We start from the raw sequence: 71,540 nt of genomic DNA on the forward strand, positions 1-71,540 counted from the left end.
ATGAGAAGCAAAGAAACAAGATTTGTAGTTAAGATTGAGGGGATCTTCAGTCAGGTTGTTCATTCTCTTTTAATCCCCACGTACCACCACTTTCAGCCCTCACATCTGGTTGGCAGAAGGCAGGTCCTCTTCAACAGCTCCTCCGCAATATGCTGAACACTCTATTCCATCTTTAGTACTCCTTGACCCAGAACAAAAGTGAAAATATTTGGCATGCCAGAAAAGGTTAACAAATAAAGTGATGCACAGCCTTCTCTTCCCCATGACATCACTTCGATGTGAGGAGAACAATCTCCTTTGTGTCACGCCTGACAGCCAAGTGACATGTCAGCTACAAGTAATCTCCCATGCTTTCGTCCCACAGTGCTGTCTTGCCTGGCTGAGTTGTCCATCTCCTCCAGGATGAGGAGGTAGTGTCCGGAGGTCAGATCTGTCCCACTTTCTGCCACGGTCCCAACCGATGTCATCTTGATGTATTTGTGAGGGCTTTGGTCATCTGTCCAGCCGGATGGATTTGCTTTAGGTAGCTGGACATTTGGGAAGTGTTATTTCTTTTAAATCTGTAGCCTGTACTGCTGTTATTTTGGGCTCATAAAACATAACGAGATATGGGTCAACATTTAAGTCCTGTGGAAAATTACATCCTGGAAGACTTTGTGGAGCCGAAGGCTTAGCTGTTATTAACTCTAATTATACTCCATTGAACTGTACAGCAGCAACTGCGGCCTTTGACTGAGACCTTACTCTCTTTGCTAGAAAGCTCCCCGTTACTGTCACATCTGAGTGGTGGGGTACACGATGGGACACGAGCCCATGTGATTGAGCACCGTTCCTCTTCTGCTGCGGTTTGGTGGGAACAGAGCATCTCGCCGCATCAAGCTCCTTTCTCATCCACAATGGAGCGTTTTATTCACCTTTCAAGTGTCCAGCAACTATTGCAAGCTCCTCGCAGCAGCGACTTGGCAAAGGGTGTAGGATGTGTCTGAGTATCGCAAGTGAGCGTGTGCTTTTGGAGGCAAGCAGGCAGCATAGGAGGGTAGAGGAAGGAGATTAAAATACAGTTGTTGGCTGATATGGAAAAAAAAAACCCGACTTAAATAAACCACAAATTACAAAAAAAAAAATTCCTGTGAGAAAGAAAGAAAGTAACAAGTCTGTGGAGGATGGATGTTTGGAACTGTTCAGCCTAATGCATGCCAGATTCCTCCTCTCCTCTCTCCCCCCGCCCCCTCCCACTGCCTTCCCCTTACCAAATGCTGTCTGCTAAACTTCTGAAACACCCTTTGCCTTTTTGACCCTTCAACTCATCTTGAACTTAGGAAAAATTGGGGGGGGGGAAGGCGGGAAGGAATAGTTGCCTATATAGTGCGTGTGGCTGCGCCGGGGCGAGGGGTGTGCATTGGGGGGTCTGTGAGCAGGGGGGGGCTGACACGAGTTTGTGTGGTTGATGCTCCCCTGAAAACAATTTGTATCCTGTTAATGGAATTAGTAAATATTTGTAGCTCGCTTTGAAGCCTGTGTCCCCAGGGGATGTACGGAGGGGTTGGGGGGGACAGAGAAATTGAAGAGACAAGTTACTGATTTAGTCATCCCGTCCCCTTCCCCCAGCCTCTTTCTTTCATTTTCTACCTCCTTTATGAAGACACTAAACAGACAAATTGGAGGTTTGGAACAAGGCTTGTGTTGCTGTGTGCGGAAGTGACAGGGGTGGTACGTGGGGTGAGGGGGGTGGAGGAGCAGGCCCCAGATCTGCTAATGCAAAAGCCAGTCGCATCTAATGAACCGAGTCGGGAGCCAAGTTCCTGAGAGGCGGCAGGGCCTGGGCAGGCGCCCGGGGGTGGTAGCAGGGGCCTTGGGCACCCGGGGCTGAGCTGGGGGGTGGCTCGAGTGACTGCTGCTGGGGTCTTTCAGCTCCGTCACACACCAGGTGACCAACAAGGAAGACACATACGCATATGCATAATCTCCCTTCTTCACATCCCTCTCTCTTCTTCCTAGTGTGGTATAATAAACTGGTAAAGGACAAAGGAAGAAGAAAGTGATCTCGGGTCGGAAAAGTGAGTCATGTAGGGCTGAGACGTTTCATTTCCCGTCATTATTTCCAATTCGCTGCTTTACAGAGCTGCACAGATGCACAGGCTGAGGTTAGGTCACCTGCAAGTTTTTAGGTGGTGGATATGTTCCAGCTCTTTGCCTCCAACAGCTGGCAGTTGAAGTCCATGTGAGTGACGAAGGCCACCCAAAAGGAGGATCAGGTTTGATACAGTGGAAATTCAAAGAGCTGTTAGCATCTCCAGGCATGGCATTATTACTTGGGAGTGATTTTGACGGGCACTGGGGAGGAAGTTTGTACGAGTTATGTTACTTTCAGGCATGGAAGAAGCCTGCATTGTGCCGTTGTTTAGAGAAATGTGCTCTCATTGACTTGCCAAGTCTACCCAACTCTGTAGTCCTCTGATCATGCAAAGCTCTTAGCAAAACAGCTGAGCTCTTACAGGTGAAGTGGCTTCTAAAAATATACATCTGAAATAAGCTTTTGCCTTATACATAGACAAACTGTTGGGTGGGGGGGAGCTGGGGAGGGGGCACCACATTTCCTGGAAACCACTGGGGCCGGGTTAGAAACGCTAAGGTCGTATGATAGGAGTTGCTGTGCTCCAGATGTAATAGAATCTGATAACCTGGATCTTCTTGATGCTTTTCCACATTAAACTGGTTGGACTTGAATGTCCGTATTTTGTGGGTTCACTGTTTGTAATATTAAAGCTTTCTATGAAGCCATATTAACCCTGGCTGAGAAGGAGAGTGTGGGTCCCTGCTTCAGCCCTGCAAGCACGAAGGCAGGCAACGCTCAGCGCTTCACTGGGAGAAGGTCCAGCTCTGCTGCTGTTGAAGGGTCAGTCCATGCTGGAGAAGAGAGGCAGAGAGGAGATGGGAGCCACTTATAAAAATTAACTGGCCATCACGCAGCCTCACTGCATACTCTAGAGATTCAATTTGTTCCTTGGAAACAGAGCAACAAGCAACCTTAGCTGGTGGTGTGGCTGCCTGCTGGGTGACACCAGGCCACAATGTCATCCCATGCGGCTGATAACATGGGGGAGGTTAGGGAGTGACTCCCAAAGTCTGGGTTGTGATGTTGGAAATTTGCCTTCTGATTTCTGGGGGCTGTGGAAAGCAGTGAAGAAACCTTGGGTGGCTAATTTCTGTCTTGAGGTAAAGAAAGAGCAAGGCAGGCTCTTCAAGTGTTGAATATTGGGTTGTCTGTATGCTAGGAACATTTAATGGGATTGTCCGGCTTCACTTCTCTAGTAGTAGGCAGCTGAGTGTCACCCAGCCGATGTCATCTCCTGCAAGTGCCAGTGAAGGGAACCAGGCGGATCAGGAGGGGGGTTCCTCTGCATGCCCCTTGAGTTGTCCATTTCTTTCAATGAGCTACCAAGCTGACCAGGGTTACTAGCTCAAATATGTGGTCTAAGTAAGTTAGGATAGATGAATCTGTTTTTCAGCTGGGAGGTTGGTGGCTTGGGAAGATTGCAACCCAGATAAAATAGTTTAATTCGTTCATTCATACTTGGTTGCAACCCAGATAAAATAGTTTCATTTGTTCATTCGTACTTGGTTGAAGGTTGGTATTCAAAGTTGGTTCACATAAAGAATGAAAACCTTTAAAAAGGCCCTGACCTTCAGTTGAAACGTAAGTCTACATAAGAAACTAAACCATAAATTGTTTTAAGCTTTTGAATTTTCCTTTTTTGAAAACAGTTTTAGAAAGAGAGAAACAACTGCAAAAATTCTCTTAAGTATTGTTGGGGTTTTTTTGTGAAAAGGCAAGAACAGAAATGTTCCCAAGTCTTTACAAAAGAAAACTTTAAGGAAAATAGTTGCAAAACACATTTAGTGTGCTTCAACCAGCTGGATTTTCTGGCAGCTCCAATGAAATCTAAACAAGGACAATTATTGTCTTTCTTTTTTTGTTGTGTTTTGCGATATTTTTTTATCCAGACTGGACAGTACAAAGCACATCCTCTGTGGGAAGGTGTCGCAGGCTGCAGATGAGATAAAGTTCCCTGTGATTATATGGGGTGTTTCTCAGTTGAGAGTCAGCACATGTGGAGGTCCGATCCTTTTAATGCACACAAACAGGGAAAAGAGAGGAAGTGGAGTCCATTAAGGAGAATAGTAAAACCAGGAGTCAAGTAATGAATGAGCAACTGATCCAGTAACGTCATGTGAGCACCTTTCACTCCCACTCATTGCAGGAGGTATTCGACAGTTTTGCAGGGCTGAGCCCCAGCTCGTGTGAGCACAAGGGCCTCCTTTGCAATTCTATATGTCTGCTCTACCTTTTCCAGACATGCATCTCTGGTTTTATTAAGCACATGGCTTGCTGTGGTCCTTAAGTTCCCAGCAGCTCTTTCCACTCCCATTCCCGCCCAGAGCTAAGAGACCTATTACCAGGTAATGATGTGTCAAGCAATAGGCAAGGTAGGGGAAAATCACCGAATGAAAATGCTGATGTAGTGGTGGAAGTGTCTATATTTTTTTTATTCTCCTTCATGACCTGTTTTTTTATACCCAAAGCCTTTAACTTGCTGATGTTTCTCCTCAGATGAATGGGTGGGTTTGGGGACTGACAGAACGGCAGCAGGACTTGTCTAAAAAGTGTTGTAATGTTTCTCTTGTCCTTAGGTGAATTATGTTTTCAAATCCCCAGACTTGGAAACGTTGCTTCAAAGTAGTGGGTTTTAACCTCACTTGGGTCTATATAGTGACAGAAATTGTTGGATGACCTATAGTTTTGTGTTTATCTGAAAACTCTAGTGAAAACTGTTGATGGTTTCCTTAGGTGGTCCAGGTCTCTGAAAACGTGGCCTGACTTCTTCCAAAATTGAGTCCAGTACAATTCAAAACTCACCCTAACTTTGTTTGAGCTGACCTTGCTGGCGTCCAGGCCAACAATAGATGAATTTTCTGTATTTCCTCAGGGAGTTGATTTCATTCCTAACAGACTGACCAGGACTGGAAGCATCTTAAATCATGGTGTTGTAGAAGGCTCTGCAGTACCAAACCTCCACGTAGATGATCTCCCTGGGGAGCATCATGATCCCAAGCCTGACTGGAGGCTGCACGTTTAAATAGTCCTGATCTCACCCTAAACCAAGGGTAAACCTTGCCCAGATTCTTGCTTCATTATGTTCCATTTTACTGGTTTCCCATATGTTAAATATTTTCTCAGTAAGTGGGAAATCCAGTGTTTCTAGTGAACTTGATACTTAATAAAGCCATTTTGAAATGATTTCTGGATAGCAGAGTCTGCAAATGTTCAGAAACTACTTTTTTACATGTAATGCTCAGTGTTATGTTCTGAGATTCCCTGCGAAGACTCGAACCCAGATTGTAAAATGTACTTTGAAATTTAATTTCCATCAATTTCAACATGGAAGAGATTAAAATGTGAAACTCCACAAGGAGAGATTTTTCTCCATAACAAAACAAATTCCAGTGTGAGCTGGTGAGAGATTTTATCAAAAAAAAAAAAGCTGTCATTTCAGATTGTTTCTGCTTTACAAGGCTGGAAATGCTCTAGAAGATAGATCCATTTTTAATCTCTTTAGCAAACTAATTTTATAAATCAGCCGCTGTATCTTTGATTACAGCAAACTTTGCTTTCTGAAAACAGCGGCTGTGGTAAGGAGGAAAAAGTACATTCTTGTTTTGCAAACAATTTTGTTACGTTCAGTAAAAATATTGATAAATTATTTCAAAAGAATCCAACAGCCTTTGGAAAACGCCGACAGTGAAGGGAAATTCTGGCTAAAAATTTTGGTTTTGAAAAAGAAAAAAGACTGGTTTCCACATAAAGCGCTTCTCGTGCCAAGAATTTAAGCCAGCTGTCATTGTCTTTTGTATCCGTAAACAAATGCTTTGGTCTCCCTAACAAATCTTAAATGAGCAAAATGAGAATGGGAGAAGGAAGGGCCGTCTGTCTGCAGTGCATATGCCAGCCAGCGAGCCTGACGCAGATTTGGGGCCATTTCTGTGAGATCCTTAGCGTGTACGGAGAGCTGCTGAAGGCTTGATGCCCACACCTCTGGCCGAGAGCGCCTGGGAGTGGAAGTCAAACCCCATACATGAAATCCAGGAGGAGAGGAGATGCGGCTTGGTGCTGGGTGCCTTAGACCTGGAGAGAAGGCACTGGGCTGGCAGGGGTTGGACTGTACCCTAACCATCAACGTGCTGCTCGGGAGCTCTGCAGGAGACTGGGCAGGGTGGTGTGTAAGCAGAGTTTTTAACATCTTGTTGGAACTTTTCAACAGCTGGAAACCAGGAGAGCTTTGCTCCTTAATCTCTTTGGTCCCAGTTTATTCCTTTCCCCTCCCCTCTTTCAAAGTCCCAACCGCAGCTGATGGTGTCCCTGGAACATGAGGACAGTATCCCCCCATACCTTCTTTCTTGCAGTGCTGAGACCAAAGCCCTGGCAATGTGGATGAGGATTTTGAGCACTGCTTACACAGCCTCCTTGCTCCTCAGGCCTGCACTGCCCACGTACAGATGGCTACATCAGGTTATTCTTTATTCTGTCTCAGATTTGTGGATATCCTGTAAGCTAGTTTTCACTCAGGCAGTGCTTCATGGGTGGGAGAAGGTATTCTTTGTATCTGTGATCATAGAGATTTAGCTGAAGTCACTCAGGCTGTTCGTACCTCTTGTGAGGACTGAAGTTTTACAGAAAGCAAGCTCCTATGTGAGATTTCGTAGAAATTTTCCATCCCCTTTCTGCCAGCATTTTGAAGGCAATAATTGTCTTTGGGATAATTTTGGGTGCTCTCATCTAAGTAATAGCCTGGGCTCACAGAGAAAGGAAGAGCTGTTCTAAGAGGAATTGTTTAATGAGCATATGAAGCCTGAATTGCTGTGATTTTCTACCTTGTTAGGATTCTCTGGTGGCTGTGAAGTGTTTGGGTTTTCCCTCTTTTGGACTACTATGGGAACTCTTCCCCACCTGGGTTCCTTGTAGTGTGATGCTTGTAGGAGCTATGTAACTCTGAGATCTTCACTCTGTTGAAAAATTAAGTATTTCAACTAAATAAAGATCTGTGCCTTGAAGATGGTGAGGTAACTGTGGGCGGACGGGCTCTGATCACACCAGCCTTGTCTCCATAGGAATCCAGGCAAAAAAGCAGCTTATGTCATTTCTGAGTCTTCTGCCTCTGCTTAGCTTCAAGTTGTTGGTGAAGGTTAAACAGAGATGTTCACCAGATGGTTCATCTTCCCAAGTATCTTGCCTTTCATAAGGGTATTTGTTTCTTTTGCTCTTTCTTTCATGCTCAGCTTTGGAGCTTTTAATCGATAGGAACTGTTTTAATTTCTTTGACTATATCCCTGTGACTCCACCCGGGTCCAGGGAACCATGAGACATACCTCCTAGAGTGACATCTGATGCATAGACCAAGTTAGTTTCTGAATGCAGAGTGGACTCTGCCCTTCTCTTTGGAGTCAAACTCAAGGTCAGGAAAACATAAGATGCTCAGCTGCACTTTGTTCACGACATGACTGATCTGCAAGAGATGTTGTCTTCAAGTCACTTGGGATGCACTTGCATTTGTGTAGGCTCCAGTATGGATCAGCTGTCCTGCTCATCCTTCGGCACCGAAACCCTGTGGACCTCTCTCCTGCCGTGCCCGTGAGCCGATAAAGCATCTGCCTTTGCGCTGAGAAGACGCTGCTAATGCACACGATGGTGTCAGGGAGTTTAGAGATTGAAGCTGGACAGGACACACGGGTGGAGTAAAAAACCTCCCAGTGTAATTAATCCAGTCATATTACTCCAGCTTTCGGCTTTGTTTTTTTTCTGAATCTGGCCTGGCCTGCAAAACCCAGGTCTCAATTAATACTATTATCCTGGGGATGACATTTCCTCAGTCTGTCGTCGGTTATTTTTTAATTCTCTAATTTGTTCTAATATGCGCGTTGCCTGCACATCAAGTCAGCCATGAAGACGCTGCATTTCCAGGTTCCTTCCTCTCCATCCTCCCAAAGAAATTAAAGCAAGGAGGCTGTGGGACCACAAGTGCAGGAAATAGAATTAGGGAACATTAATTGGGGCATCAAGTAGGATTTTGTTCCAGGCGGTTTCCTTCCGTGAGCCACTTTGATGCTTCCCCTTCGCAGCTCTGTTTCTCATTAAAAGTATCGCTTAATGGCAAATGTTGTTTATGCATGTTGCAATTATGTCATGCTGTAACCCCTACGCTGGCAGGCTTGGCTGATTGGCGGGGAGGAGGAGGAGGAGGTCAGTTGTGGGGAGGAATCGGTGCGGAGGAAGAGGGGGGAGGACGTGGGGTGGGGAGGTAAACAACAGACAAATAGTTTCAGCTCGGAGGCGATGGCGGCTCTGAGCCCCTCCGTGCGAGAGCCAAGGCTCATCGCTCCTTTTTACAGTCGGGTTTTATTCTTTCTGCTATTTACTGGCTTTGGGGTTTGCAGCGCTGCCAGAAAAATGGCCGGGTAATAGTAAAGCTCTGCTTTTTCAAAATGAACCCTGGTTTCCCTTTTGCTGTTTTAGCTACTGTTTGATTTAAGAGAAGTCGGATTTTGGGTTGGTTTGTGGGTTTCTTGGGGAAGGGAGGGGGTGTCTTGTCTTCGCCATCGTGCTTTTCAGTGCCCTCCGTGACTCTCGTGCGTCTTCTCCCAGCCGTGGCTGCAAACCTTGAGCAGGGATCTTCTTCAAGGCCCCGAGGTTCACTCTGATCTTTTCAGCCCCGTTGCCTTCAGTGAGGCTGCTCCTAGGTGGCTTCTGCCAGCACTAATTCAAGGCTGTGAGAATAGCTCATTTGTGGGAGGGTATTTGTTTTTCCATCCAGGCAGCCAAAACCTCCAGCTTCCCCTCTCCCTCGCCTACAGGGAGTGCGGAGGGTTCGCTCTGACCCTGATCTCCGAGCTTATGTGATCAGCTCAAGACAAACCTGGTGGTGAACTTAACTTTTTCTTGCTGTTTTTCTGATTTCTCCTACTGTAAAATGCATTTGCCCACCGTGTCCACATCTCAAAAGCAAACAATTAACAGCTGTAGTGAAAGAAAACAGCTCTTGTATGCGGGGAGAGCAAGCCAAGCCATGTCCATGCCCAAGCAAGTTCAGAAGCCAACACAAATACCGCTGCTGTGTTTTGGAAACTGTTGGCCTCTGGATTTTGGGAGCCAACACATGGCGACCAAAGCCAGTGGCAAAAGCAGTGAGGAAAAACCTCAAAGCTGTAAAAACCAGAACATAAAATAAATCTAAGAGGAGGAAAAAAAAAAACACCACCCTCCTTCCTTCCGAGCTAATATCCTATCTAAAGTGACTGGAGGCAAACAGGGCGAGGAAACCACAGGAGCTGGGGCTGATGGGGCCGGAGCTGGTGAATGAGGGGAAGCAGACAAGTGTAGGAGTCACAGAGGAGAAGTCACTTGGTGCCTAGAGCCAGAGCTGCTGTGAAATGACTCATTTTCACTTTGCATGGATGATATTTGCATGCAAAACACATTCTGCGACCCGTCACATGGGTATTCTGCTCGTGGGTTTTGATCCGGGATGAAATTTCACCCTTTCCTCCAGCAAAGTCGTTTATCTTTCTTTCAGGGAGGAGGGAGGAAGTGGGAGGGAACTGCGCGGAGAGAGAGAGAAATTGTCCTTCAGGCATAAAATTCAGGGATTTATCCCTCAAAAGGGTCACTCAACTGTTTCCGAACATGGGGACAGAAGTGGGAAATGCTGGTGGGAGCACAAGGTTGGGGCAGAGATGGGTCTTGGCTCTGCTGCCTCCACCCCACTGCTAGACCAAGCCAGAGCAGTCCCAGTGCAGTCCTTAGGCAGGGACTTGGAACCTTTGTACTGCTTTGACTTAAATCCTTATTCAGCTAAAAATCTACTCTGGAATGAAGTAAAACTCCAGAATTAGACCCGTGGTGTGTTCTGGGAGTCTTGAGAGGTCCAAGGGTGTCCCCCAACCAGGACAGAAGAGCTACTTTGTCTTTGATCTATGGCCTGAGAAAGATTTGTAGCGTTTTGCCTGGTCACGCTTTGCAGATAATTGAGTCTGGGGACCTGATGCTCTTCACTAGGTGAGGATGCCCCCATGCTGATGGGTACTGCGCTGCCTGCTCAGGATGCTGCGTCTGCGTCCTCCTCCCTGACCACAGGAGGAAAATAAGCCTCAGAAAAAGTCAGAGGCTTAAAAAGTTCTTGAAGGGACGAACCCAACTATCCCCCTGCCTAATCCTGTGTCCCTAGGCTGAGCCTTACGCCAGGGGAATGCTGATCCCCCAGGTTTATTCCAGCAGCAGCCCTCCCTTTGGCTGCTCTTTCAGTGCCTCTCTCTTCCTGTGCATCTTTGCTTTCTCTCTCTCATCACTAACCATGGGGTGGATTGAAGGGTCCCGTTGGGGATCTCAGCAGGCAGGTGCAATGCGTGTCCTCTGCCGGTGGTGCGGTGTGGGGCTTTGTGCTGGCTGTCTACGCTGCCCTCCAGCCTGGGTGGAGCCCAGGAGGAAAATAACTCTCTGTAAATGACCTTCACTGTGGTTCTGGTGTTGGACCCCACTGTCCCTAATGGAGGAGCAGCCCTGGACCATAGCAGAGCTTTTCATGCTCGCTGTTGAGTATTTCTGGTGTTGAACTCTGCTCATGAGGACAGTCTGTTGAGTAACATGTTCTTAAGCCAACTTGCTTTTAGGGAGCTTTAGGTCAGTCCTAAAGACCTCTCTGTGAGAGCAAGTACGCTGGGCGGTGTCTTGGACACTGCTGGGCCCGGCTTGGAGCAAAATAAACCCGAGGCAACCATGGGTTTCAGCTTTTTGAGATGTTTTGTTGTGTGTTTGTGCCTTTCCCTCTGTGCCCCATCTGCAGAAGGAAGAAAAAGAGGTCTTAGCAAAGGGACTCATCCTCAGTTACAGACAGACAATAGTGTAATAATACTAATAATTGCCAGCGTATGTGCCTGGCTGGGTTGGATGGCTGTTGGCTCTTGTGATCGGGCTGAGAACTGCAGGGATCCCTGGGTTGGGAACAACTGAAGAGACTCATAGTTTGAGTATTAGTAAACCTAATTCTGCAGTAAGTCTTGGTGCTGTTCTTGGGCATTTCATTGCTTTGGGGCTTGGGCAGACCTCAGGGTCCCTGTAGGAACAAGTTTGCTGCAGTCTCTATCAGCTTCCACTCCCGCAACGCTGAAGCGGCGGAGCTTCCCAAGAAAAGGCTTACATTAATGCAGACTAGTAACCTGCTGTGCTTTTGCTCTGCCACTACCTGTTTCTAAAGCCTTACAATGCAATATGTAACCTTACGGGAAAGGTAAACCTTTGTGCTGGTGGTGCAGGTGACTTAGCTGGGTTTGTGCCCTTCCAGGGCTTCCGAAGCAGAAGGAGCAAACCCAGAAGCCAGAGCGTGCCATTTCTGATGGATGGCAGGAGGTGTGCCATTTTCACCAGACCTCTGTCTTGAGGGTTGATAGCAGTTGAATTTTATTTAGCATCTTGCACGTGCAAAGGAGGTTCTTTGGCGTAGCTCCGCTGTGGTCCCCTGTGCTTACGAGAGAGATCCTGCTGGGTTTGGCATGGCAGCCGGGGAGAGGCACGGTATGAATGTGGGCAACCTGCCACCGTGGGTGTGGGGTTACTCCGTTTGTGCTTGTGCTGTTGGGAGCCTTCTCTCTCCAGCCAATGGCACTGGTTGTGTACAGAGGTCCATGCCAGGGCAGGTGGTGGTATTAAGAGGTGATTTTGGGGTTTGGTCTTCAAGATACTACTTAGTAGTGATTCAAGTGGAAGACTCACCCGTGTAAGCCCGGTCCCGTGTATCACGTGATGGGCATCTGAAGAAACTATGAGGGTGGGTAAGCGTCTACCCTGCAGTTACTGCCCGTGTTCAGATCTGCTACCTGCACAAAATAATGTCTCTGGGGAGTGTGTCACAGAATTAAATCTCTCCAGTCACTCTGAGGACAGACGTGGAGTTTATATTGTGTGCAGACCCAAACCGGGGCTCAGATCAAACTCGCTGTCTGTGCTGTGAGCATGGGCTGCTCTCCAGAACAGAGGGGCGATGAGCTTTGGGGTACTCCAGCAATGGGGGAAACCTTGAGGCCAGCCTTCCCCTTAGCCTGAGCTGCATGGGTAGTGAAACAGGCTGTGCACAGGCTGGGTGCCGCCAGCCAGTCTGTGTGCAGGCTGCTGCTCTGGCAGCATTTGCCCGTATTTTCTGCGATACAAACCAGCATGGCTGTGGTGGAGTGTACCCAAGCACCTGGAGAAACACGGCATCAAATCACTGCGGTAGTCAAAAAGGCTTTGAAAGGACCTATTTTAGTGCCAAGGTAGAGGAAGGACATCCTAGGACAAGTACACCTCATAAACAGAGGTTGAACAACTGCCTCTGGCACCTTTCTCTGAGCCCGTGATTTTCACAAGGACTTCTACCATTTCCCATCTGTTTGGGAATGTTGAATCCCGAGTTGGACGGTTGCATGGGCAAAGGAGTGAGGCTGCAGTGTGTCAGTTCATGTCTTCTCCTGTTTAAATGTTGTTTTCTCAGAAGCCTAAGCAAGGAAGGGGGGAGCATCACCCGGCAAACAAGCTCAAACGAAGGCTGTTTTGCTGGAAATGTTTATACGTTGTTCCCAAAAAACACACAAAGCGTATTGATAGCGTAGTGCAGAGTTCAGCTTGTGCAATCAGGGGTGTGTGTCTGTAAGTGTCCGCATGCATTTGTTCACAAGACAGGTCTTTCCCTGAAAGTTTTGGAGAACAGCTGCTGGCAGGTGGATTCCCTCGTTAGAATTTCCTGAAATGTCCTGATCCATCTGCACAAAAATCCCTGGGAACAGCAGGGAGAAACCCCAGCGCTTGTGTCTTTCTGCCTTGGTTTCCTGGACAGGATTACGCAGGCAGATGTGTAGGGAGGTGTGTGCATAATGAATCCAACTAAGATGCACTGGATGCAGGCATGGATTGACGATGCAGCACGTGTGGCCTGGATCTGGCACGTGCCAAAGGATGGACCTGCTTGATGGTCGCTGTGGTAGTTCCAGATATGAGTGTCTAGTTAGAGACACTCTGATAAATGCCTTATATCAAGACATTTGCTCTGCCTGACTTTGGAGTGACAAACCGTGAACACTTAATATATTTCATGGGCTTTACCTCCATAAGCAGATAGGAAAAGGAATTTTTACACCTCAATTGTTTTGGGATAGTAGCATGCAAAATATCATTCTTCTGCACACACTCTCGATCCCTAGGCTGCGTCGGAGCCTCAGTCCCACAGAACTCTTTCTGATTCACTCTGCTGCCAACGGGTTGTGAATATTTCCTATGCAGTGCAAACGTGTTCCTACCACAAGCCCATCCTTTGTCATGACAGAAGGTAAAAAAGGGATGATCAGCTCAAGTTAAATGTCAAACTCCAGAGCATCTCACTCTGAAGTCATCAGGCTGTGAGCTTGGTAGAGAAGTAAATGAAAAGAAGGCATGGCTGTGATTGCTTCTAATTGCAGGAAAAAATTAATTCTGGTCATCTGGCAGGTCCAGGTGCCACAGCATCTTGCACGGTTAGATGCAACTAGCTTGCATCAGAGTTAGATCTAACAGGCCTGTGCTGAACAGAAGGGCTATCCAAACCAGGGCTCTGGAGCTCCTGGCACAAACTGATATCCTGGTCCCTCTTTTTTTTTGCCGAGACTGGTTTTTCTCTCTGGTAAAAAGAGGATGTGGAAGCACATCTATGGTGTGGTGACCTTAATTAAACTCCCGATCCAGAGCTGGAGGAGTATCAGAAAGGCCAGGGCAAAGTCCCTCATTTGGTAGTAGAATTTTAGCCAGATAATACCAGGAACCCCTAATGAGCGACACGGAGGCAGCACTGCCCCTCTGCGTCTGTGCTGATTCCTTGGTCTTGGATGTAAAACAAATACGATTCAAAGAATTGGAGAAGTAAATTGGTCTGAAATGAACGCTGTTGCAATCTGACTATTCCCAGCGCGCTGTGCAATTTTCTGCCTTTTTCTTGCCACGTATTGCCTTTCTCCCCTCGGTCTGCCTTGCCCCCGCTCACATATGCGGGACAAACACGCTGCTTGTTTTATATGCCCGCAAAATCACGTGTGTTCCCATGTTCTGCTAATAGACACCGAACTTCGCTGTCCCTGCGGTGCTGGAAATCTCTTCAAATGAAAGATTTTCCTATGAAAATTACTCTAATTTAGTCTGCTCATGAAAAAAACTGGAAACGCCTAAAGTCACCCAAACAGCGTACAACCTGGGTGGCCGAGGGGTAGCAGGTGGGGGTGCCACAGCAAAGCAAACCCCAACTTAATTACAGAAACCTCTGGCAAAGAGGTTTTCTTTTTTCTCTCACACGCACGTACGTACACGCGTGCACTTATCCCCTGCAAAGAGGCTTTCCTGAAGGATCCGAGGAGCAGGGCTAGCTGTAACACACGAGTTATTCTTGTTGCCGCAAACCGTTTTGCTGACTCAGTCCTGGGAATCCTGGCGCGAGCGATGCCAAATCGCACTCTGTTGCTCTCGATTCGGTCGCTGCTGGGTATTGAAAAAAAAAAGTCTATATTAAGGCACTTTTCTAGCAGACAGCTGAGAACCCGAGCCCCAGCTTGCTCTGTGTTGCTGTTTGCTTTAGGAAGCACTCGGTGCACCTGCTTGCTCGGGGAAGGCACCTCGGTGAACCCTCCCTGCATGAGCCTCCTCCGACGAGCAGGAGTAACAGCTGAGTCACCGGCATCATCCCCATTCCAAAGCGTGGGCGGAAGAAAAGAAAAATCACCCTTTGTTGCCGAACTTAAAATCCTGAAGCTTTCTTCGCCGTGTAATTTGTCGGCGTCAGCAGATTCTGGGTGTTTTACTGCCAGCGAGTCCGATTGAACTTCCTTGAAGTTGCAACATCAGGGGGGTTAATGATGTACAAAGCGCTGGCCAGGGCTGAGGTCTGGCATGCAGGGATCCAGCTGTGCCGGAGAGACGAGACAGAGGTGATTGTCATGGCCAATGTTTGCGTGTTCCTGGGGACTCCGGGCTGGTTGCGTTCCTAGGATGGGGTCGGTGAAGGCAGGGGAGGGCAGGCAGGCTCTGGAGCAGGCTTTTCTTTCTGCGAGAGGTCCTGGTTCAGAGGAAATCACGTCAGGGTGTGGAGGATGAGAATTCCCAGGAATGGAGCTGCAACCCTTGCGGGTTTAATCTGGTTCCTTTTCAACCCTTTTTAGGGTGGAAAATGCCATTTTCAGCCATTACAGAAACTTTCTTTAAAAATAAAATTCAGAAAATGATGTCTTGGGGAAAAAAGTGAAAGATATTCATGTTGGGGCGGGGGGGGGTTGTATGACTGGATGGTGTCTTTACAGCTGTACGACAGTGTCAGTGAATAACTGATGACTTGTATCCAGCTGAAGTGCATGGACATTTTTTCTTCTAAGGCATGGACTGAACTTCATTTTTGAGGAGATCCTCCTTCAGGACTCCTGCAGTCGATTTGCTGGATCCTCCAAAGAGGAAAATAGTTTCTTCTGCTCTTTCCACACAACCGGCAGCGCTGCCAAGCCTCCATCCTCCCCCTTCCAGCAGCACTTAAAATACGGTTTGTGGATTTCCCAATATTTGTAACCTCGTCAGTCAGGGCTTATCTCCCTGATAAATAAAAGGACACGGAGCACACACGGGCCTTATCGGAGAGCTAACAGAGCGCTCGCCTCACCTCGTGGGAGGCGAAGACACGGGAAGCGTTCTGTCAACAATTTAAACAGCGCAATTAAAATACAGATCGATTCCTTTTTCACTTGCACTAGTTTCACATCAGTTTGCTGCTGCAGCCGTTTTGGACACCTGGCTTGCCCCAGATGATGGTGTCTGTTCTCAAAGCATTGGATTTTCCTCTTTGGCTTCCTTTGCACCTGGCGAAACCTGAGGTACCACCTGCCCTCTCTGTTCAGCCGCTCACTGCAAAAACTCTCTTAATTATCTTTCAGTTCAAGGTCCCTTTTCCCTAAAGGCCAAATATCATTCTCCTTTGCCTCATGCAGAGCACTCCAATGCCCCCACTTTTTATTTTAATACAATTTTTACTTAATTATGACACAATTCAGTTACAACAACAGCAGACCAAAGGATGTCTTAAATGCTTGGCTGTCCTTTGTCTGCCATAGGTCGGATGTCAGAGCTGCCAAATGTCAGTGTTGCCAAACAGGAGGGGATGAGACTTAAATACAATTCAAAGCAACTTGTTTTTTCCTTTTTTTTTAGCAAATTGGCCATTTTGCTATATGCTACTTCACTATCCAAGTCCTCTATGCACCATTTTCCCCTATAGAAATACCCGACGAAGGAAAGCACGGTTGTTTGTTCTACCAGTGGGTGATTTTAAACAGTAGTAGAGTTTGACTTGGTTCCTGGCTTAGCTATGTGCAGTGCAACCGTCTTGTGTCTTCCTCACTCCGAAGTAAATGGCTGTTTAATCTCCATCCCATGAAAAAAAAAAAAAAAAAAAAAAAGTCAGGACGTGCTCATCCCCTGAGATGGGCTTTTTAATTGCTCTTGCTTGACACTCCAACTTCGTGTCCTCATGGCCACTGATTGATTTCAATTAACATTCCCATGCTCCAGGCACTATAAATAACCCTTGTCTGGCCGGCTGATTCTCCGCTGCCAGCTCAACCTTTCTCCTTTAGCTGCTGCTGCTGCTCATCTTGCTTCTTGGCTTGGCCTCAGGCTCAGTCTATAATTCTTTCCAAACTTCCCTGTATAAAATAATCATGTACATGAAGTAAAACAGGAGTCTCATATACACACTTAATAACTCTTGTGTACTGTATGAGTGGGAATTCCACTTTATAACCCCCAGAGCTTTCAAATGGTTCTCATTTTCAGCAGCATTCCTCCTGCGAGATCTAAAACTTCCCATTTTATCCCAAGCCGTTTTCTTTCCCTTTCAACCTTTTCATTTCTCCTCTCGATTTCGGGGGACAAACGGCTTCTTTGGGCTGTGGTTTCAGCAGCGAGGCGGCTGGGAGCCGATAACGCTGCTCTTGAGCTCTTAAGCCAAATGTCAGAGTTTTCTTCCTAATGCCACATTTTCCAAATTAAAGCTTCAGCTTGCTCGCAACTCAGAGCAAAAGGCTCCGAGTCGAGATTTAGACTAAACTGATAAGATAAGCTTACAGGGACCTGGAGCTAATATTCTACATGTGTTCGTCCGTCTGCCTACCTGTTATCTCTTTCTTAACGAAAAAGAGAAGAAAGAATATTGTGTGTATTTAGACATGTACTGTATGTGACAGGTAACATCTGTATGTGTGTGGATGCAGGAGCAAGACTGATAGATAAGTAAGAGGCAGCAATCCACGGATTTGTAAGGCCAGGAGGGACAGTTACATCAGAGGTGTGTAGATCTGGAGGGTTTGAATTTGAGGGGGCTGTTGTTATTTTGATGACATTTTGAAAGCCAAAGGAAAACAGACATCTCTGATAAACTACACATGTATTTCTCCATTTTTCTGCCAGCTGGGGATATGGTTGAAGTTTCCCAATCTTTAATTTAAAAAAAAAAAAAAGTTCACGATATGTGTCTATTGTGTCTGGCTTTTTTCCTTTCCCTTCCCCCTCGTTCCCTCCTTTTTCCCTCGTTCCCTCCTTTTTCCCTCGTTCCCTCCTTTTTCCCTCGTTCCCTCCTTTTTCCCTCGTTCCCTCCTTTTTCCCTCGTTCCCTCCTTTTTCCCTCGTTCCCTCCTTTTTCCCTCGTTCCCTCCTTTTTCCCTCGTTCCCTCCTTTTTCCCTCGTTCCCTCCTTTTTCCCTCGTTCCCTCCTTTTTCCCTCGTTCCCTCCTTTTTCCCTCGTTCCCTCCTTTTTCCCTCGTTCCCTCCTTTTTCCCTCGTTCCCTCCTTTCCCCCTCTTCTTTTTCATTTTCCTCTTCTTCTTTTTCTTTCCACCCACCAACACTTCCAGTGGAAGATCTCAAAACACCCTGATCTAATGGCATTTAAATTAGGAAGACTCGTGTTGATTTAGGATTAGTCCACAGTATCGAAGGATCAAAGGAGGCGGTAGGCATTGCCTCCAGGAACCAAAACCTCTCGCTTCAGAAATTCCTGACCCCCTTTCGAAAGGGGTGAGACAGAGACCGCGCTAGAATCGAAGGCAGGAGCTTCTCCACGTCCCTCGATATGGTTGGCGGAGCTGGATGTGCACGTGCAAGCGGTGAGCCCTGGGGGAAGCTCGCGCGTACGTACGAGGAGGTTGTGGGCAGCTCTGTGCCTGGCGCGGTGACGTGCAGCCTGGCGAGCACCCTTTGCCACGCCGCTGGTGTGACTTTAATCTCCCCTCGTGTGCCACGGTCCCAGCTGCGTGCAGAGCCCATGTGTGCTGCGCATGTTGCTGGTTACCAGTGCTAATTGAAACATCGTTTTCTATGGTACATTCTTGGGCTTTTTTTTTTTCCCCCCACCCTCTCCCTGCTTTCCACATTTGCAGCCTGGCCGTGGTCCCTCTGTCGTGTCCCTGACTTTATTTGCTGGGCTCTGTGTCGGTGCTGTATCCCCACGCTGGTCAGTGCTTGGCCAAATTAAAGGGTCATAAAACTGGAAATGTTGGATGGCTGGACCCCGTCCAGCATCTCGCTACCTGCCCTGAGTGGGGCGACCCAAAAACTGGAGGCTCTAGTCCAGCTGGGTCTCACCAGTGCCAAGGAGAGGTGACTAATAATTTTCTTTGATCTGCTGGCCATAATTTTTTGAATAAATGGTTTGTGTGTGATGAGACCCTTGTTCAGCAGGGCTGTTACGCTGCGGTTTGCAGACCGTACCGATGCTGGGGTGGTTCCAGGGTGTCAGGCTTTGCCTGCTGCAATTATTTACGCTGAATCCATGAATCTCGATGCTGGCAGCTACGTTTTCCCCTTGCTGATGGGACCACCTGCCTGGTTTGCTTCTGCTTACAGCAGTGCAACTCATTTATGAGGGGCAGGACACTGCCCCGTGGTCTGTATTAACGTTCATTTTTCTACCTATTCTTTGACAAACTCAAAATAACAGTTCAGTACCAATAACAGTTCAGTACCGATGCATTTAGCTTCTGTTTTGTAACTGGCGGCGGGCAAAAATAAACAAAAAATTCAAACCCCATACAAAATAATTAGATTGGCAATTAAAAAGAACTTGAGCAATGATCTAATTTGGAGTGAAAGTTAAAAACATCCAAAGAGGAGTGAATTTCCTTTTGTGTCTGGTACAGTGGCAATAATTAGAATTAACATTTTAATGCTATTTTAATGCTTTTCAAGGAAAAAAAAAAACTAGTCTTTTCAAATAGAAATTATATTTCTGAAAGTGTTGAAATTTGCCAATTTGATGGTTTGGGATTTAGCAGTAAATAAAAATATAACCCCCTAAGTCAGCAATATCAGCATGCATTTGTGATACGTTGTGGTCCTGAAAGACTTTTCTTTTTCCACAAAAAATAGTGCGAAAAAAATTCACATAGGTCTAATCACACGATCTCCCAAAGCTATTAGTGGATATGCTTATAGATAAACAAGAAACAAAACATCCTGAGACCAGTGGGAGAAATAAATAGATTTTCTGGAAGGGAGAGTGAGTGTGAGAGCGAGGGGAGGAACAGGGCAGATGTGTGTGAGTTTGAAAACTGTTTTTTGCATTACAGGATGTCATTTATTTAGTTTGAAAAAACATGTTTTTACAGCATTATTCTGTGCCTTTCAGAGTTCTCATGCGCTGGAAGCCAGCTCTGACTTCTGTGTCAATGGGCACTTGGGGACTCCGAGCTCTTGAGTTATTTGACTGTCAAATGCTATTACTAAGTCACTGGAAATCACTTTTTTCTTTTTCCTTAACAAAATTAATTTGTTTTACTCCAAGATGCCCAGAGCAATCATTTATATTATAAAGCTGCAAGTGGCAAGAGGACATCTCAAAATAGCACATTGCAAAAGCTCAGATACAGATACTGGAAGAGAGGTTTTTCCCTTATTCATATTCTGCGATGTTATTTAACCTGAAAAACCCAAGCAGGTGAAATAGCCATATACCACGTGACTTTCCTTATGAGTACTGTAATATTGTCATTTGTGTCCAATTAATCACAAAAAGCTGCTGGGCCAGATCCTGCCAAGTTGTGTGTATTGTCATGCTGGGCCAAAGTGGGAGAACTTAAGTCAGGCCAATTGCTGTTAAATAGGGATGTCAGGAATTTTTATCTGTGAAAACGTGCAAGTTGCTCACGTGCCAGCTTGGGGGTGAATCGCCTGGGTCTGCAGAAACATCTGTGCTGTGGGAACGAGAGATGACTCCAGGCTCCCTTTTTACCAGTGGGTGGAACTGGGTATATTCAGGGTGCCGTACGACGCAGCCTTCTGCGGGTGTCTGACCTAGATCAGATGGACTCTTCTTCTCCAGTACTTTTTTTTTTTGATTAGAAAGGGAAAAGCGTCAGTCTGTGCTGTTGGCATCTTCTCCTAGGGGAGGAACACCCCGCCGTGGTTGTCTGCAGCACGCCATCGATGGGTTTGGTTTTGAGGGTTCATAAGCTTGGCAGTTCTGGAATTTGGAGGAGGGATGAGCTCTGAGCTTAAACTGAGACTTAGCCCCAAGCCTCTGGTTTTGCCTGGCTTGAGGTCTTGTCCCTGGTTTACTGGGATCTCTTCCCAAGCTCTTGGGAAACGTGGCCCAACCAGGTTGCAGAGAGATGTGGAGATGGGTCTAAATCCCAACCTGCTTGCCCTGGTTTTCTTTACACAAATGACTTCTGTTACAAAATTGACACAAATTTAGTTAAATAATTGAGCCTCTTCTGCCACCTGGAAATCTCATTTAGAAGAAAAAAGAATTTGACCTGTTGTCTTCTGGACTTCCAGCACCTGAGTCCTTCTTGGCCAAGCTCCATTATGGCCACATAAAGCAGTATCAAGAGGCTGCCTAGACATTGCTCACTTCGTGCCACACTTCGTTTATAAGCCTGGATTATGATTTTGTCCTGGATAGCTTGCCCTACCCTGAAATACTGGCAGTCTAGATGAGAGGAAAATCAGATTAACTGTTCTTTATAGCCAGAGCGCTGAGACCCGGTGCGAGGAGCAGCTTCTGCTTGCAGCGGACACCGCTACCAAGCCGGCAGCTGAACACGAGCATCCCGAGCCGGTGCTGCCTTCACGTGATCTCGCTCCCGTCCCTGCCACGGCTGCCTTTCGCTGCCTGTGCTGCAGCGCCGGCTCCTCCAGCACATCTTCGGGAGGTTTGGCTGGCATCGATAGCTGGGAACCCCCGTAAAACCGAAGGTCATAAAGGAAATGTGTAACAAGTGTTCAGCTGCAGTAGTGAGGCTGCTGTGAAAGTCTCTTGGTTGCATTTTAGGTCTGTCGCTCACCTGCTTTAAACTGCATATGACTTTTTGGGAGTTAACTACTGTCTGCAAAAAAGCGAGCTGAGAACTTTCCTAGCTCATCCACTGAATGGGAACTGGTGCTCTCCCTACAAGGTGCCACCTACAGAGAGTGCCGTGGCCATCCCCTTAGTTGTGAACGAGCTACTGCTATGGGGGGAACAAATTCAGGTGCTGAGGCTGTGCTTGATGATCTCCAGTGGAGGAAAGTCCCTATGGCGATGGAGGGGGACTTACAGCAAGTGCCCTGGTTGGTACAGTGGAGCTGGAGACCTGGCTGCTAGGGTCAGGTTGGGACCCTGGGATCAGTTTGTGAACAGTGTGGTGAACTTTGTGAAATGCTGAATGGTTTAAAGAAATTCTCGTCTTGGTCTCTTTTGATGCCACCATGCGTCCTGTCCCTTCTTCCAGATGGGAGGGTCTGGAGCAGGAGGAAGGAGAGAAGGAAATGTGGGTGTAGTTAGAAAATAGAAGTAAGGAGAATAAGGACATGCAGTGTTGGAGTGTAAAGAGTGAGAGCAGCCCTCCATTGCTGCCCTTGCGTAGCGTTAACCCTCCCAGCCCCAAAGGGAGGAAGAAATGGGGCAGCCAGGCTCAGCCTTACTGCCCAAAGCTCTCTGGGCTTGGCACAGGGTGAGACACTTGGTTCCTAATGTCAGGGGCTTTTCTTTGACTGAACTGATGGAGGAAAGGTTTCTACAGGTTACTGGACCATTTTGACCTTTTGCCTGCTTTATCAAAGGCCAGAGAAAAGATTTTGTATTTTATTTTATGTGGGGCCAGAGACTGACTGGCCAGTCGTGTTCATGGCTTTGGTATAAGCCGAAGTCCTAACTGAAACAGTAAATTAGTTTTGACAGCTCGGGAAATTATCGCTCTTCTCACTCAACAACCAGTTGAGTGACTTTTCCATTTGCATCGGCTAGCCAGTGGCGAAGGGAGGCTTTGAGTTTGGGAAACCCTGAGCACGAGCCGCTGGGCCGTGCCACCTCCACCCTCCAGCAGGACATGGCCGTGCTGTGGAGCAGCCTTAGCGAGACTGCATGACTGGTCAAATGGATGCGATCTGCAGAACACAGTAAAATTGCATTGATAAGTTGTAATTCAGAAAGCCTTTCTAATATGTTGTTGTTCTCCCTGTGGGGAGAAAACCTTCTTGTGAGCTTTGGATGCCTTGGTGGTAGCTCTCATGTACCATGAGCAGCCCTGTTCTCCCACCATCAAGACTCAGCAGGTGCAAAAAAAAAATCCTTACTGTACTACACCATTCCTCCTTTTTGATTGATCCTCAAATTATGATTTTAACAGTGCACAGAGATTTCCTTTTCCCCTGTGTATTATTCTTAAACTTCTAAGACTATGCAGGCATCTAAAATATTCAGCAGACAGACTCACTGCTTTGACTCACCCTCTGCTTCTGCTGGTCCTCTTGCCGGGAACAGTATTTCATTCTCTTCATTCCCAGCCTAGCCCCAGTTATTCATTGTTACCTGTGAGCTTATTTCATCAGTCACAGTTGATGCTAATTTAAAGTCTTTTGCACAACCAGCTGTATCTAGTCATCCTTTCTTGTTTCTGGAGGTGGTCCCTGTACTATCTTGCACTTTTTTCCTTCCTTCAGGAGTTTCCCCACCTGGCCATGTCTCCCAGCGCTCCTCAAAATCCACAGCATCCAGACTGAAAACAAGGAGCATCTCTCCACGTAATGACTGATGTGTCCTTTATTTCCTAGGCTGGCCAGTGCCAGTCATGGCCAAGGGCCCTGGTGAAATGTGATGGATCACATCAAGTGCTTTGTTATCATAGACCATGTATTTTTCCCTGTTATAGAATAATGGTTGTAAATGTCTTAGAGTCTGACTTTAATTCTCTCGTAAGATTGGATGATTTCTTGCCTGGTCATATGAGATCAGTTACTGGGAGAGTTTTGTACCGGGAAGTGCTGTGGATTTGGTTGTCAGTGACTTGATGTGCCTGGAGATGATGGAGATGCTTGCAGGCTGTAGCCATCGTTTCTGCCTGTGATGTGTGGTGATTGGTTTGTTCTTGTGCTTGTTGTGTCTTTGGCTGCTTGTTTGTTGTGGTCATTGTGTTTTCATGCTCTGATTTTTGGTTATCATGTAGCCGTGGAGACCACCGCTGTGCTCTGCCTCCCGTTGTTGTGGCTTCCTGCTAACCAGTGTTTGTTGTGGGAGTTAATATGTGGTGGTGTTTTTCGGCTTGTTCCTTTGCTCTGGCTGCTTGATGTTTGTGTTGTAGGCATAGATTTCCGTGGTAAACCCTTTGAGCTCGGAAGAAAGAACAAACAAGCTTTCCCTTTCTAGTCATTTGTGAAACTCAAACATGATCTTGTTCAGCCCAACCACGAAAACTTGGAGATCAAACTGAGTAAATTGAAAGTGTCCCACAACACAGAAATTCCCTTCTTCCGCCTTTCCACTCTTGTCTCTCCCCAGCCAGATTCCTCCTGCCAACTCCAAGCAGAAGGGAGATTTGCCTACTGCGAAGAGGGCTGCTTGTGCTCCTGCTCAGTGGGGTGGGACAGTAATGATGGACCATCACCTGAGCAGAACTGTGTCTTTGGTAGTAGAAGACTTTAGGCCCTAAAATGCAAATTCATGCCTTACGACTCCATAAATCCATTATTTTCATCATAGAAGAATAAGGTCTGCGTCAGGGAAATGGAGGGGAGGGGTTGGGGGGCAGAGGTATATGTTTATATCGAGCTTTTCCATGCAAAGAAAAACGTCCTTTTTGAAAGGCTCCCATTTGGTGATGTGTCCACAAGCTCCGTTCCACTCCTCTTGCGTCTCCCACCGCTCCAGTGCCAAACATTTCCCTTTACCTGTACAGATTAATGTGTGTGGGGGGGGGGTGTTCAGCATTTTATGCACCCAGTAGTTTTCCCTAAAGATAAACCCACTGGATAATCAGGGTGGGAAAACGTAGCTGCAAGGTACTTAAAGTGGGACATTTGAAAGCTCCTTGTGAAAACTTTTCCCAAGGTTTTTTTTTTTTTCTTTTTAATAGTTTGAAAGCCCCCTCTTTCCTCCCCCCAAATATGATCAACACCACCGAAATTCAGACAGTTGTAATCAGCTCTAATAGGAGCAGAGAAGCCAAGTGCCACACGTTATTATGCCTCAGCCCCTGTAGTGCCGGTATCCGGAACCTCGCTTGCGCTGGGCTAACAGTAAACAGATGTGAGGGCAGTAGTTGCAATACTGAGTTACCCTTTAAAAATCCAGCTTGCCCCATGGATTTTTACAGTTCTTGTTAAGGCCCCTTCTTACTGAGTGCTTTTTCTTTCTCCCTCTCTCCCCCCTTCTCCTTTTCTGCAAGGTTGTTTTATTTTTTGCAGGATCAGCTCCCTTGGCCTATTCACCGCGTGGCTCCATAAATAGTTGGATTGGCATAATTGAGGGGTGAATGGGATTTGGGAGTGAGTGGCTGGTGATGGAGAAAGGAGGGGGGAGTGTGATGGGATAAGCTGGGCTTAACCACTGAGAGAAATATTTGTGGAACCAGGGCTTTTCCACAAGGAGCCACAAGTCTATCGGAGAAGCAGAGAAATGCTATGACCACTGGAGGAGTGAAACTCTGCTCTCTGGGCCAGGCGCTGATATCATCGCTTCGAGAGTATTGTCTTTGGCTTTGACCTCGTGCAGACGTGCGTACCCGTAGCTTAACACGCTGAGCAGTCACTTTTGAACAGCAACAGACACAAGGGTCCTGTTGAAGTCTGTAGGGTGACACTGCTCTAAATATCTTTGACATCAAGGCGGAGAACTCCGTGGGCTGCTTTGGTGCTGAGTTAGGTCTAAAAGTTACATTAAATATCTGTCTAAAGTGTTATGGGATTGGGACTTTACTCCAAAACCAAGTCTGTTGACTTTGAAGAGGAATAACTGTTCTTGTCAAAGATGGGGTCAGTTCCTGGGTTCACGCGAGTGCTCGGTCTGTTGGGTGCTTGTGCCAACAGAAGAAAGCGGGTAGAAAAGCAGTGCTGAGAGGAGGGGCAAGGGGTAGAAGCACAGATTTTAGACTGGTTTTGACTGGTTGTGAGATGGCACCCCACGGATTTGGTTTCCTGTAACATCCCATCTGGGGTGCCTGTAGGCACCTGCCCTGCCCTTGCCCCCCCGTGCCCTCACTGCCTCCCTTGTGCTGTTCTTACCGACACAGGGTGAGCTGCGTAAATCGGCCGATCCTGTGGAAAATGAGCCCACCAGTAAAGAAGAAAAAGTTTGGTATTGGATCAACTTGCTGATCTGCTCCCTGGCGGGTGAGCAGGCAGTGGTGAGCTCTTCCCGAGCAGGGACAGGGTACGTGCGTGTGCTGTGAGCAAAGGAGGGTGAGTCTGGCCTTTTCTCGTGACTAGCCCAGCACTCGGTCTGCCAACACTCAGTTTCTGGCAACTTCAGTTCAATGTTGTCATCAGCTCTGCCCACTTCTTTGCAGCATCCCAAAATGTTGTAATTTGTAGGTGTAGTATTTTTAACCCTGAAATCAGTGTCTCTAGACACACCATGACCACAGAAGTGCTTTCAACAGAGGGGTGTGGAGAAAAAGAAAGGATTTGATTTGCTTCATGAGGGGGTATTGAGAGGGTATTTAGCTATTGAGGGGGTTTCTCCCTGGAGAGGGAGGTCTGGGGTTCCTGTACTAGAGCTCAGTCTCCTGTTCGCTCAGCTGCGAGGCCGCAGGGAGAAGCTGGAGAGCTGGGGCTGTGCGTGTGGATGTGGGCAGTGACGCATCACTGGGGCATGTGCAGAATTCCCCTGAATGACCACAGCACTTTGCCGAACGACTATCAGGAGGTTTCTCACCCTTCCTCGAGGGAGGATGCCGTGCTTCCAAAAAAGGCTCCCAACGGACATAACAATATTCATCCGGTTCTGTTACAACCGTTGCTCTTCCTGTGGCTGTTTTGCTCTTCATTATCTCCCCGGGAAGAGGTTGTTCTCTTGAGCAACAATATACCCAAACCGGTTTGGTTTCTGCAGTGTCCATATTTAGGGGGACTGTTTCTTATTTAGAAGCAACTTTTGCATGGGTGTGAAGATGCTTTGCGTCGTGTGAGCCATGTTAAATGGGCTTTGCCCCCTGGTCTGTAGCTGGAGAAAATGTGTGAGAGATTTCCCTGCTGCTAACAAGCATTGTGTTTGCCTCCTTCTTTGGGGGTGGAATAGATTTGGGGAAAGGAGGGGGTGAGGGGAAAGGCTTTCTAGTGGAACGTGAATGTTTGTGCCTGTGTTCCCACATTGTTCCCAGCCTTCTGCCAGAGTCCAGCTGTATGACACAGGGCTCCAAAACGTAAGCGAGATTCCCTGATGAATGACGCACGCAATCGCAACTCGCTGCTTGCGTGGACGAGGCGACAGCAGTCTTGTGGGTGGTAGAGCACATTTGGTGGTGGGGAAGAGGGTGCTGAGGACAGTATGGCCTTAACCAGCAGCATGAGTTGGACCCTGGGCTTCTGCAGATGTTGGACCCAGACCCTTCTGTGGCCCTGAGTGTGTTTTAGAAAGGCTTTAACATCTTGACAGCCCTTTGAGAAATGTTTGCTCCTCTATAGATAGTTAACGGGGGTCATCGCAGGGTGACAGGTAGCCCAGTGCCCAGGGGTTTCTGGAGAGAAGACCAGGGGAGTGCTGGGTTCCCGGGAGGTGGGAACAGAGGATCAGCCTCCAGCAGCAGCAAAGAGTCTTTGCTGCTAATGCTTCTAGGGAGGGAATTTGAGGAAATGCTTGGACAGGAATAAGTAGAGCTGGCAACAAATGTGCATTTCATTTTATGAACATTTCATGGTGAAACTTAAAACTTCCACAAAATTTGGGGGACTGGATAGCTCAGGGGATTAGTAATGGGATACAGAGCCTTTCATCTCACCAGTGCCTTTTCAACTGCAGCTCAAGTCAATACCAGCGACTGAAAGTTGTTACCATCTGATGGCTTATGTGTAATGAGTTGATGGTCTCACTCCATTTCCTGGTAGTCAGGTATCTGTGGCTGACGCACACAAACACACCATAAAGCCTGGCCACTTGCCAGCCTTGTTGGCAGCCTCTGCCAACGACTGGACGAGTCTGAGAGTGAAATATCCCGTTTGCTTCTCGCTGGGAGCTTTATCAGGTAGTATCCTGGCATGTGCGGCGCATGAAAAACTTGTCAGGTGGGAAAACGGGGCCAATTTAGAGCAGTGCTTTTATGTAGACATCTTCCATCTGTACGGAGGTCTAAGCGGGATAAGGTTGTGTTGCAAGGACCTGCTCTTTGGATGCTCACCCCTCTGCAAAGCGGTGGTGTATGCGAGATTTGCGTTCTGCAAACAGAGCAGAGACATTATGGCACAGGGCTTTCTGTTTATAACAACATCACTGCTTTTCTCCCCCTCCCCAAAGTGGTTCTAAGTGGAACCTGGAGCACATTTTACAAGCATTTGTTTATTAATGCATCTGTGATGTGACTCTAGCACTGGGCTGCACCTTCATCCCCGTTTCCAGCTGGGGAAACTGAGGTAGAGAGAAACCAAATGAGGGAGCAGATATTCCAAGATAAAAAATTCAGGAGTTGGTGGGTGCTGGCCCTGTGCCAGGACCGATAATGGCTTTAGACCGTCGGTATGCTCTCTGCTTCTCCCTCGGCTGGGACGTCTGCCCTTGCTCTTTCCATCACGGATCTAAAAATGACCCCTCAGAGGAAGCCTGAGAAAAAGGCTGTTGTGTTCTTTCACCGTGTTGTGCTCTAGAGAGCTCATAGTTAGGATGTAGTTTGGAACAAGGTGACTCCTGGTGTCCAAGCGCAGATTTTGTTGGTTGTGTTCAAAGTCACGGTGAGGGCTGGTTATGGGATGAAGAAGCGGTTGCAGAGATGACTGAGCCATGGGGCTGGTTGTGGTCCCCAGGTGACTCCCTCACCACCAGGCAGCGATCCATGGAGGGTGCCAGTCCCTGATGGGGCATGAAAGACTGAGCATCCCTCAGCACCCCGCCACGTTTTGGGGTTTGCTAACCCTGTGTCTAACAGGACGATCCCCTGGCCCTGCCCATGGGGAACGGGTACAGTCTGGTGTAAACTGTCCCCTGCAAGAATCTATGGACCAAAGCGGTGGTGGGATGAGGCCCTGTGTGCCCCGTTGGCCTTTGCACGATTACACAGAGCCAGGCATAAGCAGGCCATTAGTAAACAAATGATGTCAGCTCCCACTGGCGTTATTTTTAAGCACTTTGTATATATTACTTGTCTGTATGTATCTGTGGACTGTTCTTTCTCCTCCTCCCGCTGCCTCTCAATCAATTGCAGAGCTTTTATTTTTTTTTTTCTTTTGGTTTTAACCAACATCTGTAGATTTGTTCTTAACAAAAATAAAGCCATCCATCTCCTTTGGCCTGCCGTTGTGTCATGTAAGCTCAGGAAAACTGGCTCGGTCAAGGTTTACAGTAGCTGTCGCAGGCTGCAGTGGGAAAGGCACTTATCTGTCGAGGAGGGTTCGCAGTTCTCAGGAATGCATCCTTCCCTCGGACTGAGGGGGTGGCTTTTGTTTATCCTCTGGCACACAATGAAATGATGGGAAAACATGCTTGGATGCACTGGAGTTGTAAGGTGGGGCAGGGCAGTGGGTAAAAATGGAACGGAGCCTTTGATCCCCGGCCAGAGCAGATGACTCCCAGGGTTTGGGATTGAGGGTGGACGTCATGTTCCTTCTCTCCATCTCCGTGTCCAGATCGAAGAGTTCCCCTCCTACCTAGCGAGCAGAACAAAGCCTCTCCGGCAGGCTTGGGGGATCGCAAGGGAGGTTGGAAGGAAGGAAGGGGGTTTGGGAAGCCCGGCTGGCCCCTGCCGTCGTGCCGGGCTCAGGTGGGTGCTTGAGGAGGGAGCGCAAGGCCAAGCCTTCCCGACAGCCCGCAGCTAACTGTGGTGTGCGTCCCGGGGTCTGCCAGCCCCATGGCAAAGCACACCGCTGAGCCTCCGCGCCGCTGCCTTAGTGGGGGACGCTGGGGCCAAGCAGTGAGTCACGACGGCGGCTCGGGTTTGTGACAATGTTTTTCCTGTTAATCTCCCCCAGAAAACACAATGGAAACTCGGTAATCCAGGAGATAGCCCAGGGCATACCACAACTCCAGCGGGTCCCCGCAGGAGGCTCTCGGTCCTCCCCAGATTTCCCAGCAGCCAGACCAGGTAGTAAATAACCGCCCAAGTCCAAAAGATCGAAGGGGAGTGATAGAAGTATTACGTGCTTGCGCTTAGCCCTGCTCTAGCCCGGATCTGGAGTGGGACGCTCAAAGCCTCTGGAGCGCTGACTCCTTGGAGCCGGAGTATATCATCTGTTAAGTCTCTGGCACGACAGACTTGCTTTAGAGTGAGCAAATTAAAGGTCGTCTCTCAAAATCTGGTTAATGCCACATGGCAGAGTAGACAGAGGGAGAAACAGAGGGATGATAGATACTCAGACATATAGATCAATCTACAGCTCAAGGCGTGTTTGTTTCTTCCTTGGCTTTGTTTCTGTAGTCTAGGTATATTGTTTTTATTATTTATAGTGTTGGGGGGGAGTAATCCCGCGTGTTTGAATTTATTTGCTGTGCTGTGTGACTGATTTGGAACATGTACTGTTGTGGGCTTTTTGTTATTTTTTTGCTAAGGAGCCCAGCAATCATTTGGCAGTGAATACAGGACAAAAAAAATCCCAAGATTTATTTTAACCGTTTACCTTTTCAGCACTTAGCCACTGCCTATGTGTTGGAGGTAGCCGAGGGACCCTGTGTGGCCTTCATTCAACGGGTGTTTGGTGGAATTTAAGCACATGCCTAAAGCTAAAACTGCGTTGGCAGGCATGGGCAGGGTGAGGATGGCTTCGCCAAGGCGGCAGCAGCGCTGCCCCGGAGATGGAGCACGGCAGCTGCTCTCCAGCAGCACGGGAGCCTCAGCCAGCGCTGCGCAGGGAGCCGGGGGGAAAGAGGATCCATTACATTGCAAGTTAGCTTTAAACTCACTTCAGTGTTTTAACATGAATCATTCATTCCACGAGTGAGATGACTGAGGAGTCTGGGCATAAAAAAAAAAAAAAACCAACAACGAAACAGGGGAGTGCTGCAGAGGAACGTCTAAAGGGGTGCGGGTGGGAGACTTGGACCCAAGGACTTCAGCAGCTCAGAGGCATCCTTCAGAGGCTTTAGCAGGAGTCTTGCTTTTCCCTTTTTATTGATTAAGAAACTCAGGGTTCTGAACTGTTTTTCTCCTTGCATTAGTGTGTCTTTGTATCTCAATGGCTGGCAGAAGGGGTCTGTAACGGTACCCTGGGGCTTCTGAGCTGAGCCACGGCTCCCCTGCGTGGCTCTTGTCTGGGAAACATGGGAAGGAAGCGGCCAGGTAAGGAGGGAGGCAGCATGAATTCTGTATTTGGGGGACCAAAAGCAGAGCGAGCTGCTTTTGGAGCCCTCTAAACAGGGGTCAGAAAGGTGCCAGTGCACATGTTAATGTGGTAGTTGTCCCTTTGGTCACACAGCTGAACCTGAGTCAAGAGACTGGAGCCCAACGCGTGCAAGCGTATGGCTGGGGCAGGAAACTTGTCTTTTCTGCAAGACTTCCCTAAAAAATCAGGACTCTGGAGGCACTGAGCATTGAGTCATATGGTCTTGGACAGAAGACAAGGGTCACCCTTGAGCCTCAGAGCCCCTCAGCAGTTCAGTTCTCTAGTGAATTCCTCCTCGCGTGATGTCCCGTGTCAGGGATTTCCCTGATCACGTCTCTCTCTGCAACTTGAACTAACAGCTCAGGCTGTGCAGCCAAAAGCCAAATTGGACACATGTCCTCTGAGCACAGGGGACTGTTCTGGCCTCTTACATTTGCAAAAGCAGTTTAAATGCAACATTAAGGCCAGGAAACCCAACCCGCATAGCCTGGAAGCTTCGCATTGTCCGTAGGCTGAGGCATCATTAATTCAGCTGCTTTGCTCGCCCGTGGTATTAACTACGCTTGTTTGCCTTGTTACGTGTAAAACTTGACACTTTGCTATTTCTGACTTTTGATCTGTACCAAAGTTTGAGACCCACCGTGCTCCAAACACGTACAATTTGGCTGAGTGGACACTTTAGGAGAAACCTGAGTTTGTGGAATTGTCTGCCTTAGTGTGAATTCTTACTCCTAACTTGGACTTTAGGGATTTGTTTATCGTTACTTTGCATTCAGGGAAGAGATATTGCTGCTGGTTCTTTCTTTATAATTTGTTTTGTCTTATTTCCAAGATATTGGAGGGGAAGGAGGTCCACGAGTACTTGGATTTTAAAATGTGCATTGTTGCCCTTCCTGATGAGTTTCAAGGTGCGTTACTGTCAGCATCAACATGTACATTTGAGTTGTTCTCTCAGTCTGTCAGACTGTTGGAAATACCAAAATTCCTGCTGATTTTGTTACTGTTGTACAAGCGAAACATCTCCATGCAGGCTGGTATAAAGAGACAAAAGGTGGCCCTGCTCCACTCCAGACTGCTCAGATGGGAGCCAGCTTGGGCATGGACAGAGGGACTTGGGTCTTTGCACCCCTGTCTTTTTTTGGAGGTACCCTCTGAGGTGTATTGGTGTTTCTGTGGCAAAATTCAGCGCAGTACACAGTATCACGGGTCTCTGTTGAGCATGTTCCCAGTAAAACTGGTGCAACCTTTCTTCCCTCTCTACTCTGTGTAGCAGGTTACACTGAAAAGAAAAAACAGATTTCGGCTAAAATCAAAATGTTTTCCAAGACTGTCAGCTTCAACCAAAATTTCCAGCAGATGACGTTGGTATGACTTCCTTTAGCTTTCATGTTTTGTTTGGGTAACATCAAAAGGCTCTTGTTTCAATGGAGGAGGATCTTGTCATTTCAGCACTAGCATTTCACTTCATCTTGGTTTCTCTATTACAGTAAATAAACTTTTTTGTATTTACGGTGAGCAAGGGGCTTCGTGACCCCACACGATATGTAACAGACCTTTAAGGGGAATGGGTGATGCCTGTATACCTCTTCCAAAAGGGTCTCAGAGACCGTGGCTTCATAGGGTGGCTGGAGGTAGGGTAGGACTTCCCACCATGGTTACGTACAGAGAGGTAGCATGGAGGAGGAGCTGGTTGCATTTATGGTCTTCAGTATTCAGCACCAAACTGTAACTGAGTTGTTCTCATCCATGGGAGGGCTTGGGTTTTACCAGAACGGAAAAGATGTGGTTTTCTTCCTAAGGGAAAACTCTGGGACTTTTTACTTTGTAGAAAACTTCAAAATCTTGGCCGTTTTTCCCCAAATGGGAATCTTAAGTGAGTTTTGTCACACTGGAATTGTGACAGATAGGAGACATTGCTTTCTGCCTGGCTGCAGCACCCAAGAGCAGCCGGTGTTGAAAACCCTGACGTGCGCCTCAGGAAAGCCGCCTTTGACTACAGCAAATGGTGTTTGTTTGGGTTTTAATTCACAGAGAAGTGTTTGAAACAAAGATACTTTCAAGGCTTTGAGGAGCACAGCTCCCTCAGCTTTGGGGCTGCTGAGCGTGTCCCATGGATAATGCTGGTGTTGCCTTTTTTCATCCCAATGCTCTACTTCAAGGGGTTTATTTTAAATGATACTGTTTCAAATTCCTAAAGTTTCCCTGGGGGGATAAAGAAAGATCCTTCCCCCATGTCCTTGATGGGGATAAAAAGGCAGGCTAAGCTGTGAAGAGCAGGTGAAGGGTCTTTGCATTAAGGTGGGATGAGTTATTGTTGCTCACCGTTTGGGTTTCAGTCCCATTGGCGTTCCCAAACTAAAGCCCAGAGGATGATTTTCACATTTATGAGGCTGAATTCCTTGTGTGTGTTCCAAAATTCATTGTGCTTCTAAGCTAACAATGTTTCTCAGCAGGTACAACTAGTAAAACCACAGACCTGTGAAAGCACAGACAGTTCTTTGGAGATGCTTTGTCTCCCTCATAGGTGCCAGTGAGGAAGGGAAATGGGAACTCTGCTGCTTTCTCTCCAGGCTTTGGTTACAACCGCTTCTCACGGCTGTGGGCCATTAAGCAGGGTGTGCTGCCTTCCTCGGTGCTTGTGTTAGATGGTTGGGTTTACTCAATCCAAAGATATATGGTTGCATTTTGAATGAAAACTACATCTGAAACCAGTTTTATCAGTTTCCTGGAAGATGACAGGGAGAAAATATGTGAAAAATGTCTTTTCACCACTGTTGGGGTTTTTTTGCCCTTTGTCGCCCATTGCATCAAGCTTCCTTATCGTTTGACCATGAGAAAATGTTTTCACCCAATAAAACAGAGGCCAAACCCTCATGGGTTCGTTAAGGGTTGACTGGTGTGACCGGAGATACCTGATCTCGAGCGTGAGGGCAGCGTCAGCTCTGGCACCCGTGCTTTAGTCCGGCATTTCTTTGCTTGCTAGGGATGTTTTGGGGCAGGGAAGGAGAAATCAGTTTCTCCTGCTTAAACCAGCTATGCTGGGGTGAGCTTGCTTGCTTGCTGCGGGCGAGCTCAGCTCTGCTTGCAGGTAAATGAGAGGAGCAGCCAGCGCTTTGCTGAGCTCCTTCTTTCCCCCATCACTTGGGCAGGCAAGAGCAGCAACTCTCACCTCAGCTGAGCTGGGACTCACGCTGCGGGCAGCCGTGCGGAGGAATAAGGGTGTGTTTGACAGCCCGTAACTATCTCACACAGAAATGGGGCAAGAAACGTTCTCTCTTTCAGTGCCTTCCCCACTCAGCAATATATTTTTCCCTTTTCTCCCGGTGGATGCAGCTTTCCTATCTGCGTAACAACACATTACTTAGGTCACTTCGCAGCTATGAGGCTATTGTGCGGATTCCCTCTCTTCTAGGAATTCTGCCGATGAATCATCGACACTTAAGGCCGTAGTTTGATGTCTTTATTCACACTTAATGCTAGTACTTGGCCGCAAAAGTAATCCTGTGGAATCCGATGGGACTAACTGTGGAGTTATATACTATTAAATCTTTGGCCTTTTAACCGAGTAATGGGTTACAGCCAGATTTGTGAATAAAACTGAAATGCAGTCCTGGCTTTCGGAGGGGTTAGGAGTAGTACAGGGCAAAAATTTTCATGATGAAACCTAGACCCATGTGAAAATTCCCGACTAGCTGGCTTCGTTGTAAACCCTCGGATGTGATCCTCGGGGGGGAAGGCGGTTGGGCCCACCTGGCCTCGCTTCTCAGAGCGACCGCTGGAGCTGGGAACAAATTACATCCCAGGTTGGGCTTTTGTCGGGGTATTTTTGCTTTTGGCTTTTATTTATTTGTTCACTATTGTTGTAATTAAGAAGTTTCAGAGCATAATAAATAATTGTCTTTCCAGAGAAGCAGCTTTTTAACGCTGGATGCGTTAGGGTGTTCTGTCTTGTGCCGAGTACCATGGGCTAGTGGGAGACACGGCCACAGAAGATGCAATCCCGCTCTCCGGGAAGGGATTTTGGATCTGGTGGTGATGCTGTTTATTTGTAGGAGACCATTGCTCAGGTCTCCACTAAAATTCTAGGTGCATTTGCTGGAGTTTTCTGAAGCTGATGTGCAGAATTTAGTTTGGCTTCCTTGGAGGGTGGGTGAGTGAGTACCATTAACCTCATTTTATGGGAAAATGGGAAGGAAAAAAAAGGAAAAAATAGTTGTTTGAAAAAGTATCAGTGTTGTCATTGGTTTCAACAGTATCTTGGTAACGTTGGTGCTTGATGAACTTCAGATGTAACACTAATGAGACTGGGAGTGCTGGATCAAGAGTTTCAGGGGGAAGCACCCCCCCAGTTTATGTGGGGATGCAGTTTGTGATGATACTCGGTTGTGTCCAGCTGATGTACTTTCCCGTGTGTCAGTGGACCAAAAAACATAGGAGTTGATTGAAGAAAATAAACCCCCCTTTTGCAGCCGTGCTATAGGATGGGGAACAGCAGTAGCCCAGCTAGGGCGTCCCCTCCAAGCGCGGGAGGATCGGCCAGTCCCCGTCTGCAGAGAGCAGGCTGCAAGCGGCGTTAATGTTGCAAAAAGAAAAAGGGATCCTGGTGAATTGTGACGTTCGTGCGCCTTGGTGTTATCTAAGACAAAAAAACCTGATAAACACAAATCTTCATTCAATGGACTGTTAGGAGTCAGCCTGAACTGCAGGGCTCAGCCCCAGCACGGAGGGGATGGTGCCGTTCCCCGCGTGATGCCCTGGCGTGACGATGTCCCACCCAGCCGGGAGCAGAGAGCGGCTCCTCGAGCGCAGCCGTGTCCCGGGTGCCACGACAGCCCCTTCCGATGTGCCCAGGAGGAGAAACCCCAGTGAGCAGCAGAGACACTCCAGTGCAGCTGCATGAAATTACCCTGCAGGGGAGGAGGGTGGGGAAATGAGGAACAGCCATCCATCCTCCCTCGGGCAGGGCTTGGTTTACGCTGCTCCGCCGAGGGGTTGTTTTCTTTTATACTAGATTGGATCACGGCGATGGGGGCTGTACATGAAAACGTGACCTGGCGCGGCAGCAACGTGGCTCACGGCATTGCTGGTCCGCTTGCCTGAGCTACTGCAAGGTCCCAACGTGGAAGCCTTGAAGTCTCTTTCTTTATTCTGCCTCTCCCTCCCCCTGTTCCCCTCCCAAGGTGCTTTTAATCCATTCGGTTAATGTGAAATTAAGATAATGAGTCAAAGAGAAGAGAGGACTGGGAAGGGGGTGGCAGGGGGGAAGAGGGAAAGAAAAGAAAATAGAAAGAAGAGAGATTCTTCTGACAGATAATTAGGGAGATTGGTTTACCAGCCAGGGACTAATGCTGGCTTCCCAGCTCAAACAGTCCCTCGTGACTCATTTTGTGACTTTAATTTCTATGGGGTTCCTTAAGCAGGTGCCCTCTGACAGGTAGTCAATAGAGGACTTCTGGCTGAGCACTAGCGCCTCTTTGGAAAGGTCATATGCGGAGGTCAGAGAGCAAGGCCTGCGAGGTTGGCGGGTCAGGAGCCATCATGGTGACAGATGAACCTAAACGCGTTCCCTTCTCCCGGGCTCTCCCGAGTCTCTCGAGACCGGCCCCCTCTTTGCTAAGAGACGCTCCTGTTCGTCTCCCGCTCACACCTCTCAACTGCTCTTCATTAGCTGGAGGGTAGGGCTTGTTCGCAGCCCTGGATCTGATGCGGAGAGGGTGCTGTCTCCATACCTCTCAACTGGTCCTCATTAGGTAGAACAGTCCCCTTTTGTCCTGCATGAAGCCCCCTTTGTTTCTCGGGCTCAGCGGGGCTGCGGGAGCAGAACCTGATACAAAACAATGCAGCATTATTTAGCCAGAGCCTCAAGTCAAGGAGAGAGCAGCGTTTCGGGAAGCTCTTGCTGCCTTAGCGTGTGCGTGTGTAAACACCCACGGATTCGAGCTGTCCGTCTGTCTGTCCTCCCCACTCTGAACTTGGTGCCTCTTGCTGGTGTTTCTAGCTGGAGTTCACACCACCTCCCACCAGCCGACAATGCAGGATCCCTCAGAGAATGTATTTCTAAGGTGGTGCAGCTACAAGGAACCCCTTCCTTCGATTTTTCCGCTGGTGGGGAACAGCTTTTATTCTGCTTCTCTGTATTCTGGGGGGACTCAGCGCTCTCCCCCTTTTCCTCGAGCGGTTTGCACGGGGTCCCCTGCTTCGGCAGCATCCCCGTGCTTGGTATGGGGGATCTGGGACCATTTTGCTTTGCCTTGGCCCCTCCCGGGCTGCCTGCCTGCTGCCAGCAGCTGAGGTGGTGTTGCTGGAGCCTGATTAGTCATTCTGTCCGAGATTTCTTTCAGATTGAGGATAATGATGGCAAAAAAAGAAATTAATTTTCTTTATAATTGGATTCCAGCTTTTCCCTGAAGAGCTGATGTCTTTTTAAAAGGCAGCGTCTATCGCCTCCGTGTCGGTGGCTGCAATGCTGCTGCAAAGTGGTATCACCACAGGAGTGTCTGGTAGGTTATAAATCGGGTGGCAGAATTAAATGCTTACATGCCTGGAGTGCCAAGGTCGGGTCCCTGATCCCATTAGCCACTTCTTTCACCTAGAAACAGCTGGAGCAGAGCTAAGCATCAGCTGCAAAATACCTCGTTCAAGTAGAAACTGCTGCAGAGGCAAACTGAAAAGAAATGAACACAACTGTTGTGCTTTTGGGTCCCATCCACTGCAAAAAAAAAGTGAGAGGGCTGGGATTAAACAGTGTCAAACCCCCAAGAAAGAAAACAACCTGATTTTTTGAAGCAACTGGGGAACCAAAATGCTGCTTGGAATGAATAGTGTGTGCAAAATTAAGGTCATTTTTAAGAATTCAGGTTTAAAAAAAAAAAAAAAGAAAACCCAATGTAGATCAAGCTACAGCAGAGCTTCATAGAAGCAGGAGTGAGGAGGACAAGGAGCTCATTGTCCATGTGCCAGTGATCCAGAGAGAGGAACTGCTCTGTCCTGTGCAAGAGTCTGAGTATGGAAGTCCTCTATAAATCCAACCTGATTTGTGAGTTAATTGGAGTGGGGAAACCAGGAGAGCGGTATGGGGAAACAGGGCTCTGTGGATTTCCTGGTACACCTCTCCCAAAGAGATCCTCCTTCACTCGGGTAACGTTTCTGTGGCCTGCGGGGCAAGCGTTTACACCGACTCCTCTGTGCCAAGACCGTTGCATCATGTCGGTCAAGGTTTACTTTGATACCACCGCAGACGGCGTCACATGTTGCGCAAGGGCCAAACCACCGTTTTGGCCACCTTGGGAAGCCCTTGCCTGGTGACCTTGAGTCCTGCCACCAAACCCAAAGGGCTCTGTGGGAACTGGAGCCGTGGCTGTAGTTCTGCATCTTCAGCCTGTTGGGTACTGGATGTTCCCATCCTATTGTACACTTTAATTCTATGAACCCATGCAGAGAAACTGGTGCAGGCCTCCCGTGTGACTCAGAAAGCAGTGACACACGCAGCGTTGGATGTCTCTGGCAAGCAGATGTTTCAGTGGGCAGCTAAGAATTTTTTTTGGGGGGGGGTGGTGATTTTCCTGTAGAAAACTCCAGCGCTGTTTGCAGAAGGGCTGGAAATTCTGCCCAGTGGCTTGAGCAAGGGCTGTATCCAGTGGTTTGGTCGCAGGCTGGTGCCTTGTGTTTATTTTGTGCTCCCCCCGTGCCACCTTGATGGTGGGTGGGTGTTTTTTTGGCACCACCAAAGCAGCTTGTGCCAGATGCCCAGGGCTCGCCGCACCTGCAGCGTGGTGGTCGTCCCAAGACGGTGGCAGGACTCAGACTGGGACCATGCGGTAAACTGGGAGCTGTTTGCTCCTGGAGGTTGGATTTGCGTTGTGGCCGAGGTGGGCGGCCAGCCCAGCCACGATGGGGGTCCGGCACAGCGCTGGCTGCAGGACTGCTCCCTGCTCACGGCTCTTTCAGCGTGCAGATGCTGTAGCAGGGTGGGACTTTCAGTCTTGCAACTGAGGGTTTTGTGTTTCGTTTTGAACTGTAAATATAACACAATTGTGTTTATGTAATGCAATTATGTGAGATGCTGCGTATGGGTTTTAAATAGAATAAGGGTTAAATTTAGCCTCTTTTTTTCCTCCCATTGATTTTGCAGAGATAGACTCGTGTTTGAAAGACTTCTCACCCTCGAGTTTACCGGACTCTGGACTGCATGATCTCATTGCTAGTATCTCGCTCCTTCTCCACCCTTCCCTCCCGTTGTTTGCTATTCTGACTAAAGATGAGACATAAAAAGTTAAACAAACTTTTTAAAGACAGGGAACGCATCATCCTATGTGTTTATGCAGTATTAAACACAACAAGATCATTATCTGGAGACACTGGAGACCGGATTCGCATTGGATATAAATGAGCAAAGTTCCCATCAAGTACATGATTTACACCAGTGCAGGGTTTGGCGCCAGGGTGTATAAAGATGAGCAAGAAAAAAAATGTTCAGCTTTGCAGACTTGTGCTTTTTAAGCCTGCAAGCACTTCTTATTATCCTCCAATTAGAAAGTGGAAAAATGATTGGAAAAAGAAAACAAATAGGCTGAATATAATCACAAGAGCAAACTTTCAAATTATGAACGTATTTATATTTTTAAACCTGACCTGGGTTTTTTCCAGCTAGCAGCAAAGTGATGGGCCCAACAACTGGGTCTGAATTTCCCCACTTCTGGGAGGTCAACACTTAGAATTTGCCTCCGAAAATGAGCTGAAACGATACCTAGGATTCCGATCCAACAGCTAGTGATTGCACTGGCTTTGTCATATCGGATTTTATGAGAAGCTTTTCCGCAGCTTCAGTCTCTGCTGGGGTTATTTTGAAGTTTCTCTTGTGATCCACAAGTCCTGGGATCTCTGCAGTAAATGATTGTTATTTTGTGCTTGGAGGCAAATCCTCGGGTCAGCCAAGGCAACTGTGCCATAAACAGCACTTCATGTTTTCAAGCTCTCAGCCAGCAGCATCCCCTCAAAAGGTTTTGATATAAAGTGGTTTTAGGTTTACAGACAGAGTCTCTGAGGAAGAAATTCATAATCTACCCAAAGCCATGCAGAAGGTCGGAGCAGGATCCCACCTCAGGGCTGCTACTCTCCAGCCGCTTTCACGCTGCTGCTTCTGCTCTTTCCATCCAGCTGCTACTTCTAGCCGCCTTCTGGGGCACCTCAGCCATGCTTGTAAGAAATTCCCTTCTTTTAGAGCATATAAAGAAATATCTTCCTGTTTAACAGATGAGGAAACTGGGGAGGTGAGGTTAAACCAGAGGTGCTTTGGAGGAAGAGGAGGGATGGCACGACCTCGTGCATGCCCCTGTGTACATGACGTGGAGCATGTCTCAAGGTTGAGGCTGATTAGGTTGTGTTAATGCAACGAGGGACAGCAGGGCATTGTGCCCCATCAGCTGTGCTAGTAGTTTTGTGCCTGCAGGGTGATGGACTAACCTGGCCCTGGGGAGGTAGGGACTCTGCTCCTGCTGAGCTTTCCTTGCTCCTCCTTAGCAATGTCCTAGGTAGCTCAGATGAAGATTGTTTGGTGAAAGATTGGAAAAATTCTAGTTTGTCAAGAGTTAAAAGACTGGCATTGCTTAAAAAAATTTATTTCTCACCTCCAATAATTAATATTTTCAGTGCTGAAAACATTAATAAAGACATTACCAGCTTCTTTAACTCACTGAATCTGATTTCCAGTTGAAAATCAAGGCAAAGTGAGATTTTTTTGTTTTGTAAGCTGACAGGTCTTTATGCAAAAAAAGAAAAAGCAAAGTCATAATGTTGAGTTTTATTCTCCTAGGAAGGAAAAAAAGAAGAGATGCTTTTGGAGGAAAACATTGACTAGTCAGCTAAAATTTTGGTCATATCTTATCCACAATTCCCTACAGCCTGGAAGGGTCTTCCAGTTTGTCACTGGTCCTTCACTCATACTTGGGAACTAAGTACAAGTATGAACTTCTTCCAACTCTTACAAGGATGGGATCTATATGGGGAACTTGAGTGGGTAACAGGCAGAAATAGTTTTTTTCCCTAACATGGATTCAAGGCTTAAAATAGTCTGTACACCCTGAGGACCTCTCTGTTATCTCGCTGTTCCTTCAGGAGAGGATTGCCATTGCTTCCTGGCAGCAGAGATTTGATGCACAAAGGAAATGTGAATAATTTCCCATGTTGTGAGGTCTGGAGAGGTTGTCTCCCAGTCCGTGTAAGGTTTAAATTGGTGGGTGGACTGGCACTCGCATCGTTCTCTAGGCCTACTGGTGACATACCAAGTGTACGTGACATTTTTTGGTTTTAAGCTTGGCCCATGCTGGGTTTGAAGCCCAGGTTTATTTTTGAAGACGGGGCAATGCTGGGGTTGAATGGCACGTAAGTTGATGCCCATTTTTGCTGTTTGCACTATCCATGGTCTCTTCCATTGCTCCCTTCCACGACTCCCTAACTCCGTACTAATTGGGTGCTGGCTCCAGGCTTTCTATTTTAATACTGTTTGATGATAATAATCATTCCCGCAGGATGAATGGTTGAGAACAAAGACAGGAAACGTCCCCATGATTAGATAGGGGCAGGGGAGCCATTGGAGGAAAAAAACAAATGACAAAAATGACAAATGAGGGTCCTGTAACTTCTGCCATCCTCCTGGGGTATGTGGAAGGGCCTGGAAGGATACATGAAAAAGACCATAATTTACTGGTTTGGCAAACCGTATGTTGGAAGTCCTCAAGTATCGTCTCCATCTGCAAACAAAAGCTAGCAGGAGAGATAAGGCCAGGCAGCTACCAGAACTGAGCTGTTTTGGGCACAGTTATGCAAAACCTTCTTCATTCTGGTCATATTGAAACTAACTGTGACCTTTCCTATTGCATTAGTGCTGTTACTGGCTAGGAGGGGAAGAGGCATGTTCAGATGTAGGTTTAGGTGATGGGCAGGAGATGACCTACATCTGCAACATATTCTGAGTACAGACCTGAGCACTAGTTGGAGTCTGACCTTGTTTCACGTTGACTTGTGCAGCTGTAAGGCCATGCCCAGGCTGAGCTTGGTGTGTTCCGTGGGAAACTCCAGAGAAGGGAGATGGGCCGTGCTGTTCTTCAACCACAACCCAAATGTGTACATTTCTGCAGAGTAGATATTTTGGATGTGGTCTGTCTGGCTTCTGGGTAAATCTACCTTTACCTAGATGTTATTGGATATTTCCAGGGTCCTAAAAGACATTGCCGGTCTCTTCCTGCAAGGGCCAGAAGGCTCTGCAGGAGCCTGCGTTGGGCTTTAGGTGTCAATCAACACAGAAACGTGGGTGCATGGAGCTTGGACCAGGTGGTGCTCAACCCTACTTCCTGGCCAGGTACCAGAGATGTCATTAGGATCTAGTTTTACCTGGGCCTTTTTCTTTCTCCAAATATAGAAGTGCTCTGGTTAGTCAAGAGCAGTCTAGTATTTCTTGGGGGAAATAATCAACAAAAGCAAACTCTCTGACTTCAATCAAATTGTTGTCAGAATATTGTAGCTTCTTAAAAACAGAAAGGTTTTCATTTCCAGTGGTTGAAAACTGAGTGGGAGCTGGAAGTACAGGGGAGCTGGTTCTGATTAGCCCCAAGTCCCCACATGCTGTTGTGCATTTTGTTAAACTGTGTTTCAATTAATTCTATTTAGTGCTAGCATTTAGAGCATTGCCTTGGTTTTGTTTATGGTCATTGCGCACTGAGGGTATGAACAGAGTGTGGGCATCCGTGCAAAGCCCCTGAAACCAAGGAGCTTGGGCTAGGAGGGGCTCTGAGGTGCCCAGGGAGTTTGACACTTCCATGGCTTGGTAAAACCTCCTAAAGGTTTTCTGAAGCTGAATGAAACATAAAGGCCTCACTCCTTCCTTTATCGCAGTTTTGACTGTAATAGAGGCAAAAACCTGACCTGGAGAATGGCACCAGGTCTTGTTATCTCTGGCGTTTCTTGGCCTGCTCCTTACAAGACCCTTTGAATAAAGGGTTGCTGTAGTTCTCGGTGATGTCTAGGTTTGAAGCCATTAGAAGTCTGCTGAAAGTAAATGGAAATATTTTGACTTTGAATACCTTTAACTTAAGCTCTAGGATAGAGTACATTTGCTAACGCTACAAGGTTTTTGTTGATGGCATTTCTGAAAGAGAGAACAACTTTTTAGGTGTGCTGTTATAAAAACAAGTCTTCCCTCTGTATTTGGTGATCATTTATAACTGCTTTCTTAGACCTGCGCTGTGAAATAAATTAGGGTCACGCCTGGAAAATACTGAGTTGGCTTAAATGTGCTGCAGAGCCTTTTTGGTTTCTTTTATCCCACATTTTTAAATTAAAGAAATGTGATGATTTAAGGCATTTGATCTCTGAATGTTGCAATTTTTATTAGCATTTGTTTCCAGTTGTGTGTTTTCCCGCTAATCGGTTTATGGAACCTTTCACCTCTAGATCTCCTCCTCCAGGGTCATGTGCGTTGCTCGGGTCCAGCCATCTGGCTCTTCTCTCCCACCACTGAACAAGTGGGGGGTCACTTTTTTTTTTTTTCTGAAAAGGGAGAAGTACAAATGCTTCTGCAACCGTTGCTACTTGGCAGCTCTGTTGGATGGCCTCAGTAGGGTCAAGGACTAAAAAACTGTAGAGTGACCTACTGGTCCCTCTCTAGATAGGGTGTTTCAGCCTGGGACTGAGATGTACTAAGTTGCTGGAAGTTCTGCCAAACAAATCAACCTAATGCGTGATTCCAGTTCTGAATCGGATATTTTTCCCTTCCTGCCTCCTTTGGAGGGTCTAGTGAATCAAGATGTGGCTTCAAACCGCTCATTTCAAAATCAAGCAGATCTGTCTTCCCCATCTTGAGACCAGTTCAAGATCTGTTAGGGGTCCCTAATGTTCACAGGCAACAGCTAAACAATTGGCCTAGAGCAAGAGTGTGTGAAGAGCTGCTCTGGCTTCAGGGGGAAGGTTTTAAAAAGATCCCTGAACTTTAAAATTCTGTAATAATTTATTCTTATTTTATATTTCCTGTAGAAACACTTCTAAAAACATTCCTATGTCACTTCCATTCCCTTGTACCTTCATTATGTACAAGAAGGACACTCTTTCTGAGTTCCAGTAGACCACACTACTTCAGTTGCTCCTGTATGTGCCAGATCTTCCCGTGAAGAGTCCACTTTTCCCGGAATGCTGCACCGTCAGCTCTTGTGTATCCCAGATGAGCTACCACTTAAGCAAAGTGCCATTCCCTTTGTAAAAAGGGAAAAGCTATAATTTGGTTTAAGCAGACGCAGCTTTGGGGCTTGGATTACTCTCCGAAAGCACGGTCTATGATTCTGACCTTAAATAGGCTCCGTAACATGTCGTTCCAGCCTCTGTGTGTGTGCGCGCGCGTTGTTAACCGTTTCCATGTTTTTGACAGATGGCTTGGTGTACCTCGCAGCGAAGCCAACATCCTGTTGAGCAAACAATGAGGAAAGAGGAGGGAGGAGGAATGGGGTGTGGGAGAGAACACAGGATGACATTTATATTTTTATTTATGCAAGTGTTGGATTTTAAAAAAAAAAATAATGTGTATGCGGCAGACTGAGAATTGGGGAGAAAATGGAACTTTGAGGGCTTTATTTTTGAGGAGTCTTCAAAGAGAAGACTTGTAAACCTCCCTCCAGAGACTGAGAGACTTGTCATTACTCTTATTTGTACTGCCATCATGGGGAGTCATGCCGTTGAATGGATGGAGTTACTGGGTTGTAAGTCTTTTGTAAAGTGCTCTATCAGGCACTGGCAGGGGTGTTTCTGTGGGAGAAGCTTTCAAGGTGCAGGCTGTGCAATGTTTTGCTTTCAAGGTTTTATGCACATGTCTGAAATGTCAGAAGGCCTCATCGGGCTTCATCTTTCAGTAAACTACTTTGCTGAGTGACCCCTTATTCCACAACCCCAGTGTTGCCATCTGTGGTCCAGCATATGCTTTAACAAGAGCAGACTGTCTTGTACAAGACAAGGGTGATGTTTCCTTTTGGTCAGAACACTGGGTTGGGACTTGGACTTAGGTCTGTGGGGTGAACTTGGAGAAACAGGGGCAGAGTCTTGTCAATCTGTAGTGAAAACAGGAATATTTGACTGCTTTTGCAAAGTATTTTTGAGACCTAGTGTTACAGAATGCTATAGGCTTGGAAACATCTCCAGATAGCTGATAGCTGTCTGTTATTGCCATGGCCAGGGAGAAAACTTTCTCAGCCCTGTAGGCAAGCTGTATCGGTGGCATTGGTGCCCAGTCTTGACAGAGGAGTAATCCCAGGTTAGCCAGAGAGTGGGGCCCAAGTGATGGAAACTTGTTTGACTGATGTCTTGAGAAGCAGTGCAGCTTCTTGTCTGTTATTGTTAAAGCCCTCCCTGGGCCATAACTCCTGTTCAGATGCTCCGTAGCAGAGCGCACAGCAATTTCCAGTGGTTTCTGATGGCTGTTGTAGGAGCAGGTCCTGTCTCGGGTGTCTCTTCTGAACAATAAGGGTTAGCCTTGAGGACTTCAGCGCTGGCTGGCATCTGCCCTCCCTGGTCAGTGTGATTGATTTAAAGAACACAGAGTTCAGCTGACCCCAGCTCCTCAAAGAGAAGCCGACTCTGCTTTACACCTCTTTCTTTCATCTGTGTCTCGGTCTACACGTTGCTCTGCTTTCTGTCTGCCGTGACCCAGCTCCTCTGTTTACCTTCAGATCCATTTTTTTTCTTTCCTCTCACATGAACCATATGCAAATTTAATCTTTCTCTCCTTTTGTGTTTCTGCATCCCTCCCTCCTGTGATCTTGTCTTAGTTAACCATAGAGTTCTCCCTGGTCGGATATAGTGCATGTGGCTGATTGAAGCATATTCCCCCCATTTGGGGTTTTCCTGTCACAGAACAAACCACATTTTGCTCCCGAGTCTGATGGTGTAGATCCCTCTTAGCTTCTCAACACACTGCTGCGTGACACAGGGAAAGTGGAGCTGGCGATAGTTCCCACAAGAGCTGCTGATTCTGATACCCCTCTGCTTCCATGCTTGGTCTGTAGTAACTCCAGTTAACTTCATGTGTACGATCCCTTCTGCGATGCAGCGAGGTCTGCTGAACCAGGCCAGCAAGCTATTGCCAGAGGCAGGTGGACAATAGCGTTCTGCTGCCGGAATATCACGATACCCTTTCTGAATTGCTGCTGAACACCTTACCCCAAGGGGGTACCCATTATCCCAAAAGCAGGGTATATCAGCACTTTCCCCCCACCAAAAGCTGCTAGTTGCAAGATTGAGAAGCAGCCATAAACCCCTCCAGTTCTCCAGAGGCATTTGCAAGGATCCAAGCGGTTCCCTCTCCCTGAAATAGCAAGGCCCGTTAAACACTACCAGCTGAAAACAACCCAGGCGGTTTGGGAGGCACCGCTATGCCAAGTCCCCATTTGCAATACATCATCCCCCTTTCCACAAGTTTCCCAGGTGATGGGAATGTTTTTTCCATCCTTTCCTGCTAGTGATGAAGTAAAGTATAAAGTTATAAAGATGTTTAGAGGAGCTTTTGCCCTGGCCTGGCCTGGAAGATCTGAGGTCATTCACAGTGCACGTTAGTGAATATGTGTAGGGCCTTTGGAGCTTTCTTCCAGAGAAACAGCTAATAAAGCTGCCGGGGTTTGTTGTTCATGCCAAGACACATTCCGGCATCTGATTATTTTATGTCATTACTTTAATGTGGAAAGAAAGAGAGAAGCATTAATTCTTCCAGGTGGAGTGGCCTGTTTTGGGGAGGTTACGGCTTATGGGAGGTGGATTGGATTAAAACTGGCCCAAACTACTACGTCGGTAATAAACTTAGTGTAACTAAACTTTACGTTCTAGTGTAACTACAGCTGAAGAAGGAAGGATATGGCAGCTGAATTGCTGACTTCCATTGTGAGGCATTTCTGCATTTGCAGATTTGACGTGGAATTGAAAAAGGAAAGAAAAAGGGACAATAGCATTGTAATTGCTTAAGTGGCTCAAACTGCAAAGGAAATGTTAAAACTCATGTAAAAGACCTCCTTGTAGCCATATGTAGTACAGAAGATACCAAAGAGGAATTTCTGCTCCCTCGGAAATTCTGTAGTTTGAGAGGGAGGAAGAGATTATTCCCATTTGGAATAAAAAGCCAAACCTACCGTGTTCTGCAGACCAACTTAAAAAATGGATTTAATATTGCCAAAACACTTTGTCAGGGGGATTAGTCACTTGAACCTTTTTTATTGTGGTCAATAATGCAGAAATGTAACAAACATTCTGACATTTCCACGAAAAAGAAGCCATCAAAATCAATACTTCTCTTTAGATCTCTGTTCTTTTAAGATAATTGCTCGGTTTCGACTCTTTTAAACCAGCTGTGCTCTTAGTCTGAGGTCTTGGTCCTTAGATATGTGACCAGTCTTTACTCGTGGGAATAGGGAATAATGAATTTTGTGAAACTGGATACAGGAGTACGGACTCTCTAAATCAGAAAAAGTCATAGATTCATGTTCTGTAGGTCTGGTTTAATTTTTCACTTTTGTGTCACTTCATTGGCATTTCTCTTAATTCTCCCCAACACAGCCAGAATTGGAAACAGGACATCTGATGTCTGGGAATTTGTGGCCAGCTTCTTATCTCTCATTGGTTTTCCACTATTATAACTTCAATGACGGATCATCTTTTTTTGTTTAAATATTCTGGTGTGAGAGAAATGAAGACCAAAGGACTCTGGAAAGTTTATGATGGGTTACTGGATATAAGTGGAAAATTAGAAGTGATCCATATCCGGTCTATTCCGCTCTGTTATCCTTTTAATCATTGCAATTCCAGGCACTGTAAGTTTCTAAATGTTATTTGAAAATGAAGTGGCTCGTTACAACTGATGTTGCTAATCCTTTTGCTGGCAGTAGCTCCACTGCTGAAATGACATAATTTGTGACTTGCAGTGATCAGTGGTGGTGTATGCGGGTTAAATCTAAACCCCAGTTTTCAATGGGTTTGCACGTATCTTACAACACAGTTGTTAACTACTACGTGTGGCTGTTATGTTTGACGTTAGATGGCAAAGAAGTGAAAATAAATATTTAAATCCAGTTTATGTGTGGTCCTGCCAAACAGAATGGAGATAGCAGGCTGGTGTCCAATGCTTTTAACTGGAACTACGTGGCTTTTGGTTCTAACTGAACATGGAAATTCCTGGGTTACGCTGTGCATTATGAGGGCTTTCTGGCTTCTAAAGGCTATTGTAAAGACAGTAGTCATTAATTTTCCAGGTCTGAGGACAGACAAGAACTAATAGGCCTCATTTTCAAGATGCTAGGGAAAACTTTTCTCTATAAGCAGCAGAACAAGATTGGCTGTTCCCAACAGCTGGCTGAGTCTGGTCTGAATTGTAATATAGGATTCCTGTCCAGAAGTGATCTGTGAGTAAGTTTTCATCGAAAATTCTTTGAGATCCCATATTCAATGTTTCCTAAACTTCTGCTGGAGATACATTTCTTACCGCAGCAACTGCAGCTGTGAAGGTCATGGGCAGCACTTGACTAGCTTGGTAAAATAGTTTCATGAGTAGGGAATATATTTGTGCAGATCAGCCCATTTTCAAACTTGGTGTCTCAAATGTAGATTAATTTATTTGAAATCTGAACTGGAGTATATTGACTCCATCATTTGATGGAACGTTGCAGGGATGAGCCCAAGGAGACGTGTGCTTTGGATCTGGATCAAAACTTCAAAAGTGAAAAGACCGGATTTGTTCCAATCCTGAAAAACTGGGTCTAGTGTAGAAGGTGGAGCATTGTTACTGATCTGGTGGTAGGCTCAGATTGTTTGATCCCACTGTGTTAGCACCTTCTTCAAAAGTCTTGTTTAGTACAGCTCTCACCCCTCTAATCTACATTTTTGGTTCTGTTCTGCATTTATGAAAGTTTCTTATCAAAAGGGAGAATTTCAAGGACTGTATGTAGGTTTGAAAAAGGAAACTAAAAGCACTGGCAAGGCAGAAGAGATCTCTCAGGTTGGTTGCTCAGCTTTCTTAACAAACTGCTGAAGTTTAAACATGGCCTTGCTCCTTCAGCCCAGCTTCTCTTTCTTCCTGGCTTCAGCTGTGGAAAAAAAAAACAACTTTGTATTGTAATGCAGAATGTAATGTTCACAATGTCAAGATTGATGGCATTCACCCATCACAAGAAAAATATGACCATGGTCTAGATCTTGGGTGGGCTCCAGGGGTTGGGTATCAGCAAACCCTATGGGTCTGTTTGGGTTTTTTTGTTGGTCTCTCATGCAAAGAACTCAAGTCTGCAAAAAGGAAGGGTTCTCAGGGTCTCAGAAATGGCTTCACACCCATCGTCAAGCTGAAAGCACCGTGGCAAATGAACAGAACGGGCACAATAATGTGGGACAGGCCAGAAAAATCACAAATGACCTGCAATGATTTCTCTGCTGGGCAGCAAAAGCAGTTGATCAAGGCCCAGGGATATGCAGTATGTTATGCCGTGCATCTTGGAAACCCTTCGAAACCTCCAGGGTTGGACATGCCTCCAGATATTTGTGAACTATTAGAAAGTGAGGAAGGATGGAAATACGTATGTGCTAGAAAATGTAAGGCCTTTGGTTCCCCTTACATTGTTTTAGTGGTATTTTCTTGAGTTGTCCTGAATATCTTGGGGATGAGGGGAGAAGAAGAAAATTTGCAAAACTTAACATTTCAGGAATATTTAGCTTTTTGATAATGATATTGGTAGAAAATGAGATTATTCAAAGAAATGAGCTTGCTCCTTTTTGTAGCCTTGAGCCACTGTTGAGTTACTTTTCAACAGCAACAACAGCTTCTTACACCCTCCATGGTTTTCCCATAGCTCGGAGTGAAAGCTGCCTTCTTAGTGAATGTGCTCACATTTAGTGAGGAATCCACTTCTGAAGAAGAGTAGACATCTGACCTAAGTGGTTTCACAAAACCTGGAAACATCCCCTCTGTAATTGTTTGCATGGCCAGGGGAATGACGGGGGGGGGGGGGGGTGAAAAATCTTTGCCTTCCTTATTCCAAACACATGAAGTTCACAGAATAGTTTATTTCCTGGGAAAATTACCTTTACAGGCTAGTTGGGCACTAACAGATGGTGTGTGCAAAGTGCTAATGCTGAACTCCGTGCAGCAGCAGAAACAGCTGGGAAGTTGAGTGAGACCATGGCCTGTGGTGCTGGGCAGTATTTACTGGGCACTATAAGAGACAGTTGGCTTGAAGTTTGGAATGTGCACCAAACATCTGAAAGGAACAAACAAGCAGAAAGCTACAAAGCAGATTCTTTTCCATTGGCTTTCTGATTATTATTTTCATCGTGCTGAAATGAAGTTGTGTTCTGAACTTCTTCAGGTCCTCCCCCCAGCTCTGCATCCACCTCCAAAGTTGCCTTGAGTCCAGACAGTATCATGGAAGAAGCTGGGCCATTGCAGAGCTCTAGGGATGAGTTGGGGCTTTGAAGTTCTCTATGAAGACCGCTCTGAACTTACTCTGGGGACCCAGGATGCTCTGGTTGCAGAGCAGTCTACTTTTCAGACACTCCTAAAACCTGCTGGCATGTGGGAACCTAAAAACTGGGCTTGCTCAGCAGTGGACTGCTAAGAAGCTGGGAGAACGAGCTGACTGATAATGCAGCAGATCTCCGTTGGAAACCTGCGTGGTTTAGGTCAGGATTTTGTTGAGACCAGCATGCCTTTAAGGAACATCTCAGTATTTGATGCATATGGACTCTGCAGTTTTCTGATGTAATTTCTGGAGCAGTTTGGTTCATAGTTAGATGCCTTTGGTGACACTGTAACAATGAGAGTGTGTCATGAAAAGAAAGGGTCTTATATCCACTCAGATCTGCCCCACTAAAGTATGTCCAGATGGACAGATGACCTCCAGAGGTCCCTTCCAGCCTAAATTATTCAGTGCCTCTCTTTAGCATTCCAGAGGGAGCGTTAGGTGAAACTGGGACCATCCCATATGGGGCGGAGGATAGAGTTATATCTGCAAGTCCTATATCTTGACCCCATTATCTGCCCTGGCCGTCCATCACTGAGCACTGGTATTTTATTCTACCAGGATGTCAATCACCGTTTCAATTAGTGAGTGGGAGGAGAGAGCGTGGATGATAGCACCCGATCTTCCATTTGATTTAGGATGAATCACACTTAAGAGGGCATCTGAGGTTAAGGAACACAGGATTCTGGACACAGGTATAAATCAAGAGGCTTGAGGTTTGCATTATTCACCTTCTAGTGTATGAAGTGATATGACTCATTGGATCATAAAAGAGATCAAATAGCTTTGTTGCTAATAATTCTTTCCTTGACCCATTCCCTGGCACATTAGGTTTGTAAACAGAGTTTAATGGCATCCCTTGGAAGTAATAACATCACGCCTTTATAGCACCTTGGCTGACTTGTGTGCTCCTGGCTCTAACTGCGTTGGGTTTAATCCTTAGCCGCTTGCGGGAACTAATGCGCTTTCATATCTGAAGTTTTCAGTTATTGCCTTTTTGAGATTGATCATCTCCAGTTACTCTGCCTCCCGCCCTCCTCTTCCACAGATGACATTTGAACCCTCCTGAGAGCCCGCAGCTCAGCTTTCCCCAAATGATAAGCGCTCCCTGTAATATTCTAGTGGAGATAACATGCTTGAACTTCAGCGTGTTGTTAATGTCTAATGAGCTCATGGCGCCATTTGTTGTTTTATGGCTAAATCATGATTGTTCATTAACAAAAGTAGCATTAGCCCATGTGCCAACTGTGGACAGAGGAAAAGGTAAAGCAAAGTGGTATGATGGAGGGTAATAAGAGTATGGTACCTATGGCAGCAAAGACAGCAAACTTCCTGCTGGCTCCTGTGCCGGTTCTGGGCAGCTGCTGCTGGGGAGAAGCCTCGAGTGGAGGGAGAGCATTTCCCTCCGGTGCAGGACTCTGATGTTGGCAGTGACGAAGTGCCAGGGCCGCAGCATGCTGTGGCTTTAAAGCAGCATGGTATGGAACAACTCCCAAATTATTATGCTGTGATACTGGAGTGATTTTTGTCCTGCTGTGCATCACCCTTTGCAGTCTGCTTTGCGTTGCTTCATTTGCCTCTGTGTGTCTCTGTTATTGTTTGGCACCTGCTAGAGTGATGCTCCCCTGCACCACACCACCCTTGCTCTGCCTGCCCAGGCTGCAAGGAGGACTTGCATATATGGGGTTGGTGGTTCCCAGGGTGGGAAATACCATTTTCAAGGGGTAGAGATGGGAAAAAGAAGGTCCTGGTCTCCATTAGAGGGTTGAACTTCTTGAAACTGGTCCCAGCCCATCTTGTGAGATCAGAATGAATGGAGAATGTCTGGTGATGGAGAGCAGTGACCTATCTGGTTCACTGTCCAGAAGAGGATCCTGTCATGGTGAATCCCTCTGATGGGGTGGTTCTGGTACTGGTGATGGGAAAGGTTTAGATGACATTTGCAGACTGCAGCGTTCAGGACCTGGGTCTTGGTCCCAGGTAGCAGTGGACTGAGAAAATGCTTAGTGCAAGAGTGTGGTAGACAAGATCTGGGAATTACTAGGAAGCGTTGCCTGTCCTGCCTGAGGCTGCTGCAAGTCTCTGTGTACATTTTTTTTCCTGTTAGTGGCTTGTGGGCTCATCTGCCCTCAGCTATATCTAACAGAGGGAATTTACTCCTTTGAAAATGGCCAGTTTGGTCTGTAGGGAGAAGAGAGTAGCTAAATGTAAGACTTTTTATTAGCCTTCCCCGCTTTCCAGAGGTTTATTCAGATACAAGAAATAGGTAGACCTGGGGGGTGGGAAGGGAAGTAGCTTCCTACCTGCCCATCCCTTTTTTTTTTTTTCTTTCTTATTCAAAGAAGCAGAGATATCTGGTCTAGGGAGAGGAGGAAGCGGGTAAAGGACAGGCAGGAAAGGAAAGAAGGTTGGGAACTGTCAGTGTAGAGCAGTGCTTCTTCATCACTTCATCTCAGGTCGTTGCTGAGCCTACAACAGACAAGAGACCTTTGTAGAGATAAAAACTGAAATAAAGTCTCAGAAATTGAGAACTTTTTTTTTATGGTACCTAACTTATTCATGGGATGGCAGACACCCAAAGGCAGCAATGAACTCTGTAGCTGTGATGATGACAAAAGAGGGGGTTTGCTGCACTACAGTTGAAAGACTCTAATGATAGCCTGGAATCTGGACAGTTGCAGATGTATGGACCAAGGAGCTTCAGAAGAGTGCTAGAGAGGGAGAACAGTGTGAAGGATGAGCAGTGTGTAGGTGTCTGGGAGAACTGGGGTTGCTCTACCTCATCTGAAGGACGTTCTGTATCAGAGTTTTCATGTTATCACTGTTTTGGCCAGTTCCTATAGTTAATGCACAAGTTCTTGCATTGAAGACGACGTAACAAAAGACTACTCAGGGCCTGCATATAAATAGCTTTTGGACTGCCTTATATTTATATGTATTGGTTAAGCAAACTTACATGAATAAACAATAGCGATATAACAACCTTTTTATAGATACTGCTCCATACATGCAACAGAGCTGCCTGGTGTATTTATTCCAGCTTGTAAACCCCACGTATTTAGTACAGGATGTGTACTCTTCATCATTTACAGTTGTTTAAATGGAGGCTTTCGTGGTGCTGCTGTCGTGCAAGAAAACACCACAAGCCTGGGGCAAAAAGTATTAGATGTCGGGGGGTGGATGTATTAAGCAGGAGATTTAATTAAAGGACCATCATGATACCTTCTAGCTAAAGAGTATATTCAGCTAAAAAACTGATTAGAGCTGAATCACCATCTGAGATCCATGAAAAAGTTGTGGGTGGAGGCTAGGATAGCTAGGTACCCAGTGCCTGTAGGATTTTGTACAACGGGGGGGTATTTAACTCCCATTAAAGTCCCTGGAGTGGTTAGTAACAACCTGAAGGCTGAATTAGTCCCTGATCTTGTAAAATCACTGCTCTCTGCCAGGAGTGCACTTGGCTCAGGGAGGAAAAACTGCTCTCTGATGTGTACCAGAAAGCAGACACTGACTTTGGGATGCTGCACGCTTCGGGAGCTCCTGCCGGCTCCGCTCTGGAGTACGGCACAGAGAGAAGCAGTGAGCAGCCCTTGCAGGACTGACAGGGCTAACGTGGGGAATTTTGCCCCAAATCCTGTAAAGCTCTTGAACAAACACTGTTTCCCATTCTCCTCTCCCTGCCCTTCCCCACGAATATAGATGGAAATTGCAAGAGCATCTCCAGGATTTAAGAACGCAGAAAGCTCATGTGTGAGGACAGATGATGAACTTGTTTATGCAGAGGGATTTCCCTCATGGGTGCTTTATTCCAGAACTGCATGTCCACGCAGAGCCTGATCAGTAATACCCAGCTCTTCCCAGCTACTGAATGTAAGGTAGAGGAGTCATTGCCTCTGTTTTTCCCCATAAGGGAAACCAAAGCAGAGCAAAGTAGTTGATGTACCCAGGCCAGAAGCGAATAGCAGGCTCCAGAACCCATCAGGGTGTTAGGGTATGGTAACATTCCCCTTGATGGACCTCAGGTCTGCTCCGGTAAGGTCATCTCTGGACCTTCCATGTAGGTGGACACCCCGGAGCTGCTGTTTGCTCAGCCGTCAGCACTTTGGTGCCTGGGTGATGCCTGCTGAGAACACGCAGCCTTCATTTTCTGACCTTTCATCCTGCTCCATGATATTTCTCCATCACAGCAGTTTGCGTCTTCCCCCCTCTCTGGCTCCTTGCGTGAGCTGCCTCCACGGCCGAGACCAGAAAGGCCCATTACAGCGTTATTAGCCGCCTCTTTTGTATCCTATGGAGTGAGAGCGACTGCTGAGCCCGCTTTGCCTTCAAATGTTTAACGGATTGGCCCACATCTAATTTCTGCCACTGTGTTTACAGAAAGTGGAGGATGGAGGGAAAGGGGGGCTGCTGCGTGAGGGAGGAGGGCACGGGGAAAAAAAGAAATCACTAACCCTCCATCAAAGAGCTGCTTTCCTACTTGTGGTTTCAAAATGCTTCCTCCTTCCCCAGCTATCCTGTAATCACTCTCCAACATTCACCAGAGCAGTGTTTACATCCAGCCCTATTACCGGCAGGGGAGACAGGAGAAATTAAGGGCTCCCATGTCCCATTATCTCCCCCTCCTCTCCCCCTCCCACAGGCAGACACACTTCTCTCCCCTTACCCCTTTTCATCAAACGCCTCCAATTCATGAAGGAGTAAAAGCCCTTTAATGGGATTCTGCAGATCTTAAAATCCAGGTGGTTTGTTTAAAAAAATAAAAGAAAAAAAAAAAGAGGCGGGGGGGGATTTGGAGAAAAATACCACCAGCTCGCTCTTTTTGGCTTCTTTGTTCCTTTTCCACGTTGTCTTGAACCTTTTTCTCGTCCACAACTCCGCTTGGCAGCCAGGGTGAGCTGAAGTTTGACTTGGATGGCTAGTGAGACCACACAGAGTTCACCCTGGCTGGAATTAATTTCCGATGTACAGCTGAAGAATCCCATGCACACACACAAACACAGCGAGCCCTTGCATTTCCTTTTGATTTCCTTCTTGGCCTTCCTTCCCCAGATACCCTTTTTATCAGAAGCAGAATGAGCTGCAGTGCCACTGCAGACGCTGTCGAGGCGAGAGGCTCTGACCCAGCGTGGCAGCAGAGCCGGGGGAAGGCGGAGGCTCTTAGATGTTGGGCAGGCGAGCAGACGTGTGAAAAATGGCGAATGTTGGACAACAATAAACGTGGATTATGACTTTTTTTTTTAACGAAGGGTAAAAAAGGATAGTCATCTGGTACTGGCACTTGACGGGGACTTGAGGTCTGATTCCAATTCCTTGTTTAACCGCAGATTTCCTCTAAATAATTCTCATAATCTCTTGATTCCCCAGCTGAGGTCAGGGGCCCATTGTTCTACACCCTGTAACAACACAATGGGACACAGTTCCTGCCCCAAAGAGCTTACAGTGAAAACAATCAAAGAATGAAAAAGAAACCCAGGCTTGCCTGAAGTTACACCCTGGTGTTAAATTAAAGATTAGAACCAGACCTCCTGACTCTCTAGGTTTCGAGTCTTCTGCAATTGTAACGTTTTTCTGGCTCCTATCTTTAGATTCACACTGCAGTGTTAAAGACCATCAAAATAGAAAATATTGAATCTATTACCCCTCGGAGCAGAAGAGTGGGAGCTGTGTTTATGATGCTGTGCTCCTATAGGAAGGACAGCCTTTGTGTTATGCTGGTTGTTGGTTCATACTCAGCACTACCAGCAGACAGAGGTTGGGAAGTTTGGGAAACTGGTTAACCTTCGAAGTTACGGGGTGTCCTGTGAACCAGGATGATGGACCAGCACTGTAATGGGCTTGGCTGGTAAAGGCATTGCGTGAGGCTGTATTGAAGTCCCTTCCTCAATGGGAAGGGAGATGGCTGTGTGGGCATATGGGGATATTTAAGCAGAGAATATTCCCTCCCACATGTAGGAGTTGTTAGAATAGCTCTGCGCCTGGAACTTGCTCCCCTCCCAGGACATGGATATATTGAATGCATGGGGCGGCGCACACGCGTGTGAACTTGTCCCAAGTCGTCTTAGTGCTGGCACGACAGTGCTCGCGCCGCAGGAATGTTCATAGCACAACGGTCCTGGGGAAAGATTACAAACTTGAATGAGGTTCTGGTCATACTGGCAGTGCTCTAAAGCATTGACACGCTCTTTGTGACTGAAAGATTAAAACGAAAGCAAGCTTGGCAGATATCACCCTCTGTATCGCTCAGTAAAGAGAGGATCTCACTGTACGTGTTGCTGGAAACCTTGCAGTGTTATTGCTTTGTTTAAAGGCTCAGCATCTGGAATGACCTGATAATATGGCAGGTGATAATTTGTGTATGCACAGTCATATAGATGCATCCATATATATACTCTAAATTTTCCTGTATTTTCTATACACAGCTTTCTACTTTCAGAGTATTTCTACTTCAGCTTTGAATGTTGAATGTTATTAGTGGGGAAAAATGTGAGTGCTCTTATTCTGTGTTTTCCTTTTTGTACTTGTCAGTTTATATGAAACTTGTAGTCACTTTGAGATCTTAAATTTCATCCAGATTCAGCAACAAGGTAGGTATCAGTTTCCAGACTTACCAAAGAGATGGACACACAAACATCTCAAGGGATTGCGGGATTCATCATCCCTAACTTTGGACATCAGAGATGTCCTTTCCACATACATTAGCACAGAGATCACACCTTAAATGTGTTGTACATCTCAAAGATGTAGAGATCTACATTTTAGTCTTTCTTTTATGATCAAGGGAAACAGCTACTTTTAGGGCCCGATTCAGCTGTTTTATTTCAGATAGCTTTGTTAGGATGAGAAGAATTGCCCAGCTGAACCGCCCGTTTCCTCTGGCTGTGAATGGAGTCAATTTACTGGCATAAAGGAGATGCCTACAGCGTGCTGCTGTCTCACCCCATGTTTGCGTGGGTCACCAGAGCTGCGTGGTTCTTTGTGAGGGAAGTTATCGGTCCCATGTGGTCGCTATCCTGTTGGGTGTGCAGCCCTTGATTTCAGATCCTGGTGGAGAAGGCTTGTGCAGAAGAGTGTTACTAGGCATGGAGTTGCAACAGGAAGATCTGTTCTTTGGCACTGTGTCGAAGCTGTTGAATAAGACTTTATTCTTCATATTCAGGGATGACAGGTTTGACAGAACATTGAAATCAGCTTCATCCTCCCGATGCTCTTAAATTTATTTTCTTTGTTTCAGAAAAACATGGGGGAATTACTGTATTTCCAAACATACCTTCCAAAGGGAACTGCACTTTAGACCTCCGTTTCTGTAGAAGTACTGTCAAAGGGTAAGGGGAGGAGCAGGCAAATGATCTAAAGAGTCAGACTGAGATTCAGTAGTCATTTCTGCTAACATGAAATGCTCCAGAATCAGGAGATAGGCATCAGAAGCTGATAAGTTTTAATATGTAAGAAGTCTATTTAGCTTCTGGATTTTGTGCATTTGGGACATACTTGGGTCACACTTTCAAGATTTTCCTTCCAACAGCAAAGAAACTTGCTTCTTTTAATTTATTTTTTTTTCTTTTAATGAGAGCCGAGTCTCTTATGTAATTGCTTGTTTCCTGGAGTTGGGGCCTTTAAGTAAATATCGAATACCCAGAGATTTGTGTTAAAGTTGTGAGTTGGTAATTATGTTTTATTTTACTTTAGAGAAGACTTTATTCATGTACAAGACCTAGATAGCTTTGAAATTGCCATACAAAGAGAATTATCTTTGGTGTTTGTTAGTCCTACTAATAACTATTATAACAGCTGTTGAGATTTTTTTATTTCCTATGAGAATTTATTCTACTGGGGAAAAACTTGGAACGTGTCAGAATGTTTCTTTTTGGCAAAGTTGAAAAGCTTCCTCTTGTCTTAATTCTGCCTTCCATTATACTGCACATTCTTTATAATATGAAGGATGAAAGAACTGAGCCCCATTTGAAATGCTGGAGCAGAACTTAGACCGTCAGTTCTCATTGAAAAGAAGTAGGGGGGGGATCACAACAAACTCTTTTCATTAGTTTTCGTCTGAGGGTTTGGGCTTTTCATGCCAATTTGAAACCAAGCCAGTTATTTCAAATGTAGGTGTCTCAGAAATTTTTGCCATACATATATTCAACTTTTGACCAACCCTTTCTATTATTTCATGTTAAAACAAAGGTTATAATAGAAACACCATGATACAATTTATTTGGTAATAAATATCTCTTGTTTTCTTGTCCTCTGCTTTTCACTTTTATTGGCGACCTATTTCAAAAACTGTTGCAGGCCAATGGAGAACATACCTTGATGCAACATTAATAAGAACAAAGAGGCTTAAATTCTAGAAATAGCTGTCTGTGTCACACATCAGTAGTTTTACTCTCCATTTAGCAGATCTATAGTGGATAAAATTGTGTGTGAAGGGACGAAGGGGGAGAGAGTTGGATAAGAGTGGTAGTAGCTGATGCAGGATAATGAAGAAGACAGATCCATGCAGAGATTTATTTTATTTGCTTTTGGCAATTAGCATTAGTAATATTGTATCTGGGAAGCTGGAACTGCCACAAATAATAATGTTATTGCTTTTGAGATGGTTTATCCAGCTCTAATAACAAGGGCTTGAGTCAATGGGGGCTGTGGGGACTCAGCACCTCTGGAGGAGCTCTCGTGTGCTTCTCATCAAATAAACTTTTAGGCATCCAACATAAGGAGCCCAGGGCAAGAAAAGTTTGCTTTCATGCTATAAGGTGAAAACAGACCTGCTCTGAATGTTTCATAGCTGCATTGCTCAATATGTCTGTGCCTAGGTGGGACTGCCGGATCAAATCACATGTTCCTGTGAAATACCAACTTGTCTGTCATGGTCTCTCGCCTTCGTTATCTTCCTCTGTGAACCACCAATTGGGATGGGATCCTGTGGCACCAGCCAGTTGTGACCAGACCCTATTTTTGCTTTTGGGCTAAATTGTCTAGGCATTGCACGTGGACTAAAAAAACCTTAGCAGTTAGGATAGCCACCCCTTCTCCCAGCCCACGCTTGCCTGCCTGCTTTGTGTGGGGTTGGTGGAAGGGACCCCACTGCTTCTGTTGCTTCAATTCCCAGCTCAGATTCAAAGTTCAGACTCCGCTGCCTGCTGGAAGGGCTGATGTGTGACTTTGTGGCCTGTTCTGCCAACACCTCATGAGAGGGAAGAGGACTACTGAGGGCTACAGTGTCTTAAATCACTTAAAGCATCATCTTGCAACAGCTTGAACGCAAACCAAGATCGTTTGTCTTGCGTTTGTCCTAAACATCTATCACTCTATACAATAGCCTGTATATTTACACCAAGTTTTCATGCAAATAGGGTTCGGTATATTTGTTACCATGGATCAGCTGAGACCTGGTAGCTCACAATACTCTGGGCTGTGCTGGTCCGTCTTCTTTAACTGACTCCATAATCCCAACTAGGTCTTGCTTTGATCTGAGATGGAGAACTTGCTTCTCGTCTTCCTGGAATTCAAACAGTTCTGATGTAAATTCACTGGCTGTCAGCAAGCTGCCCTGATTTGACATAATGCAAACGACCCAAGAGATGGGTCTGAAAGGTAGAAATAGCCTAATGGATGATGTTTGGCCAGCGCGGCTGCTGCGAGCTGGCTGGCCTTGGCTCAGCCTCTTGCAGCTGCGGTAAAAACCCACCGAGGCTGGTATGCTTACGTGGAGTGGTTCGTGCTTTTCGCAATGCTTTGCCAGTTGTAATAGTCCTGGTCACAACTTTGCAAGGGTAGCAAAGCAAGTATTTCTCACTGCTTTTTTAGTTGAAGCAAGTGAGGGGCAGGAGGTCAGTGGTGCCCTGAGCCACAGGACAAGGTGATGGGAGGAACCGAGAATGTGGGTTTCCCCGTTTCCTTGGGCCCACGCTGCAGCTCTTGAACATGCTGCCCTGAAACCCCGCCAAGGCCACAGAGAGCCAAACAGCCTCCCAATCCCCTGAGCTAAAACACGAGCCGTTGGCTGACTTCAGGGCAGTGAACCGGGGCCGCAGGTCTGAGCTCGCGCAGCAGCGGCCTGCGTGGGGCCGCCAGCCAGCGTCTCGTGGCACCGGTGACGCAGGGCACCCCGGGCAGCCGTGCCGCCAGCCATGCCTGGGAAGGTGACCGCGTGGGAGTGTTGAGCAAGATCCTGAAGCCCAGGGGAATGTAAAATCATCTCCTTCCCTGTCTGCACTCTTTTTCCATGTCTGGAAAGAAGCGAGCCCGTGCTGTCTCTGTTCGCCACCTCCCTAGGAAGGTTGGGGGAGCTGGGAGCCAGGGACTCGCGCGCCCCATTCTGTCGCAACATCCCAACATCAACACCCTCTGATCTATGGTATCTTGAGAGTTTGCAGCTCTTGTGTGGAGATGGAGTATGAATAAGGGCCCCCCAGTGTATTGGGAATCGGGCCTGTGGGTCTCCCGTGTCAAGTGAGTCATAATGTATTAGATCCGAGGACTTCCCCCACGGGTGTTTAGTCTCAACAAACCCAGCTAATTCAGATTTAACTTAGCTCTTAATATGCTACATTGCTGAGTCTTCTAATTAATGCCACATGTTGCAGTCAGCTGTCATACTGAATAAATGTTTACAAAGCTATTAATGTACTGTATTTGTAAACCAGACCAGCTCCTTTTTTGAAATCATGTGGTATGTGTTTTCCCCTCAAAGATTAAAAAAGTTTTTTAGCAATAATGGATACTTTATTTTTGCAGCAACAGCCACTTCCCAAGAATTCATTGCTAACTTTCTTGGGCCGCAGCCATTATCCCGGGGGAAGGGACATGGGGAAGAGCACTGTCTTTTAAACAGAGACGCTTAACTGTCTTGCCATGGTGGGCCGAGGGGCTAGTAGGGACCAGCGAGCCCTGTGCCGGGTGGTGAGGCCGGGGAGGAGGCAGGGTCCATGCGTGGGTCAGCAGCTCTCCTGTCCCCAGCTGCTGCGATCCTGAAGTGTGTGCACGCGAGGACCCGGCGCTCTCCCTCCCCTCCGCTGCCACGTGAGCGGGGACGCCCGGCCGCAACCGAGAAAACAGGGAAGGAGACGTGTCGTCAAGAAGTCTGCAGGCCATCTGCCTTCTGATCAGGGGCCGTCTCGGGGCTGGGGACACGGGCTGGCCACCGCCATCCCCACATGGCCGACACTTGCCTGGCACGGGGACGGGGTGGCTGAGGCAGTGGGATCGTGGGGGTGGGAGATCCCATCTTCTCCCCAGGGCTGCTGCCGAACGGCTTGCTCTGCACAAGTTCAGGTCTTCTGTTTTCTTAGGGTTTGTTTGGTTGTATGTTTAATTCCTTCCTTGGGCTCCAGGGAAAGAGCTTTCTTCTGATGGGATTCCTGCACTTCTGTTTCATCTTTAATCTGCTGCAGAAACCATAGGAGATGCCAAAGTGCTTTGAAAGCTTAGGGAGAGCGAGGCTGGGGTCTGTGCACTGCCACCGGCTCCTGCGTCCCTCAGGCAAGGCGTCTGGCTCGGGGGGTTAGGCACATTTATAGTTTAAGTCCACGGGAACTAAATAACCCCAAGCTGGGGCTCAAAAAAAATACTTCGTGTCACTCTTTGCACCTCTGGTCTCTAAAACAGGACTAATGGCAGAACCTCCATCACAGGGCGCTTGGCTGAAGGTGCAGGGCTGTGCAGGGAGGTGGCCAGGATGGCTGCTGGGCCCTCAGCCCATTTCATGTACAGGTAGTTTGGGGATGGAGGCTCAGGGAAGGGGTATGAAATGGGAGCTGGGGTTTGGTATCTCCAAGAAGCTGAAATTCCACTAAAAACGGAGGGGGGGGGGGAAGCTTTGCTTTTTTTTTTCCTTAGCTTAGTGGCTATACGACTGAAAACATGAACAAACCCCAGACAGCTCTCTGCCCTTCTTCCCTGCCCTTTGCAAATAAAATCCTTCAGTCTTAAAACCAACAAACAGGCAAATGACTGATGCTCCCAGTGCCTTGAGAAGAAGGTGAATGTCCCTCAAAGAACCTATTGAGAAAGTTTTAATTCCAGTAATAAGTAAACAAATAAAAATGGTGTTTTCTCTGCTTTTAAAACGAGCTGTGATACAGGCTAACGCACTTCACGTTTTGGAAGAATTAATAGTGAAGCCCAGTCAGGTACACCGAAGCAAAGCAGTTAAATGATGTCACTAGTGGGGCTCAACCTTTTGTCCTCTTGCTACACCAGCTTCAGGTGACTTCCCCAACACAGGGATTAGCTGCAGACCTGGACATCTAAGCAGGGCAAATCCAACCTCCTCCCAATCATTGTACCTAGTTTAAAAGCTTAGTGCAGTCACAGGAGAAGAATATGAGCCTAGAAAAGAAAAAAATATTCTTCGATACTTTATTCAGCCTTCTCTCTGTGTATGTCCTGCAGCCACCTAATAATACTGAGCTACAGCCTGCACACGGGTTGTGTTTTCCACCCAAAAGGAGAGGTGGTCCTTTCAACTGAAAAACATTTGATGAGTGTTTTATCAGGGACTGATGCTGTATAAGTTAAGAACTGCACCTTGCAGCCTTCCTGTTTTGTTTAGTGTCTATTTATGGCCAGAGCATGGCCAGGGGAGTGGGAGACCTTTGCTTTCCTGGTGCTGGTAGCAGGTGGAAGGTCCTACTGTAACACGACAGCCACATGCTCTGCGCAGGTGCGGGCTCGCTTTGTGGCATTGAATGTGCTGTCAGAAATCACCTAATAGTGGGGTTAAATATACATCACTGTATATTTATACTGCATTATAGGAAATGGCTCATACGCTTTGCATGAGAGCCCGCCGGTGTCTGTGGAGATGGCTTTCATCCTCTCACATCCCCTTGGATGTCATTCTCCAGTCCTCGGGGTTTTTCTCCTTGCCTGATGCTTGTCTCCCCCACACAGCGTGATTTCTTTTCCATTCACCCCACGAGATTTCCTTGTCTCCTTCCCTCGCCTGCTGCAGCCCAGACCCATGGGCTGTGTCCGCAGGGCGGACAGATGGAGTCCATGGAGTGTGCTGCTGTCTCAGTGCCCTGGCCATTGGGATGGAGGGACCTGCTGGTTCCCTCCCTGCCTGCGTACGTGGTGAAAAGAGGAGGGTGTTTGGGGTGGAAGGTGGAACACCCCCATGGCTGGGATGCGTAGCCAGGCTGTGGGTCAGTCCTGCCTTCCAGTACTGTGGCCGTCAGCCCAGACTCAGCTATGGTGTGCTCCAGCTTGTGGGCAGCGAGCTAAGAACTGAAATATTTTCAATATTACCTCTCCTTAGGAGCAAAACCCCTGCGAGTGGAGTTAGCACTGTGCACCCAGGGGTTAGCTGGTTTATTTCCCACCTTGGTGTCCCCCCAATACTGCTGCTACCCCGAGCTGCAAACCTAAAACATCTTGCCCTCACCTCAGTCAGCACTGAAGCCAAGCACACACCTGCTCTTGCCACAGAGTCAGGTCTTTGATCACCTTCTTCCCAGCCTGCCTCACCAGTGGGAAGTGTGCTCCCCATGTTAAACTTCCCTCATTAGGCAGAACATTCCTCTTTTTAACCTCTTTAACCTGCAGCATTCCCGTTGGGAGGACCCTGTCTCCATACTTCTCAACCGCTCTTAATTAGATTGGGCATTTCTTGCCTCCACTGTATATTTACAATTTAGAAACAGGAAAAAATACAGCCTGCACTTAGGGCTTTCTTCCCTTCGCTTGCTTCCCGCGCTTGATATGTTGGACAGCAGGAGGTGGAAATTTTAAAGCCCAGAGGAGCAGAACTTGTCTGGGAGGAGAATCTGAGGCGGTTTAGATCATTCTTTAGGCGGGACTGATTTCATATCTTGATGGATTTTTACATCAGCTCTCACTTTGTTTCATTTCCCTCCTCCTATGTGCGCGTGTACATGTACACACGCACAACCCTATTGTCTGTCTTTTGCTCTTATTCTGCCATCAGCCTTTTAATATCATTATTGTTGATGTCTTTTTATTCCTGATGCCAAACTTGATTTGGAGATCACAGTACTGAGGGTTTCATTTTGAGCACTGTAGACGGAAAACTGAAGTCCTAAGTGACTGGAGCCCTCGGCCAATCTAATTGTTATTGACATTTGTGTCTGATTGTTCATCAAGGGGGATTTGACTCGCAGGCCAAATCATTCTATTACCAGGGTTCCTTTCAGCCTTTTCTCTAACAAAAAAAAAAAAAAACAAAAAAACAACAAAACCCACCCTAGTCAGCAGCAGGAGAATCAATGGCAATATCTCTAGATGTCTATCGAGGGGGGAGTGAAGACAGAGGAGATCACATATGTCCCGTTGGAAATGTGCGAGCAAAAGATTGGAGAACCGGCGGTATTGCGTTACAGGGGGGGAAAAGGATCTCATTAAAGGACTACCGTTTTCCTGGCAAGGTGAAGGAGGCAGAGGAAGGAGGGGCTGGCAGGGCTAATTATATTAAGGTCATTTCACCTGTCAAAACTTTCCCTTTAGTGGTGTCCCTGGTGCCCTGGGATAACATCCAGATTTGTCCTGAATGGCGTCTCTGTTCCTGCTTAGGAGCCTTGACTGGTGGATCGTGAAGCGAGCTGCATGAAAGGAGCCCTGAAGGCACCCTTTTGCCTTCTTTTCACCTCCCGCTCTCCTTTGATTTTTTTGCTTTTCCCCCCTCTTGAGTTTCACGGCGGGTAATGACGAAGCCCTGCTGTGCTGCTCACCCAGAGTCCTGCTTTCCCTGGGAAGCCACCGAGGCAGCCAGCACACCGTGAGCCCTGCACCCCGTGTTCAGCCACGTTCTCCGTGCATTTCGAACCCATTTACACCCTGCTGCAGTGGCAATTTTATCCCCCTTGAAAGCTCTTCTCCAGAGCAGAGAGGGGATGGAGGCGAGGCTGAATTTGCTCATTAGACTAATGGTGGAAACCAGAATTATGCAGATGCAGGGATGAAAAGAGAAACAAGGGAAATATTCTGTTTATTCATTTGAGAGAGGCAGGGGTGAGGGGGTGGCTGGTAAACGAGAGTGTCCTCATCCTAGTGATGAACCCTAGAATTACCTGCCCTCCTTCAGGGGCTTGTTCCGAGTCATTAAGTTATTTCATTTTCCAGGAGTTGCGGGGGGAAGGCAAATTTCTAGTTAACCTTTCCAGGTATGTGGAAGCTGTGCAGATGGCCTCGCTTTGCTAACATGAGCAGGTAGAAGTAATTTGGGGAAGAAGGCGATGGGAGGAACACAATAGGGTTCATTCATGATCACGCGGGTTATACTTGTTGCCACGGAAACGGAGCAGAAATTTCAGAGATCAAAGGCTTCTCCACCAAAAGTTGCTACCTAAATGCGTTGGGTAGAATGAGAGAGAACTGCGGACGAGGAGGGTGCGCACCAAATTCGCGTGGCCTTCGGCAAACAGCTCAGTGAGTCAGATTCATCCTGCTGAAGTAGCATCGTGGGAGTTGAGAGATGGATTTGGTGTAACATGCCCTGCCTTTGAGAGATGCTTAGGAGCAGCAGTGAGTCATGGGCGGTTGTGACATACGGTAGAATGTGATGAGTTTCCCTGAATTGGGGCATATTTGGATCCTGGGATTGGCTTTTGAGTAGGAAAATAAACAGAACCACATAGTTACCTTTTTAACTAATTATTTCGTTGGAGAGATGAGCACGAGGCATTGGCCTGTGGATGCAGAGTGGAACTGCTTGATGGAAGTTGCTGTTAAGGTTGAACTGTTGGACATCTGTATTTGGTCCTGTCAAATGTCTTAAATGGCCCTTAGCATTAAAAAGGATTCTTAGGAGGAAAAACCACTGTGGTTTGGAGTTCTGAGAGTACCAGAGGAAACTGTTCAACCTGTGAGATGTGGGTAACTATCTGTCACACCAGCCTCTGCCATTCTGGGCTCTTCCTGTAGCTTCTAGTATATGAACAACTGCGTTAGCAGCCTGTCTCCTGTTTCTGTTTAACTGGCAAAGTACTCTTCTTCTACCCTCCTGTCTACTGAGCCAGCTTAACTCAGCAGGAGCATAACTGACCAGTCTTGTCTTTGACTTTCTAATTGCGTTGTATGTTTTTGGTGACGTCCTTTGGGAGCTAGTTCTCAAGAAGGACCGCTTTCTCCTTTGGAGAGGCAGGCAGCGGTGTAGAGGTACCAAGTGATGGTTTGGCCCTAAAGAAAGAGGGAAAATACCCAAATGAGGGGAGTGCTGTGCATCCCTGCTCTTGCTAAAATACACCCTTGAAGCCAGCCCGGGTTGCTAGGTCAAAAATCTTGCAAACTTGCACAACATGTTGGGGATATCTCCCTTCTTCGTAGCATGATTTGCAACTTTGGCCTCAAAGAGGATGAATGAATGATTTTTAAATGCTATTGCTCTTTTAGGAAAGGACATACCAGAGTTTTGATCATGTCAAGGGTGACAGGAAGCAAAAATATGTGCTAGAGCTGGCACTTGAGTATCCACCCTCAGTCTTACTTCTGCCAGGTGTTCCTGCTGTCCCGGTGAAATGGGGATGGAGACAAGCCTCCGGAGGCAGCGAGGTTTCCAGTGCAGTAACCTGAATCATTTTAAAGAGCAGAAATCACAGACAAAGCACGGTATTGTAGGCAGCAAAGGTTGAATAAGAAGACCCTTGGGAGCCCCGCCACTTCTCCCTTTAATCTGATCAGCAAGCAGCATTCTTGTAATTCCCTCCAGGTCACTCTGAATTCCTGCAGTTTCTCAGCCAGGTTGAAGCCTTCGCCTTTGATATTAAATAATCTGCAGGCTTAGAGAGAACAACAGGGCAGGAGCAATGCAAGACTTAGTTTATATCAGAAAGCAACAGGAAACTGCTGCATCCTTCTACCAGCACCTCTAAAACTCAGTCACTTAAGAGTGGCCTTGCGTTGTGCTCTCTGCTTTTAAAACACTCTGTGAGGTCAGTTTGAGAGGATGTGTTGTGTTTTTATCATCGCAGACGCCGGGTGCAGCACCCTGATGTATCTGTTAACTTCAGTTGTTCCTGGCTTAATTCAGGTGAGGCAACAGTTTCAGCTGTAACTCAGAGACTGCTCTCTTTTCTGAAGGGATGAGAATTACACAGCCTGAGGCACCTCAGAAAATCTTGATGTCTCCATTTGGTCAAGGAGACAAGTCTGACAATGTGGCTGCTAATGGCTCCTCACAGCCTCCTCTCTGCCTGACTGCTGTAGTGGCCGGTTAGAGCTGGATGGTTTGTGAAAGGACCTGTAAAGAGGAAAAAAAAGACCTTATCTATGTATGAATCCAGGGCATCTATACGTTTAGAGTAATGCGCCCTGAAACCTTCTGTGAGAGCTGGGAGCAGAGTCTAAGGATATATTCCATAAAAGAGCTGAAGGCAAGTCAATACCAGCTATGCATCTACATTCTGTAGACCGTAACTGCAGTAAAGACCCAGAGGTACATGCTTTGGAGTGATCTGCAGGCTTGGAGGGCTCCCATCCCAGCTAAATCCTGCACCACCGCGCAGCCTGTCTGCACCACTGTGGCTGTCGTCTCTAGTCACAGAAGCCACAGTAATGCTCAGGTGGCTCAGTGACCACCGCTACAACTCCACCTTCACCCAAAGCTTTGGTGCAGGTTTTGTGTTGGTGTATTTGAGTGGCTTCTCTCTGCGTGAATGAGTCTACTTCTGACACAGAGCAGAGGTGTTACTGCCTGGTGTCTGTGCCGTGCTGTTCCACACGGAAAGGCAATCTGCTGTGCAGTTTGCTCTGCCTGTGCCCTCACAAGTGTGCCAGAACCCATATTTGATGAGTGCAGGTCAAGCTACAAAACATATTTATTCTCTCAGGAAGCAGGCAAAGCTTTTAATGGTTGGGAAGGTGGATGCCAGTGCAGGGAAAGGGACAGGAGACTCTTAAAGCTGATTAAAGCAAGGTTGGCTTGGTTCACATCTCATCTCTGTTGCATCTTGGGGGTACAGTAGAGCCCATAGACACAGAATGGGGCAGGAAGATGAATCAAGAGAATTAAAACTACTTTTCTGTCCCTTAGTGGGAAATAATGGTGTTGCCAGAATTCCTTGTTCCAGCTGCCCCAGGAAGACACTTTAATTGACTTCAGTGGTTGGTAACTCCAGCCTGATGTGAAACTCTGAAGATTTTAAATTATGCTGAAGAGATGAGGGTATTTTGAGAAGTGAAGTGTTACTATTCTTCTGAGAACTTTATTTAGAAAAAGAACAAATTTTCTTCCAAAATATACAAATGAAATATTCTTACCGTGGAAATGCATAGCCTGAAAACTCAAATGACATTAGGTCACTGGCTTCCTTTTATCAATAACTTTGAAGTCTTGTCCTAGTTTTCTAATTTAGATCCTTGTGATAAGAGGTTCTCAGCGAGCCTGGGCAAAAGCCAAGACCCTCGCCCTCTGATAGGTTGGGAACTCAACTACCAGTAGCAGTTCCAGCTTTGAAGATGGGCCAGGTCTTAAAAGCGGCTGCAGGGACTCTGCAAAGACAAACCTCAAGACTTTGGACTGCTTGAAATTTCAGCCAGCTCTTGGACCCAAATGCATGAGCCATACATTGGGTTGGTCTTTAAAAGCACGGTGCTGTTGCTCCGTTCCTGGGTTCTGCCGTGCCAGCCTGGACAGCGTGCTCGAGGCAGATTTCGCTGTGGCTTGCAGAGCTCTCTATACACCTGCTCGTTACATTCCCTGCTGTTGTGGTATGGTCAGGTACCAGTTCCCACCTCATCTGCTCACAAAAGCCTGTAAAAGTTTCAAATAATAAGATGGAGAGTTGAATGAAGAGCTTACGGTTCAACTTATTTTTGAGCAGGTGCCCTTGGGGATGAGCCAGCCCTGGGCACACCCCACCCTGTATCTTATCTGACTCTGAATGACGTGGATATCTGTGGCAGGGAATGGGAAACCATATGTTTCTAGAGCAGACAGTGACTGATTTCTAACAGTGCCAGAGTCCAACTCTTCCTACCACCCGAGAGTAGGTAGTCCTGAAGAAGGTGGGTAGGTCTGAGGGGTACCACCCCCTAGAAGTCACTTTCTCCACTGTAGTGTTCAGGGATGCTCTGAGACACTAGACAAAAGCTTGAGAAAGCACTTTCCCTGCTCTGAGAACCAAGGGAGGCTGCCATCTGAGCGCAGTACCTCCACGAAGTTTGCAGGTATTTCAGCAATAAGCAAAAAATTGAATCCTGGCATTCAGGGGAGCTCTCTGGTAGCCCCAGCCATCCCACCTTGTAGGACTGGTCACTGCAGGTGTATTGAGCATTCAGGTCTGCCCTGGAGAATGAAGGTGCTGGGTGGTTTCTGCTGGTGTCTTGGCTCCGAGGGCAGGGGGGGATGGTCCGAGGGTGCCAGGCTGGCTGGGCACTGCCGTGTGCCTGGGTGAGCCAGCTCCGCTCTCACGTGCTGCGTGCGCAGAGCAGGAGGACCCGCGCCCCGAAAGCTACATCTCATTTAGTAATTAATTAGTGCTTCTTGACCCCAGGCAGCTTCAGCCCGCTGACAATAACAAGATTGCAGCCTGTGTATAAGCTAACCTCCGTGCCCTTACCACTCTCGTTACATTAGCCGAAATCCCTTGCAACAGAGGCCCCGGCTGCCTGGCAGAGGAGGGATAAAACCTCTTTCTCTCCATGGTTTGGGTCTGTTTCCCCGCAGACACCTCAGCGTTCCCCCTGTTTATAGTGGCTTCTCGCCCTGGGGCATTGCCCCCAAAGGCCATGGCAGCGCCAACGGGGCAGCTCACCCCAAACTGTCCACCCAACCCGTTCACCAGCTGAGACATGAATTATTTGGGAGTCCTCCACAGCCTTCCCACAATGCCCTCTGTAGGCTCCGCAGGAACAGAGCACCGGGCTCCCCACGCCACGGGGAAGGGGCCGGGGCTGCAGCGGGCAGAGGCTGCGCGGGAGCACGGGCGTAGCGCCGGGGAGGGCTCGGCCGTGGCTCCTCGGCCTCACTGGGTGCGCCCGAGCAGCGATACTGGCCGTGCCAACGGCCTCGGGGAGCTCTGCAGCGAGGAGGTAAGCTGGGAGCTGCCGTTAGCGTGCGTTCCGCCTCGGACAGGGGTGCTTTCACGCTCAGAATGTTTTTAATTATTTGTTGGAAGATTTTGAGAGCTCCTAGGGTAATGGAGAGGCCTCAATCAGTGTTTCCTAGCTGAAGGCATCTACGGACGTGCGTTCCCTCGCCTTAGTCATAGCTGAACCTTGCGTCAAGAGCGAAGCTTGTGCCAAGCGCCTGGGTGGTTCCTTGGTGACTCTGGTAGCAGGTCTCGGTGGCTGGCAGCTCTGGGCGTGTTGGAGTTTGCACTGAGCACTACGGAATTTGCAGTGAAGTGGCTGTTTCTCCTAAATTATCGCTTATTATTTCACCTTGCAACAGTGCGGTGCACTGAGCCTCACAGGGAGGGCATGAAATCTCGTTTGTGGGTGCAGCAAAGTAGCTCTGAACAACAGGGGCTTTGGCTTGCCCAGGTGAGTTGGTGGCTGTAGCTGCAGCCCTGGGCTGTTGTTACACTGTTCAGTCACTAATGCTCGGGATTATTGAGTGTCAGTACTTGAGCAGAGAATGAGCATCCACTGCTTGTCTTTTCCTGGAAGAAAATATCCGTAGATATTCTATGGACAAACCAATCTCACACTTCCAAGTAGGAAAAAGAACCAGAAGGAACAGATTCACTTCCCTGCTTGGCCTCAGACTTAGTCTCATCTGGACAAACTGTGTAAGGAGCCAATCCAGATTTATTGGAATATTATGATTGCCTCTAGGAATCATAAAATTGTGGTTGTGGGGGAGGTGGGAGAAAGGGTCAAAAATGGGTGATCTGGAGGGCAGTGGCTCTGGCTGAGGGCAACTCAGCTCCAACGTGGCCCATGGGCTCCAGCAGCACAGGGTGCTGCACTGCTGCATCGCTGATGCGTAACCCACGTACCTATCTGTGAGGCTTTGGAGTTCAGGTCTGAGATTCGTCTCTGTCCCTGGGGCCCACAAGCACGTTACTGGAGACCCCACGTAACATCTCCTCGAAGCTATGAAGCCGTTGTGTTCCTCACCAGTGCTATGTAGCTAGGGGAGCGTGGAGGAGTGCCGCGTGCTGCAGTCTGGTATAGCACAAAAGGAGAACACAATAGAGCGAGGCCAGATGTTGCCACATCAGCGGGGAGGCAGAGTGGCTGAGAGCTGTCTACGGGACAAACAT

Source organism: Nyctibius grandis, chromosome 14 (assembly GCF_013368605.1).
Source record: "Nyctibius grandis isolate bNycGra1 chromosome 14, bNycGra1.pri, whole genome shotgun sequence".
Taxonomy (NCBI): domain Eukaryota; kingdom Metazoa; phylum Chordata; class Aves; order Nyctibiiformes; family Nyctibiidae; genus Nyctibius; species Nyctibius grandis.